The sequence below is a fragment of the Pinus tabuliformis genome, chromosome 5_1 (genome assembly GCF_031772625.1).
Source record: "Pinus tabuliformis cultivar Carrire ecotype Pingquan chromosome 5_1, CPIR1, whole genome shotgun sequence".
NCBI classification, from domain to species: domain Eukaryota; kingdom Viridiplantae; phylum Streptophyta; class Pinopsida; order Pinales; family Pinaceae; genus Pinus; species Pinus tabuliformis.
In genome coordinates, this window is record NC_142305.1 from 979,849,123 (window position 1) to 979,921,211 (window position 72,089).

At 38.3% G+C, this 72,089-nt stretch overlaps 2 protein-coding genes across 2 annotated transcripts; both read left to right on the top strand.

Moving 5' to 3' along the window:
- The first annotated feature begins 10,255 nt into the window (after positions 1-10,255).
- LOC149168011 (uncharacterized) lies at positions 10,256-10,900 on the top strand. The gene has a single exon (XM_089430666.1). It carries the CDS (start codon positions 10,256-10,258, stop codon positions 10,898-10,900), a length of 645 nt encoding a protein of 214 aa, XP_089286792.1.
- A 21-nt stretch (positions 10,901-10,921) lies between these two features.
- LOC149168012 (uncharacterized) lies at positions 10,922-39,028 on the top strand. Its single transcript, XM_089430667.1, has 6 exons — positions 10,922-11,301; positions 11,636-12,613; positions 12,731-13,087; positions 13,718-14,450; positions 14,626-15,301; positions 38,949-39,028. Exons 1-6 carry the CDS (start codon positions 10,922-10,924, stop codon positions 39,026-39,028), a joined length of 3,204 nt encoding a protein of 1,067 aa, XP_089286793.1.
- Positions 39,029-72,089: the final 33,061 nt, after the last annotated feature.

Sequence of the window (72,089 nt, forward strand, 5' to 3'; positions counted from 1 at the left end):
TCAATTAGATGCTCCTCTAGAATATCAGTTACCTTGATATTAAATCTTTGGAAGTCCTCGTTGTTCTCCCCAAATGAACCCTTTTGTTTGAGATTTATTAATTGAGTAAAGAAGGTATTGCTCTTTGTATTCTCATTATGTGCCATCAATTCCTTCATAAAAATTGTCCAAATGACAAGTGATTTATGAGAATAAAGCCATCGATACCACACAAACTAATTAGGTTCTAAATATAAAGATGCAATGTGTACCTTTTGTGTGTGTTACACATCGTGTATATCAAAGAACTGCTCCATATGTAGTATCCATGTTACCAGATCCTTGCCATCAAACTTCCTCATATCGATCTTTGGAATATGATTGGTCTTTAACCCAAAGTTAGAGTCTCTAAACTTATAATTCACATTCCTTTTGTTCTCATCATGAGTTTCATGGAATACCTTATGACCATTAGGAAGCATTTATTGTAGCAACTTTGTCAAACCTTCCTTCAAAACTTCGATTTCCGGTTTTAAACCATCCATCAAACTTTGATTTCTTCTTTTAAACCATCATTAAAACCTTCCATTTTTTATTCTAAACCATCCATGTTAGCTTCTAATTCATTTATTGTTTCTCTTTATGATAGTGAAAATTGTTGCACTTGTTGCCGTAATTTTGATATATCATGTTGCATTTCTTCCTCTTCATGTGTCATTGTAGAGCTTTCTAAGGGCTTAACAAGCGTAGCATTTTTTTGTTTAGGAGGTAGTTTGGAACTAATTAATGATATCTATGCTTCACTATTCCCTTTGAATCACTTCAAACTGATTTTTCAAACATAAATTATGCAAATTTACAAATACACACGTTTTAAGAGCTTGATTTTGAGCTTGTTGATATGGCTAACATTGAAAATGCCATATCTCTGTGATTTTGGCATCCCAAGGTTTGAAATTGTGTCCTAAAGTATCACTCCGTGTCTTCTTTCCAGCCTCACCAGTTATACCAAGATTGGATTATTCAAAATAAAGTTATGTCAAATCCCCACATTGACCTAATTATCAACTGGTTCCAAGGAAAATTTTAAGGATGGAAGTTTATCTTAAAGTTTAGAAACCTTGGCGAATCTTACTAGTCTCTAATAGACAAATTATAAAATGTTTGATGATATTTTTGTAAAAATATCAAGATTTTTTATTACATTATATTAATCTATATAAGATCTTGGCGATTTTTAAGGTAAAATAATTTTATACTATAAAACTTGGGCAAATTATTTTTAGAAAAAATGGAAATTGGCGAATCTTTTTTTAGAAGAAGTATAGAAAATTAGCCCACCTATGAATATTAGCCCCTAAAATTTTCCCTAACTAGTTTAGTACAGAATACTTGTACAGGATGCCACATGTCACTATTTTATCCTTCAGCCCTAAAGCTCATACCTGAAAAACTACATTATGTTTGATTTAAGTGTCTTCTTATGAAATTCAAATCCAATGCTTGAAGAGAAACTTATGATGATTTTCCTAGGGACATATGTTTGACTAAATTTTGGAGCATATAAAAACCCTAACTTATTTGGAAAATATCCCCAAAAATATAGCGAAAAATGGTATGAAATTGTAGCCATATGTTCATCAAGATTTCGCCTCCACATGGTAACAATTTCAGGGTTTGAATATTCACAATTTTTTATTATATTGAAGTAGAAAAACCCTAGGATTAAGAGCTATGATACTAAATGTTATGTACCCAGATAAAAAAAAATGCAGAAACATAAGAAAATATAGATCAACAACTAGATAAGAAGCCTCTTCGAGGGGTCAACCTCCCTTTACATCACATAAATGAACAATTCTTGGATGATTCTAATGACAAGACCTCCTCGGTATATATAGGATTCTAAAGGGTTAAAATATAGTTAGGGCATACATAACAATAATAATGTAAGGAAACAATAATAACAATAGTGGGATTCTATGGGGCACATAATAACAATATAGGGGATACACTAGTATTATAGGGACCTAACAATAACACCATCACTTCATCTCTTCAATAACTTCCTAACGATATAAACCTTGCCTAAATATGACTCCTGATTGAAAGTTATACCCTCCTAAATATTGACCAATTAGGTAGTGCCACATGGCACCCTACTTAGCTAATGGACCAACCACCTCATGGTTTAAACCTTTAGTCCAAGTTAATAGCAGAACCCCTTACCTCTCTGACGATTAACAAGATCTACTCCTAATGCTTTCCACATTTGTTAACGGTCATTACCTTCATCGTGGCTTGTGTTAATCACGCCCCCAACCAAGGATGAGTCAACTTTACTCGATGATAGACGTGAGGCGTGGACAGAAAATTTCCTATCATAAAATGCCAATATTTGACCCTGCGCTCTATATTACCCATGCCAAGAGACAAGAAGAAACCTCATGAATCTTCTAGTAGGCATAATCAAGGGTGACAAGGCATATCACGTGGCACCACCTGGTATCCATGTGTTCATGTAAATTCCTCATCATCTGACTCGAAGACACCCTGCCTCCTAAAAATCCTATTGGTGTCACACTATCGTTAGGGTTATGTCACCCTGTCATGTGGCATCGTATACCAGTGACACATATCATCCAAAAACTAGTCACATAGACCTCCAAAGGGGATGATTCTTCCTATCATGTGTCATGCTAGAAACATGTCATATCATAAACCTTACCAAATCATCCTACCTACGTGGTGTCCATGTAGTTATTCCTAACCTTCATGGTGTTTTCCAACTCATCTTGTCTAGGGTCCCAGAGAGTCGAGCCCTTTTGTGAAATTCCATGATTTCTCATTTATAAACAAATGGGACTTCTATCATGCTCTCTATCAACCATACTTGGGTCAAAAATGGTTCAGTTGATCCCAATGCAAATGAATGGTACAACATGAAGTTTCTAGTTGTCTGATGCTAACCCTTGGTGTTGTGATTTCTGTCCACCATGCCCATTCCAAAGGGTTATGACCTAGCAACTAGGCACGACGCATATTGAGGATTAATCCATCATATTACTGATAAACCCATCATTATGATAATCACATGATTAATGCTTAATACAAAGTCTCTAACCCGCATACAAGCTTACTTTCTGCAATGCTCAAGATTAGAACCTTAAGGGTTCAAATACTTTTCTTAAACCTTCCTCTAAGACCTAGCAGTAAAATTGAACACCAGATCTCAGTAAGGATAAAATCCCTTATCTCCATACGGATTTTTTAAGGCATTATACACATCTTGAATATATGTAATAAAAACATCAACATGCATACTAACCGACATCCAAGAAAGCCTAACCATGAATATTAATGATCTATAATTTTATGCACAATGGCATCATATTAACCACAAAGTGGAACTCGGACATACTACATTAGATCTATTGGTAAAACATATATTGTAGAATAAATATATTCAACATTCTTAATTAGAAAATAATCATGGTCATGCTAACTAATGGAATTCCACACATTGTAACAATTAACCATGCATAACAAGAATTCATTCAATTCATGTAAACAACTTTGTAACTCAGTAAGGTATCAATAAGCATAGAGGCCTCCCAACCCATTATAACCATGAGGACATATAAATAACATCTCATTATAGCCAATCATAAACATCACATTCCTTCATAAAAATTGTTTTTACATGCATTTCCATCATACATAACAATATCATTTACTATTCACAATGAAACATATGCACAGGTGAATATACTTATCCAGATAACTTAGATGATTGCAAATTAAGGGAGGGACTTCAACTCTCCACCCAACCATATGCCAGCTACACTACAACCTTTATTACAACTAAAAACCCCTGAGCTAGATTTAGAGACTAAGGTGTCAAGTGCTCTAGGGAATTCACACCAATCCAAGTCAACCAGATCACATGGGAATCCAGAGCACACATTGCCTCCTCCTGATACTCAGGAGTCCAAAGCACACAGTGTCTTCACCTAATCAAACGCTTCAAGGGAGAGTTGTGGCATAGTGAAATGGACCATGGGGTACTCAAGGAGACAGGTGTTCTAGATGTGAGCATGAACCATGATGGTGTCAAATGTAGAACACCTTCTACTCTAAGAGAAAGTGTTGGTTGATGTAGCTCAAACAGGTGTTATAGCCTCAGGTGGTGTCAATGAGGCTATGAACACAAGAGAAAAAAAATATCGCCAAGCCCAAGATATAATTTTGAATGGAAATGTCTTAATTAAATTAATTAATTAAGTAGTTTTTAATTATTTTCCTAAGTTTTAAATTTGGGAAATAGATGAATTAATTGGTAATAATTGAGACATGGTTGGTTTTCCTCTAGAGTATTCTAAAAAACATTTTAAGTGATCTTAGCCATTAATTAGATCATTTCAGATATAGATATTGTTGTTGATTTCTCAACACGAGCTTATAAAGGAAATTGATGGGCAATATTGGAGATCATTCATTGCAAAGAAGAGAGTGCATTCATAGCTAGGAGTTTGACACGAATGAGCGTTTCAGCAGCAGTTGAAGCAGTGCATATTTCTAGAGGAATATTATAAAATAATAGTGGAAATAATAAAATAGTATTAGATTACATCATCAAATTTTAAAGGGAAAAAAGAAAAACCTACTTTTCTACTCGTATTTTCAACTTATCTCACTATGGTTTTACTCAAATTTTGAGCGTAAGCACTCGTTGGATGTAGAATTTAATTCCTCATCCAATATGTACCCATGTTGCATACTTTTAATAGACCTTGCTACACGTAAAATGAGAAATGCATGAAAAAATGTTAATGCAATCATGTTTTTTATGTATTTCTCATTTTTCATGTAGTAGGGCCCATCAAAAGTATGGAACATGTTTACTCCTTGGATGAGGAATTAAATTTTTCATCAGACAAGTGCTTCCGCTCGAAATGTGAGTAAAATCGTAGGGAGATAATTTGAAAATACGAATTGAAAAAGTAGTTTTTTTATTGTTTTATTTTTTAATCTTTTTACTTTTTTACACCAAAAATGGTGAATCATCCCCCATGGTTGGCATCATCATCTTGAATCCTATTGGTTCTTATAAAGTTGATTTTGGTTGTACATTTATATTTTGAGGCCCATTTTTTGCCTCTAATTTTCTCTAATGAAACTCTTCTAGGATAAAAATATGAATTGGAAAATGATCGTAAGAGAGAAACTCAGAAGCACCAGACAAAATAAGGGAGAAAATGTTGTTATTTATCTCACCCGCATCAAGACAATCAGATATGAGCTAGCAATCCTTGGAGAGAATTTCAAGGATGAAGAGCTTGTGAGAACAACCCTGAATGGGTTTCAGAAGCAGTGGGATGTTTTCATGCAAGTGGTTAGTGGAAGATCTAATTTTCCTAGTTGGGAATGCTTGTGGAATGACTTCACATAGGAGGAGCTTCAATTAAACCTTATGAAAGGAAACAAAGATACTATCAATAGTTCAAAGCATAAGGGAGATGACAGTGAGAATGTTTCTATTATGAGCAAGGGAAAAGTGAAGAAGGGATCCATCAAAAGGTCCAACTCCAAGGAGGAAAATAAGGAGGACATGTCAAAGATCAAGTGTTATGGTTGTCACGAGTTTGGCCATTACTACAGTAGTTTCCCACACAAGAAGAAAGGTGACAAGAAGGGTGAGAAGAAGACATCAGTGGTCGTAGATGATATATCTAGACAGATGGAGGATGAGTTTGCACTCATTGCTTGCAGCAATTGTCTGTGAGAGTTGTGGCATAGTAAAATAGGCCATGGGGTATTCAAGGTGAAAGGTGTTCCATATGTGAGAAAAGACCATGATGGTGTTGAACGTAGAACACCTTCCACGCTAAGAGGGAGTGTTAGTTGATGTAGCTCGGACAAGTGTTCTGGCCTTAGGTGGTTTCAATGAGGCTAAGAACACAAGAGCATAAAATCTATCCATGCCCAAGTTATTATTTTAAATGGAAATGAATTTAATTAAATTAGTTAATCATTTTTTATTTATTTTCCTAAGTTTTAATTTATCAATATTTCCAGTTATAGAGCGAATTGCAGGAAATCAGTGCAAATTTCCAGAAAGTGCATGTCAGGTTGTAAAGAGACAGTGTAAGCCTTTTACTAGTCAAATCAACATGTGGAGATGAAAAAATATTTTTCCAGAGCTTTGTTGTGGTTGGGAAAGCAGTTGTAATATTTATCAATTGCATAATTTGCTAAAGATTAATAATAAAACCCTTAGATCTGAAGAATCGGTTTTCCCTCTGGGGTTTTTCCAAGGACGTTTTGTCTAAAAATATTGTGTCCATTTTGTTATTTGTTTTCTATCAGAGTTTTCGTAGTTTATTTTTTTGAATATTACAATCATGTTTTATTCAAAATTTGAAGTAAAATAATTTTGATTAGAATTAAATAAGTTGGATAATTATTGATTGATTGCAACAAGTGATAGTTTTATCAATTTTTCACAGCAATGTCATCCTACGTTCAATGTGGCAATGGTAGCCGAGGGGAGTAGGAGGGTTTACTCGCTCGTTTATATGTAGAAGATTTTGTTTGAGCTTATGCTAAATAGACTCTAGAGATGGTTCATAAGGAGTTACAACAAATGAAGGTGACTATGGCAATGGATTGCGCTTGCACTTCTTAATCAGAGGTCATGGTTGATATTTTGGATTGGGTTCCAGACCCGGCGCACACCCAAGAAAGACGAAACCAACGCCTCCCTACTATTAATCTTATTGGAAGTCAAAAATGTTGTTGGGGAAGGTTAACATTGATAAAATTGAAACTAAAGAGGAGATATTGTTCATGTTGAAAAAAGCAGTACTGAACTAGAAGGAGATGAGGCTTCACCTCACACATATTGAAGAACAATTTCCTCATGGCCTTTATCCAAGTGGTTGTAGTAAGGAGCACCCCAACCCAATTGAGGTGGATGCCACAGATTCTCCTTAGTTTTCATGCCTTTGTTTGCTAAGTTGTGTTGGTTCCATAATCTACTTAGGCATAAATGTTATGCTCAGAAAAGTCTGCTTATCAGGCTTTCTATAGAGTTTCCTATGCTCTTCTTTTCTATTGTATACTGCATGCAACTCTGTTAGTTATTGACTCTTGGTTTCAAATTCAAAATTTATTTTGAAATAGATTTATTGGTATTTTGTCAATGGTCTAATTTCCCTAGCAAACTATTGACAAGCAAGGCTTGGACATTATATTTTCATGATATAATAGAAAGTTCGCTTACATAAATATTGTAAATTGTTAAAAAATAATCAATTAAGAAAATAAAATATCATGTACTTCCACTTTTAAATTTAGAGTCAATTTTATGTTTTTTATTTTCAATGGTACTAGTTGTTAAGACTATAATGTTATATTTGGAAAAAAAAAAGAGATAAACAAACTTAAAAAACACTTTAAAAACAAACATTTGGAAAAAATTGTAATCTTAAAAAAATGCTTAAAAATTCAATCTTTAGAAAAAATAAAATATTCATACTTTATACATTAAAAAATTAAATAACAAAAATTGTACCAACCACTCTCAAACAAAAATTTGTGACCGATAATACTATTTTTGAAAATTAGCATAAAAAAATTTATCCCCAATAACATTATTTTTGAAAAGTAGCATAAAAATTAATATTAAACGTATCTCTACAGAAACGAAATCTCAACAATGTTCTCATTAAATTGATAATTTTATTGAAAATAAGTAATAAGTAATTTTAAAGAAAGATATACCCTTTTTTTTTTTTTAAGAAAGCATGATTGAGTCACATTTTTTGGAAAGCTCCAAAGAGTTCGAAAGGTCCATTAAAAAATGGCAACAGGTAAGAATGCCCATAAGACTTACGGGTTTTTGCAAGGCACACAAATGAGATAAAAGCAAGTTTATTTTTAAACTTCTAAGAAATCCTTTTCACGTTTTCCTTAAGAGTGTCCACGAAAATTCTGGTTTAATGTTTTGGAGAAATGTTGAAAAGGGTTGTATCATGTTTTCTTCAAAGTTCTAATACTCATATTTTTCAAAAGCTTTAATATTTATATTTTTACACTGGTTTATGGTATGGTAGGTTATATGGTTGTTATTTTACCATTAAAAATGTTTTGATTTTCAATTAGTTCTAAAAATAAAAAAAATTGCAAAAAAATAATTATCAAATTTAATATTTCAAAAATAAAAGATAATATTTGAAATTAAATTTTTATTTTTTTTATTAGTTTATATACATTAAATGACTAATTTTATAGGTTACAAATAGAATTTATATATATATATATAGATGTGTCAGCAAGTGTCATAATAATACACACATCAAATCTCAATATTTATGAAAAACAATACATATATCCAATCTTAATATCTATGAAAATTTCATTATTTATAAAAATTAAAATAAAAATAAAAAATTTATGTCACCAAGTGTCATAATAGTACACACATCAAAATAGGTCTAGAGTATGCCCTAAAACTATTTCAGCTTGGCTAAGAGCCATTTTTCCTCAGATGTAAGGAAACAGGTTAACGACCCAAGACCCAGAGGCATCCTGCCCCCATACAGACCACCAACGGGTTATTTCAGGTGGCGTGGTTTTCTTTGATTAACGATGATGAGACAGCGTGCATTCGCAGTTAGCAGTTAGAGATGGTTGTTCTCACTGTTGGTTTGAGAATTGAGTTATGATAGGTTTTCCCACCTATGAAAAAAAATAAACATCAAATTTCAATGTTTATGAAAAGTAGTACACACATCAAATCTCAATATTTATGAAAATTTCATTTCTAATTAAGTGTGTTAAACTCGTGTTTGGCTTTTAGTTACTGTGTAACTTTTAAAAATAATTTAGAAAAGTTTGTTTAAGATTTTGAAAATTTTTAACAATCACATTTTATTTTATGATATTCTTTTTTAGTAGTTTAATATATATATATATGTGTTGTGCGCGCGCGTGTGTGTATTTAGTTACTTTATATATAGATTCACTTTTTATATATAATATTAACATATATAATCTATTTAATATAAGAAAAACATCTAAAATTATTATGTCACTATTTAAATAAAATATTCCTAAGTTATAATGGGAAATCTTTAACAAAATCTTTTTTAAGTCTTTCTACTAGGACTTCCATACTATTGCAACAACTACAAAAATCCCAACAAACACATTTGTGATTTTTTATCACTTCCTATATCAATATAAAGATATTTTTGAAAATGCAATATAAGTTATTTCTCTAAACTCTTGTTGCATTTGAATCTCTTCCTACATTAATACAAATTCTTTAAATAAATGATCAACATTTGAGTTGATATATATATATATACACACACACATAGTTTTTTTATCTTCATAAATTGATTTCTAATTGGCACTGATATTATAGTCTTACCGGGTGTGTACAAGCCAAAGATGGGGAAATACAAATTGAAGCACTTTGAAGGAGCTCGCAGGCGAAAAACATGGCGGACCCTAACTAGGGTTTGACACAGGGCCCCCCTCCCATGGCGACCTGCACCTGGTGCTCCTGGGTAACGACAGCACTGACGGCCTGTTCATTGACTGCGATTTTGGGATTCACGGAGGCTTTTGTCTTATTCTGCGGTCCCCTCCCGGTTCCGGTGGCGCACTAACCCTCCTTTCTTTCCGCTGACGGTTTCCGGATCGATTCCTGTACCGGCTCTCCCTGCACCGACACACAGAATGGGCGATGAAGACCTGGTCGATTATGAAGCGGACCCCACGCCTCACCAGGAAATATGGGCACACTCTAATAGACCCCTTATGATACCGCGGAGCGTCGCTCTGGGTTATGAGACAGGTGTGACTTCACAGCAGAGGCATTTGCCGGTATCAGGGCAGAACAAGGCCACTGACTTCAATCCTGCGGACGCCTCACCTCTTGTGTGCCCACCCCTTTCCCCTACGACGTTACAGCTTCTGGGTACTAGCTTCCTGAACTCGCCTACTCTGGACGCTCCGTTACAGTTTAATAACCGCTCTGCATTACCTCCGCCTCCTCCGCCCCCGCCTCCATCTAGCTCACATTCTCCCTCAGTTTCCTTTATGCCGCAGGCCCAACGACACCCCCACCACTCCTCCCCTCTTTTCCCTCCGGGCACTAGCTCCTCGCTCCCCGATACGCTCGGGATGTTTCGCTACTACACCAATTCCGGTCCGCTCCACGGGCTCTGCTCAACACAGTTCATCTGATCCCTGTCACAAACTTATGAAGGAGACCCCCATCGGCAAGCGTTCTGAAAAGGTGACGAAAGGCAGATGTATGCGGGACATTGACTCGAACTTCAGCGTTTTTTTTGGGCCAGAAGCTCCACTGCCGGATGTGATGGCTGCTTCGCACAAGGTATTGGTTGGCAGGGTTCGAGGACGCACCTACAACGCGAAGCGACTAAAGGCTTGGGTGGAGGAAATATGGGGTACGCTACTTAAAGAATTACCAGAGGTAATGGTTCTCACCAGAGGCTGGTTTGCCTTACATTTCCACCGACCTGAATACACCCAGTGGATCCTTTCCCAGTTTTGGCATATTGAGCTAGCACCAGTCCTGCTCAAGCGATGGGATGCTCTCTTTGATCCAGAACGTGAACAATTGGGGGCTGGACCCATATGGGTTCGTCTGCCAGGTCTACCATGGCAATTCTGGAGCCCATATGCTTTCAAGCGGATCGGGGACACACTTGGTACATACCTGGAGCACGACAGATCATACGAGAAAACGGGAACTAGGACCTTGGCGCGCATTCTAGTTTACATGGACACCAGACCTGGTCTTGAGGGGACTATTACACTACACCATAATCATGTCTCCCGCAAACAGCTCCTGGACTACGAAGGAGTCCCCTTTCGCTGCTGAAGGTGCCATAAAATTGGCCACATGTATAAGGATTGTCCGTTGATCACGGGGGTGACTTTCGCGGAGACTAAAGGACCTCGACAGAAGACTACTATGGAACAAAATGCAGGAGCAAACATCTCGACAGCTGGTGACCAGGCTCAACAGGAGACTCTTAACAAAAAGGCGGATGATGGTGCTAAGATGAACGCTCGGAGGAAAGCAACGCCCTCATCAGGACCGCCGCGTACACGCTCAAAGACAGCAGAGGATGCTACCAAATCGGCGGAGGCTGCACCTGCTCATTCGGGTAATGCATCCACTCCTATCTGTACTCCTTTTATTTCTGATGAATTACAATCGATATTACACTCCACATATCGGAATTCATTCTCAGAAAATGTTACTCTCCCCTCCATTCTGTGCACCATCGCCCCCCCCCACCCACTTTTTCCACCACCCCCCCCTCCCACAATCCGACATTGGGTTGTCCTGACTCTCCGCCCTCCCCGGCCGGTTCCGGCTCCCATCATTATCATCTGCGATCTCGGGCTCGTCCTAAACTTCTGGGACTGGGATCATCCCCTGGTCGGCTACGCAAGCAAAAATGCGGTAGACCATCCAGTATCTCCTCTGCAAAGCTTAATGCAGTTGCGGATGTTGCTATGGGGAGACAGTTTACTATTGAACGGGCACTTAGAGCAAATGAGCCCCTGATCTGTGGTTCTCCATGATCTGGCTCTCCTTCAACTGCAGGGGACTAGCCAACCCCAATAAACGACTGGCTCTTAAAAGACTCTTGCAAGAGTCTAGATGTGACATCATTTTCCTTCAGGAAACCCTCTGTAATGCCGAAGTGGCGGTGAAATGCCTTCAATCTCTGCTCCCGGGATGGGTTTTACATGGATTGGATGCCTGTGGCCGATCTGGTGGTCTTCTCATTGGTATAAACCCTAGAAAATGCAAGCCTCTCTCTGCTTGGGGGGGCAGTGGCTTTCTGGGGATGGACATTATCATGGGTGAGTTAGGCATACCAATCAGAATCATAAATATTTATGGGCCTAATCAGAATAGACTTGCATTCTGGCAAAATTTCTTATCTAGCAGCCATATTACGCTGAATACAGTTATTGGGGGAGATTTAAATTTCTCTCTGGGGGTGGGGGAGTCCTGGGGTCATCATGCGCAGTGTGACCCTCTGGCGGAGCAATTGAACATGCTTCTGGATACTCACCATCTTGTAGATATCCCCATGAACAAGAAACTCCCCACTTGGCATAACCAACGTATTGGAGAGGCTGCTCTAGGAAGGCGTCTAGACAGATTCATGATGCATGAGGCATTGATACAATTATTTCCCTTATACAAACAGTGGGTCAGCACTGGGGGACTATCAGATCATCAACCGATCCTTCTACAGGTCAGTGACAATAATTTCAAGCCGCGCTCCCCCTTCAAGTTTTTTGCGGGCTTCCTCCAAGAACCAGACTACATCAAGCTGGTTACGGATTTTTGGGTTTCCCAACCCCCGCTAAGAGAACAAAGGAAAGCATTGGATTTCTGTGAAAGACTAAAGATTCTCAAAGTGAAGACTGAGATCTGGGCAAAACTTAAGTGGAAAAGAGATGACCAGATTCTAAAGGACACAAAAGAACAGATTGCACTTTTAACTGATGAAAAAGGGGCTGGATATCAAACCGACACCACAAATACACTACTGTGTCAGTTGCTTGGGCAAAAAACGAAGATATTACAAGAAAAGGAGGAACTTTGGAGACTCAGAAGCAGAGCCATTTGGCTCAAAGCTGGGGACAGCAACACTAAGTATTTTCATAACCTCGCAAATGGCAGAAAGGCTTCAAATACCATTTGGAAGCTACCAAGGGAACCGGATGGCTGGGCCACCACACACCAGCAAATTGCGAGATTGGGAGTCTCACACTTCAAGAATCTATTCACGGCTCCAAATACTGTAAATCTGCCAGACATTATCAGACTAGCTGGGAAGTTCCCTCGGTTTGTTGGGCAGGATGACATTGAAGACCTCAGCCAACCGGTTACTACACAAGAGCTGGAAAGTACCCTCAAATGGTTCAAAAAGGATAAGAGCCCGGGACCAGATGGTTGGCCGGTGGAGTTCTATTTGACCTTTTATGAATTGCTGGCAGAGGACCTTCTGGCTGTCGTTGAGGAAAGCAGGATTACAGGGCACATTCATCCTCCTATGAACCAGACCTTCATTGCCTTGATACCAAAATCTGATGACCCCTCATCCTTCAATGATTTCCGCCCTATCTCCCTCTGCAACTGCCTCTATAAAATTATTGCCAAAATCATTGCTAACCGCATTACGCCTATCCTGTCCACACATATCTTTGCGGAACAATTTGCTTTCCTCCAAAACCGCCACATACAAGAAGCCATTGGCACTGCCCAGGAAGCCTTACACTCCATCAAGCTGAAGAATCTGAAAGGTATCTCATTAAAGATTGACCTTGCAAAGGCTTTTGATAAAGTGAATTGGCTCTACCTTAAGATGATCCTCACTCATTTGGGATTTCCCCTCTTGTTCATAAACTGGATTATGGGATGTGTTTCCTCTGTTTCCTTTGCTATCCTTATCAATGGTGCAGCCTCGGACCGCTTTAATATAACAAGGGGGATTAGGCAAGGCTGCCCCCTTTCCCCACTACTCTTTCTCATTGTTATGGAAGGCTTGAGTAGGCTTATTGCCGAAGCAAAAAGGAATGGAGATATCAGCGGCCTCAAAATTACCGAACAGTTCTCTCTTACCCATTTACTGTTTGTTGATGATATTTTAATCTTCCTTAATGGTAGCATGCGAGACATAATTGCACTAAATGATATATTGCTACTCTTTTGTAAAGCTACGGGCATGGAAATCAACAGGGACAAATCCACCAGATCTATGATGAAATGTTCTCAACAGGAATCTCAGCTGGCGACCCAATATTTCCCCTATTTGGAAAGCCAAATGATGGAAGGTATCAAATACATTGGATTCAGATTGCGTCCGGATGGATACAAAGTGGCACACTGGTCCTGGCTCATAAATAAAATTGAAAAAAGAATTATATGCTGGCAGCATCGACTACTATCAAAAGCCGGTAGGCTTCTACTGATCAAATCTGTTCTTGAGGCCACCCCTGTCTACTGGATGTCACTCACGTGGATTCCTATGGGTATTCTACAAAAAATCCAACAAATATGTAACAAGTTCCTGTGGAATGGCAACAAAAATGGAAAGATTTTTTCCTGGACCAGATGGTCCCTTGTATCTCTGCCAAAGAGATGGGGTGGATGGGGACTTAAATCTCTCTCTGAATTTGCACTAGCCTTAGCAGCGAAACAGGGTTGGTCACTCATCAAGATGGACAGCTTATGGGCGGAAGTTATTCACCAAAAATATATCTGGCCTTCCAACATTATTGAATGGCTTCGCAGACCCACTTGGAATCACCTTGGCATATCCGTGATCTGGAGGGCCACACTAAAAGCTATGCCTTTGATACGGGATAATCTGCTTTGGAAAATTGGGAATGGTGCACAGGTCCGCATTGGACTAGACCCTTGGCCTGGTTCAGGAAATGCTCATCTTCTGCCAGAAGGCTTGATCCGACATCTCAACATCGCGGGCATCAAATATCTTGCTCAGATCCTGGGTCACGGATCCGCAATGGCATTTACCTGATGATTGGTCTGCACATTGGCAAGGATATGTACAGGCACTCACGGAATCACACATTAAGCTTCATGAGGAGGATGATGAACTCATTTGGGCGCCAGCTAAATCGGGTTCTTACGCACCAAAGCTCGACTACATAAAGCTCATTGAAGCTAAGAAACCTGATAATCTAAAAAACTGGTGGCGAGACATCTGGCAGCTGCAAGCACAACCTCGAGCCAGACTACTAATGTGGAACATTATCGCTGACAAGCTTCCTACTGGAGCCAATCTTAGGAAGCGTGCTTTCAATGGACCAACTTGGTGCGTTCTTTGCAAAAAAGAGGAGGAAACAACGCCTCACTTATTCCTTACCTGTGAAATCACAAAGGAAATATGGCAACAAGTCACTCGGGCCCTCAACATTAGCACAGTCTGGCACGGTGCTGATATACCCTCTGCCTGGGATCATTGGTGGTCTGCGGTGCCTTCAGAAAAGGCCAGGAATCTACCTCCTGTGGTGTCCTGGTATATATGGAACAAGCGCAATGCTATTATCTTTGAGGATTACAGAGTCAACTGGCTACTTCTTCCGCCATCCATCTGCGCGGCCTATACGGAAATCCCCTTTGAGCATAAAAACATCACTCCCAGACACATTCTGCCCGAAAACATCAACAAGGATATACCTTGGGCCTATTTCGACGGTGCAGCCCCTGTGCATGGATGTGGGGGGGGTATTGTTTTTCATCTCTCAGAAACTCATTTTTATCACCTGAGATTGGGACTTGGAACGGGCTCAAACAACCATGCTGAGCTTATCACTCTGAGACATCTCCTCTTCTTTGCTCTTTCCAAACAATGCCGACAAATACAAATATTTGGGGATTCAAAGATTGTGGTTGATTGGGCAAATAATAAATCTATATGTCATGCATATTCTTTGAAACACATCTTGGAAGAAATTGTTTTTTTAAAAACACAATTTGACCAGATCACTGTTTCTCATATCTACAGGGAAAGAAATGCGCTTGCTGACCGGCTCTCGAAAGAAGCGGCGGATCGGCCTATAGGAGACTGGCTGATTGAAGAATACACTCCTGAAGGGATGCACAGGTTCTACCACCGACCATATATTGAAGACCAGCAACGGGGGGAAATCCCCCCCAACTAAAACATTTTTTATCTACATGTTATTTATATTTTTGTTTATACACAACATTGTAATGATCAGCACTATACTTCTTCTTACTGCATGAGGCCACATAGACCTCAACTCTGGTTAGTTACGGATATATATGAGACACTGTTATTTTACATATATGGATGGATACAGATCCACCGTATCCATAGCTGCACTTACAGGATACTTCATTGATAACATTTTTGTACAGTGGATAAACCACACTATTGCATATGCTACGGCATCAACAACATGTAATCTCTATTATCATCTTTTTAATAGAAATTACGAACTCTATTTTCCTGGGAAAAAAAAAAAAGATATTATAGTCTTACCTATTTAATCTATTAATAACTTAAAGTCTCCCAATACTTACAAATATTTTTCTATTGGTTTTTTCATAAGATATAGAATGTCTAAAACTTAACTATTCCTTTACTAACAACATATTTCAAAACAATATAATGTATTGATAAGAAAAAGCAATATCCCCTCCATTATAAATCTTTATAGCTTTTTGGTATGCTCCTAAGTCAATATGCAATTTCATAATCAATTATGTGTTCATTTAATATTATATAATATTTTTTTTTTCAAACATTTTTACCTACCTTTAATAGCTAGTTTGATTTTATGAGCAACTTGTGTAGGAGTCATACAACATCTTAAAATATCAAGTTGTCAAATAATGCAAGATAAAGACTTACAAGCAGTTGTAGATGCATTACTTATTTAAGAATATCGACAACAAACAAAAGCCAATTGATGTCAATTGTTGTATAACTTTTTGTTCTAAATGATTTTAATGCAAAATAGATATTTCATTGTTTCAACTAAACACTTATGAAATCTTAATTTTGTAAATTAAACTATAAAAAAACTCCCGACATAAAAACTTTAACAATTTTATTTATTTTAATATTTAGAAAATTTGATTTAATATTCTAGAGTAAAAACCTTTAATGCTTTAATTAATTATATGTTTTTTAATTTTTTAATATATATATTTAATGCTTTAATAGCTATATGTTTATTTATTTATTTTTTCATGTTTTTTTTTTCCTTTATTTTTGTTTGTTTTTTTAGTTTAATTTTTTTAATTATTTAAAATTGTTATTTTTTTAGTTTTTTTTGGTTAATTTTCTTTTTAATTATGTTTGTTTCTAATTTTTCTATAATTTTTTTTTATTATTTATAATATATATATATATATATATATATATTTGTTTTTTTGATATTTTTAATGTTATTATTATTATTATTATTACAAAAAAAAAAATTAGAAATTCCATTATAAAAAACATTGTAAAGAAAAACAAAAAAACAGATGTTTGGAAAACTCTTAAAATACTAACATCCTAGGACAAAAAACAAGAAGAGAAATAAGACAACTTAAAAATTTGTTAAATTTTAAACTTTTTTGCAATGTGTCAAGTTATCTTAGGTTAAGTTTTAAAGTCGTTATATTTTTAGCATTTAAAAATAAATTACTCTTTGTATAATGACTCTTTCATTCAGGTGTTCATTTTTAAAGTTTTTTTAGTCACCAAATTTTGTCATAATGTCATGGTTGAAAATTTGTCAAAATGTTAAGATTTTCCAGCATTTCAGTATTTCAGAATCAACATTTTTTGTTTTTAGGTTGTTTTTTAATGTTTTTTGGGGTTTTTTTGCTAGAGTTCTTGTTTTGAGTTTATAGTTCTCGTTTCAAAATTTATATTATTTCTACCAAAAATTCGTGTTTTCCTTGAAAAGATAAAAAATTTTGCGACAATTGTGATCTACAACAAACATTCAATCCATACTTTTCAGTTAAACCAATATGACTAAGAGTAATCTCATATATCATATTTCCTCCATTGAATTTGAATAGGGAATATGTCACAAATATGCCATTGAGGAAGACCCATGTTCAACAGAATATTAAATCACTAAATAGGAAATATGTCACGAATATGTCATTGAGAAAGACCCATGTTCAACAGAATACTAAATCACTAAAAGAGAAGAATAAAAAAAAGAAGCTTCATAAAAATTATCAACCATTAAAGGAGATTGTGTGAGTGATCCAAATACCCACATTGAAGAAACCTGTGATGCACTCCATATATAAAGACATTAAACCAACCACTATGGTCCAATTCCAATTATTATGATGGAATGAATTATAATATCAAGAAGATGAAAAGTATCCAAAAACTTATACCCATATCAACCTTACCATGAGAGAAATTAATGGAAGAGTTTTCATAAACATGAAGATATCTTGATTGCATTCAACTATAGCTAGAGCACCAATGTTTTATTTTACAAAAGCAATTGGGCGGATAATAAAGTCACATTGATCCTAAGAAGCGTGTGGTTAATAATAATAATTATGTATGGTGTGTGGGAGTGTTTCTCGCACAGGAGCGGGATGTTAATAAGTATTTTAAGTTTCCATCATCTTAACAATATTTTTGTGACGTGTGTATGAGTAGCATGCATGATTTATGGAAACTTTTGGTATATAAGAAATTGTTCAATGGAAAGGATTGTTATTGGTTCCTTTGGCGTCAGCTGACACAAGAAAAATGTTCAACGGGTAAGCAATCATTTCACGCCATCTTAGTTCCATGATTTAGTAAGTTCATGAGGTTGCAAAATAGCTAGGCATGATTCCTTCTTTTGATATGGCTTCAATTTGTTAGATTTGATTTAGGTTAGGTAATGTACTTTTATATTAAATCCCAATTGGATGTTGTAGAAGTTCCAATGCATGTATATTTCAAAATGTTTTGGGAGGATATGTATAATAAATCTTATTCAATCATTTCACACTTATATTTTATTATTTTTTATAAAAAAATTCCAAGGCTAACCAAACATGTCAAGAAACTCATTTTAGATATGTAGAATTGGGACCAAAGAAAAAATTACATATATTAGGATTTTTGGTGCCACCGTTTCGCGTCATGTATTTCTCAAATAAGTCATGGATATATTGGTCATAAGGGTAATTTTTGATCAAACTATTCTTCAAAGATTTAATGCGTCTTTGGTAAAGAAAGATAAGAAAAGTATTTTTACTCCATATGCTTTTAATTTGGGTTATCAATATATAAAAGGCAAGAAGTTCTTAATCATTTGGAATATAGGTTTGAAACGAGACAATTTTAAAAACATAATCTAAAAGGCCTAGTATTGAAACATGATGAGAAAGTAACCTATCATTGGCCATATGTTCGTGAAAAATGGGATCATGAAATCTATTTTGAAAATGCTCAAAATTGGGATTTGTAAAACAAAGCAAAAAATCTACACATGTAATGTTGTTAAATTGTTGAAAATGATTTCATCCAAAATCAAACTTGAAAGTTGAAAAAAAATATTAGGAAGATATTGCAATCGTTTTTTATTTCTTTATTATGAATGATTTGATACTAACAAGATAATAAGAAGCTATTATGCAATAGCCAACCTTTTATTCCTAACTCTATTGTCAATGTTAAAAACTATGAATGTCTTAAATCGACAATCCAAGTCATTGGAGAGATTTAATTTTCAAAGAATAGAGAATTCAATATTTACTTTATACCAAATGAATGATAATCATGGCTCTAAAAATAGTATTACAAGCTTCTTTAAAAGGTAATATATATGGTCTAAGTTACTTCACTAGTTGTCTAGACTCTATATACAAGAAATAACCAATACTAATCCAGGTGGATATTGATGGTTGCCCACCTATTCCACTTAGACCCCATAGTTATTTCTTTCAGTTTCCTTAATTGTAGCACAACTTACTATTTTTTGCAGTTTTTCAGGTCCTAAACTTCTGGAGCCATTTTGAGGGACTAAAAGACTTTTTTGGGAAAACAGAGAGACCAGTATGCCAAAGTTATTATAGAAACAAGGTATTATGATAGCAAAATGGAGATCGTATGCCAAACTTACGACCCCGGGAAGTTGACGTTCCAAATAACCCAAACAGGCCCCACAAGCTTTTGGCGCTTCAACTCCTAGGGTTAGATTTTTGGATGTTTAGGATTTCCCATTATCTCTTAATGATAAAAAGGCCTTCGAGCTTCATTGTAACATATATCAGAAGGCATGTAGTTGTCACAACATTTTCATAGATAAGCTACCACCGTCTAAGCTAATCTATTTCCATTCTACATGCAAACAATTTTCAATACTTTGTTATTAATGAATTGAAGTTTTGTTTTCATTATATCTCCGTGTTTTTGTTTATATTTTTATTTCATTTCGTTCCTTCATAAATTTGGATCAGTGGTATTAGAGCGGTCTTCTCTTTCTCACTTTTTTTATGCCTGTCCCCAATGAGGTTGGGGTATAAGGAGTTGGGACTTGAACTAGTTGAGCTCTTGCAAGATGGTCCCCACTGACATTGACGAACTCCCATGGAGGAAGAAAATAAAGACGAGGGAGTAGGTTATCCTATCAAGCTACTACTCGAAAGAAGCCCTCGAGCAGAAAAGGAACAAGATGATGGACAACTTTTCCCAGGTCCTTCAACGGATTCCCACCAACAATGCATCTTCATCCAACAGTCACTTCGGAGGTGCCGCCCCCTTCAAGGTACGAGTGAGATTCAATATCCCTATATTCAAAGGTCAAATAGATGCAGATGTTGTAGATAAATGGTTGAACTTTTTCAAAGGTTTTTTTTCGGTTCATAGTTTCTCTAATAGTGGGAAGATTACTTTTGCACTACTTATGTTTTCCTTCCATGTCAAGGAATGGTGGGAAAGTTATTGTGAGAAAAGGACCCGGGAACCCTCTTTGTTTACAACCACTCCCTTGTGGAACTCTTTCTGAAATGTTGTCAAGGAACAATATTACCTCGTTGGGAGTTATGAGCACAAGTACATATAGTGAACTGCACTACGGTAGTAAAGGGACCCTAGACCAAGATGTGCATGAGCCCCAAATATTTTTTGTACTCTGCGCACAAAGTTGGGTATCAAAAACTCTGAGTGACATCTAATGCTCAAGTACCATGGTTTTCGGCACAAATACATTCAAGAAGAATTCGATTTCCTGGACATCGCCTCGCTTTTTGTAGCATACCAATATCCTACCAAGATTGAACAAAAATTTTTAAAAACATTTGCTCTAATTTTGATCTGCGAATCAGAAGTAGGGCAAGAGCACCCCCAAACCATAGAACAAAGGACATAGCCAAGGTGGAGTGACCTAGGACAACCCATCGAAGCCGCAAGCAAAGAATGGCACCACAAAAACGATCAAGGACACAAGAAAATGGTGTGAGTTCCACAAGAGCCCCACTCACAACAAAAATGAGTGTCACGCCAAACAGTCATTGGTGGCCGAGTTGAAATCTTGAGAGTCTGATGCATGTTCTGATTCTCATCCAGAACCCAAAAAGGGGAAGACAAGGGGATGCATATTATTGACGCAGAATCCAATGTCACCATTGCTAACACCAAGGTCCAGAAGATTGAGTGTGAAGATCCAGAGGAGGGGGAGTGTCTCTCCCACTCACAGATGTGGGTGAAGGGTTCTTCATTGCAGTTCATTATTTACATTGGGAGCCAAAAGAACCTCATTTCAGCAGAGTTTGTGAAGTAGTTGGTCCTATCGACCACACCAGACTTACATCCGTACACCATTGGGTGGCTTCACCAAAGAATAGATCTTTGCATCAGCTAGTAGTGTCGCCTTCCCTACAACATCAAGCCCTTCATGAATGAGGTATTGTGTGATGTTTCTACTCTTAAAGTTTGTGATGTGTTATTAGGTCAATCATACTTGTGGAAGTGTCATGATGTGTGTGAGTCTAGGCCTCAGACTGTTATTAATACTTTGGGCAATAAGTTACACAGTATACTGGAGGTAGCCCTACCTACCACCATCTCTTTGATCTCTGCTAAGCAATGTAGCAAGATCATCTCCCAAACTGGGATTTTATTTTTCTTTTTTATTCAATCTCAAAGTAAGGGTAAGATCATGGCTACATCCATGGCCCCCGGGAAGGGTTCCTCCATTCATCGGAAGTAGGTGCATAAGGTCGTGGAAGAATACAAGGACATCTTCTCCTCATCCACAGTGGTACCCATGCACTATTAGGTCAAGCATTCAATAAATTTGACTCCTGGAGCACCTCTACCCAATGGGCCAATATATCACTTCTCCATTCTAGAAAATGAAGAAATCAAGTGGCATATCCAGGAATTGTTGCAAAAATGGCACATCCGACTAAGTTCCTCACCATGTAGGAGCCTGATTGTACTTGTATAGAAGAAGGATGGGACCTAGAGGATTTGCATTGATTATCGGGCACTAAACAAAATCACTGTCAAGAACAGGTATCCAATCCCACAAATTGATAACCTTTTGGACCAGCTCAAGGGGGTCAAGTATTTCAGAAAGATCAATATGAAGTTTGGTTATCACTAGGTTCCAATAGATCCCGCATATGTATGGAAGACCACCTTCAAATCTAAGGAATGCCTTTTTCAATGGTTGGTCATGCCCGTTGGGTTGACAAATTCCCCTGCTACTTTTATGAGGCTAATGGATGACATATTGTGGCCCTTCACCAACTTTTTTGTGGTTTTTTACGACAACATCATCTTCAACAAGAGTTGGGAAGAGCACTTGTAACACATTCAACAGATCCTTCAAACCTTGTGGCATTACAAATTGTGTGCCAACTTGGAGAAATTCACCTTTGGCATGAGTCAGGTCCGATATCTAGGTTACATCATAGATCAACAAGGCATGCATGTGGATCCGGTTAATATCCAAGTCATTTGGGTTTGGTCAGCCCCGACCACTCTAACGTAGCTTCACAGCTTTTTGGACCTAGCAATTTTTTATCAGAGGTTCATGTTGGGATTCTCCCATATCACTTATCCTTTGAGTCAGATTACCAAGGGAAAAGTGAAATAAAATTTGTCATGCTCTGATTCCTAACAAAATCTGTTCGTTGTGTTGAAACACTGCCTCTACTTTTCCCCTCTACTCACATTTCCAGATCTATAGCAACCATTTGAAATTGAGACAGACGCCTCCAATTATGTTGTTGGTGTAGTCCTCACCAAGCATGGGCATCTAGTGGCCTATCATAGTGAGACACTTTCTGATACAAATCAAAAGTACCCCACCTATGAAAAAGAGAAGTATTCTGTCATTTAGGCTTGTCAGAAATGGAAACAATACATTCTGGGGAAGGAGACGACTATCCACACTGATCACCCACCTATTCAGTTTATACATACACAAGGGAAGTTGCAGAACGATCGTCATCAGAAGTGGTCTACATATCCGCAACAATTCCACTAGAAAATTAGATACAACAAGGGAAACATTAATCATGTTACAGATTGCCTGAGTCAGCCCCTAGTTGCAACACTGACTATTGTTCTCAACTCCTGTGGCCATGAGACCTCTGGATGGTCGCAACTATACAAAAATTATCCAAAGTTTTCCACCACATACCAGATGCTAGTGCATGGCAAGAAAGTTCCATATTTACAAGTCCAGGATGCATTATTAAGCTACCTAGGCCACCTTTGTGTTCCTTCAAGTGAGAAAGCCAAACTGATTTGGGAGGCACACTACAATTAGTTCACAAGACACTTTGGTGTGGAGAAAAGTGTGGTCATACTACAAAATTATTTTTATTTGCCCAAAATCCAATAGGATGTTGGAAAATATATCATATCCTGCAATGCATGGGTCATCTCCAATCCAACCTTCAAGAAGCAAGGGATGTACACTCCTTTACCTACTCCCAGCTAGCCTTGGGAATCCATCTCCATGGACTATCTATCTGACCTCCCTTCTACCAAGCATGGTAATGGCTATTTATTTGTGGTTGTGCATAGATTTTCTAAGATGGATATATAGGCGGCCCGCAAGAAGAGTATCATGGCAGAGGTCACTGCCAAATGCTTCTTTGAACGAGTGTGGGTAAATTTTGGGATCCCGCGGACCATTATATCAGATCAAGATACTAGGTTCCTAAGAAAATTCTGGTCGAGCCTCTAGACACTATTGGATACCAAGCTCACAAATTCGAATGCATTTCATCCTCAGACTGATGGCCAGACGTAGGTCATCAACAGGATGATAGTGCACATACTCTGCATGTACAACTCCAAGCATCCATGAACCTAGGATGAGATCCTTTCCAATGTGCAACACAACTATAATAGAGCTCTCCATAACTCAACTGGTCACAGTCCCTATAAAGTGGGTCTCGGATTTCAACCATTGTACCCAATTATGTTGTCATGCCTTACATGACTACACAAAAAGAATCCAAACATGTACATTTTGGGGCTAATAAAGAAACCAAGTTTATTGAATGCATCCAGCACATTCGCTAGTAGGTTCATGGCATCTTCGAGAAGTCCAATTCCAAGTACAAGTAGTGGCATGATCGGCATTGGATGCCACATAAGTTTTAGATGGGCAACAAAGTTTGGTTTCATTTTCACAAAGAACACCTTGCCAGCCCATTAGAAGATATAAACACTCTGATACGGGCCTTACACCATCACCAATATTGTGGGTGAAAAGGATTTCGAGCTCACCATTCCCCCATTCCTTGGTCTGCACCCAATGTTCAATGTGGACTACCTTCGTCCATACTTTCTACCATTGATGGAAACATTAGACATTATAGAACAACTGACACCAATAGAGCTCAACCCAGACTGCATGGAATAGGTGGCAAATAATCAGATTATGGACACATAGATCAAGGTCACACGCCCACAAAGGATCCAACTGTATCGAGTTGTCAAAGCTGGTCAAATCATGGACTAAGGGAAGTGGCTCATGAGGTACAAAGTTCAAAAGAAGTTTCTCGATCTCATGGAGGCACACAACACAATGGGGACCATTTCCTCCAAATGAGAGAGGATTGATCTAGGTGGATATTGGTGGCCACATGCCTATTCCACTTTGACCCCCACCATTGTTTTTTTCAGTTTCCTTAATTGTAGCATAACTTACTATTTTTGGCAGGTTTTTGGGTCCTAAACTTCTGGAGTCGTTGTGAGGGCCTAAAACACATATTTTTGGGAAAAAGGAAAGACGGGAAAAGTGAAAAACTAGTCTACAACTATTATTTCCATCTCCTCTTAGAGATCTTTGAAATGAGGTATTATGATAGCCAAACGAAGATCATATGCCAAAGGTACAACCTCGAGAAGTTGACATTCCAACTAACCACAACGGGCCCCACAAGTTTTTTGTGCCTCATCTCCTAGGGTTAGGTTTTTGGATGTTTAGGATTTTCCATTTTTTCTTAATGATAAAAAGGCCTTTAGGCCTCATTGTAACACAGTTCAGAAGGCATGTAGTTGTCACATCTCTTCTCAGAGATAAGCTACCATCACCTGAGGTAGTTTATTTCCATTCTACATGTAAACAATTTTCAGCAATTTCTTATTAATGAATTGAATTTCTGTTTCGTTGTATCTCAGTTTTTCTATTTACATCTTTATTTCATTTCATTCCTTCATAAATTTGGATCAGTGGTATCAGAGTAGTCTTCTCTTCCTCTATTTTTTTGTGCATTTCCCCAACAAGGTTAGGGTATAAGGAGTTGGGACTTGAACTGGTTGAGCCTTTGCAAAACGGTCCCTACCGACACCGACGACCTCTAATGGAAAAAGAAAAGAAAGATGAGGTACCAGGAGATCCTATCAAGTTGTTTCTCGAAGAAACCCTCGAGCGGAAAAGGAACGAGATGATGGATAAATTTTCCGATATCCTTCGACGGATGCCCGCCGGTGATGCATCTTCACCTACCATCCACTCAAGGATAATTTTAGGGGCGAATGTTCGCCCTTTTGGCGAAATTAACGGGTTTTAAATTTTTAGTGGGCGAATATTTTGTATCATAGTACATTTTTACAAATCACCTCAAATAGCCCACCTTATTTTAAGGGAGAGGGTAAAAAAGGTAAATTTAGCCCTTGAAATTAGGACTTACAATCTTCCATTCGCCCATTTTCAAGAATAGGTTTTATTTAAGTGAATCCTATGGGCCAAATACCATATTTATAAAAGAGGTATGGTAAATTAATAAAAAATATAAATAAATGGGAGGTATGGTAAATAAATAAAACATTTTTTATATTTACTCTATAAGTCACCTTATATACATGTAAAGGTGTAAACAAATAAAAATATAAGTAAAGTGGAGGTATGGTGAATAAATAAAACGTCTTTTTATACTTACTCAAAAGGTATGGTAAATAAATAAAAATATAAATAAACTAGACGTATCGTAAATAAATAAAACCTCTTTTTATATTTAGTCCATAACCCTCGTTCTATTTATGAAGGCCCAAGAAAGAGGTTTTATTTAAGTGAATCCTATGGGCCAAATACCATATTTGTAAAAGAGGTATGGTAAATTAATAAAAATATAAATAAACTAGAGGTATGGTAAACAAATAAAACATTTTTTTATATTTACTCCATAAGTCACCTTATATTGACGAAGTTACGAACACTCAAAAAATGGGTTATATTTAGGTGAAACCTATGGCCAAAATACTATGGGACAAATACCATGGACTAGATTGTTATTAATACCATGCAAAAAACCATTATTAACCCTAATATTAGAATTAATAAAAATAAAAATGGCACATGGTATTGACCCATGGTATTCACCAAAATGGCACATGGTATTGACCCATGGTATTCACCTGGAATGTAGCCTATTTAAATGGGGAAATTAAACCAGCATGTAGCCTATGCTAAGATTCACTAGGACTTTACAAAGTTTTATTATTTAGTGAAAGACTCGCCAAGATCTTACAAGATTTTATAATTGAGTAAAATATTTGCCATGCCTAGTGAGAGATTCGCCAAAAAATTATATATACATATTATATTATTGATAAAATCGCCTTCCATTTTTCCTATATACCATGGAGATTCGCCCATTTATTATATTTATAAATTTAGGGGGGGTTCTTAAAATTTTCCCTACATCCACTTCAGAGGTGTAGCCCACTTCAAGGTACAAGTGAACTTCGATATCCCTATATTTTAAGGTAAAATAGATGCAGATGTTGTAGATGAATGGTTGAATTTATTAGAAGGTTATTTTTCGGTCGATAGTTTCTTCGATTGGGAGAAGATTAATTTTGAATTGCTTAAAGTTGCCCCCCATGTCAAGGACTAGTGGGAAACTTACTGTGAGAAAATGGATGAGAAACCCTTTATGTTTGCAATCACCCCCTCTTGGAACTCTTTCCGAGAAACTGTCAAGGAATAGTATTACCCCGCGGGGAGATACGAGGACAAGTACATATAGTGGACCACACTACAGTAGCAAAGGGACCAAGATGTGCATGAGCTCATAAATATTATTCATACTTTGTGCAAGAAGTTGGGTATCAAAGACTCTAAGCGAAATATAGTTCTCAAGTACTGTGATTGTCTACACAAATTCATTTAGGAAGAAATGGAGTTCTTGGAGATATCCTTGCTTGGTGCAGCATACTGATATGCTGCCAAGATTGAACAAAAATTTAAACAAAAGAAGCGAGTCTTTGGATCTATGAATCATAAGTAGGGAAAGAGTGCCCACAAATTGTAGAACAAAAAATAGAGCCAACATGGAGCAACATAGGACAACCCATCAAAGCTGCAAGCAAAAAATGGCACCATGAAGATGAAGAAGGAAATAAGAAAGTCTTCTGAGCTCCACAAGAGCCCCACTCACAACGCAAATTAATGTTGCACCAAGCAGTCATTGGTGGTCAAGCTAAAAACTTTAGAGTATGATGCATGTCCTGATCCTAAGCCAAAACCTGACAAGGGGAAGAATATTATTGACGCAGAACCCAGTGCAACCATTTCTACCACCAAGGTCCAGAAGATTGATCTTGAAGATCCAGAGGAGGGGGAGTGTCTCTTCCACTCACAGGTGTGGGCGAAGGGTTCTGCGCTACAGTTCATTTTAGATAGTGAGAGCCAAAAAATATCATTTTAGCAGAGTTTGTGAAGCAGTTTGGCCTACCAACCACACCACACCCACATTCGTACATAATCGAGTGGCTTCACGAAGGACGAGACCTTCACGAAGGACGAGACCTTCACGTCAACCAACAATGTCACCTTCCCTACAACATTTAGCCCTTCATGGATGAGGTATTGTGTGATTTTTCTCCTCTTGAATTTTTTGATGTGTTATTAGGCCGACCATACCCTTGGAAGTGTCCTCATGTGTATGATTCTAGGCCTCACACTGTTATTATTACTTTGGGAAATAATTTATACAACATACTGGAGGTAGCCCTGCCTACCACCATCTCTTTGATCTCTACTGAGAAATGCAGTAAGATCATCTCCCAAGCTGGGAAATTTGTTTTCTTTCTAATTCAATCTCAAAGTAAGCGGAAAATTGTAACCGCATCCATGGCACCTGGGAAGGGTTCCTCCACATAGTAGAAGCAGGTGGATAAGGTGATGTAAGAATACAGGGACATCTTCTCCTCACCCACAAGGGTATCCCTGCACTGTCAGGTCAAGCATTCTATTGATCTAACTCTCGGATGACCTCCACCCAATGGGTTGATATACCATCGCTCGATTATGGAAAATGAAGAAATCAAGTGGAAAATGCATGAGTTGTTGCAAAAAGGGCATATCTAACCCCATTCCTCACCCCGTGGGAGCCTAATTTTACTTGTACAAAAGAAATATGGGACCTGGAGGCTTTTCATTGATTATAGGGAAATAAAAAAAATCATTTTCAGGAACAAGTATCCAATCCCACAGATTGATGGCCTTCTGGACCAGCTCAAGGGGGCCAAGTATTTCATCAATATCGATCTGAATTCTGGTAATCACTAGGTTCCAATAGAGCCGACAATAGTATGTAGGACCACCTTCAAATACAACCAAGGTCTTTTTGAATGGTTGGTCATGCCCTTCGAGTTGGAAAATTCCCCTAATAATTTTATGAGGATGATGGATGACATATTGCGACCCTTCACCAACTCGTTCATGGTTGTTTATCTGGATGACATGCTCATCTTCAACAAGATTTGGGAAGAGCACTTATAACACATTTGATAGGTCCTTCAAACCCTACGGCAGCACAAACTGTGCGCCAACTTGGAGAAATGCACCTTTTGCATGAGCCAGGTCCAATATCTAGGTTACATCATAGATGAGCAAGGAGTGCATGTGGATCTGGCTAAGATCCAAGTCATTCAGGATTGGCCAACCACGACCACTCTAACAGAGCTTCACAACTTTTTGGGCCTCTGACTATGTTATTGGTGCAGTCGTCACCTAGCATGAGCATCTAGTGGCCTATCACAGTTGGACACTTTTCGATACAATTTAGAAGTACCCCACCTATGAAAAAGAGATGTATTCTATCGTGCAATCTTTCTGGAAATGGAAACCTTACATTTTAGGGAAGGAGATGATCATCTACACTGATCACCAACCTCTTCATTTATATAGACTCAAGGGAAGTTGTAGAACGATCGCCATAAGAAGTGGTCTACATATTCACAACAATTTCACTTAAACATTAAATACAAAAATAAAAACACCAATCATGTTGCATAATTCCTTAGTCAGCCCCTAACTGTAGCACTAACTACTGTTCTCAACTCTTGTGGCCATGAGACCTTTGGATGGCCGCAAATGTACAAAAATGATCTAGAGTTTTCCACCACATACCATATGCTAGTGGATGGCAAACAAATTCCTGATTCACACTGCCGGGACTCATTATTATGCTACCTGGGCCACCTTTGTGTTCCTTCAAGAGAGCATGGAAAGTTGATTTGGGAGGCGCACTACAGTCGAATCGCAGGACACTTTGGTGTGGAGAAAAAATTCTCGGTACTACAAAAGTATTTATATTGGCCCAAACTTTTACAGGATGTTGGAAAAATATATCAGATCCTACACTGCATGTGCCATCACTAAGACAACCATAAAGAAGTAAGACCTATACACTCCTTTGCCTACTCCCAACTAGCCCTGGGAATCCATCTCCATGGACTATCTGTCTGGCCTCCCTTCAACCAATCATGGTATTGATTGTGTATTTTTGGTCGTGCATGAATTTTCTAAGATAACTATATTGGTGGCTTAAAAGCAGAGTATCATAGCAGAGGAAACTGCCAAACCATTCATTCAACGAGTGTGGGTAAATTTTGGGATCCCACAGACCACTATATCAGATCAAGATAGTAGGTTCTTGAGCAGATTTTGGTCGAGCCTCTGGACACTATTGGACACTAAGCTCACAAAGTCGACTGCATTCCATCCCCACACTGATCGCCAGACAGAGGTCGTCAACAGGATGATAGTGCACATACTATGCATGTACAAATCCAAGCATCCACGAACATAGGATGAGAACCTTCCCTATGTGTATCATATCTATAATATATCTCTCCATTGCTCGACTAGTCACAGTACCTTTCAAGTAGGTCTAGTATTTCAACCATTATGTCTGATTGATATTTTCATGCCTCATGCAACTAAAAATACAGAATCCACACATGTACAGTCTGAGGGTGAAAAAGAAACCAGATTTATTGAATGCAACCAACACATCTATCAACAGGTTCATGACATCTTGGAGAAGTCCAATTCAAAGTACAAGTAGCGGCATGATCAACATCAAGTGCCACATAAGTTTCAGGTGGTTGACAATCTTTGTTGCATTTGTAGAAAGAACACCTTGTCAGAGCCCATCAAAAGATCCGACCACTCTGATACATGCCTTACACCATCACCAAGTATGTGGGTGACAACGCTTTCAATCTAAGAATTCCCCCATTCCTTTGCATGCACCTAGTGTTCAATGTGGATCACCTTCGGCCATACTTTCCACCATTCCTAGACACATCAAACATTGCAGAATAATTAACACCAATAGAGCTCAACCGAGACTGCATGGAATAGGGGAAAATTGATTAGATTATGGATGCATACATCAATACCACTCACCAACAGAATATCCAACTATATTGGGTTGCCAAATTTTGCCAACTCTTGCACCAAGGCAAGTGGCTCACCAGGGACCAAGTTCAACAAAAGTTTCCCCATCTCATGGAGGCACTCAACACAATGGGGAAAATTTCTTCCTAAGGATGGAGGACTAATCTAGGTGGATATTTGTGGCCACATTCCTATTCCACTTGGACCACCACCATTGTTTCTTTTACTTTTCTTAATTGTAGTCCAGCTTACTATTTTTGGCAGTTTTTTGGGTCCTAAACTTTTGGAGCCATTTTGAGGATCTAAAAGACGTCTTTTAGAAAAAGGGAGAGACAAGGAAAGTGCGAGACCCATTACTATATTTTTTTCATTCTCCTCTTGGAAATATTCAAAACAAGGTATTATGATATCCAAATGGAGATCATATGCCAAAGTTACAACCTTTGCAGGGCCACTAAGCCTAAGGCCTATGATTTCCTAATTGCTCCATTTTTATCCATTTCCTACAATTAAACCATATTAGGCCACATGACATGACAAACTTGTTTTATCCTTCTCAATAAGAATAATATAACAAAAAAGTAAATAAATGTGAGAAAGAGAGTTCTAAATCTGGAGGATGGCATCATGACACTTACAATGTACCTATTGATGGGCCTCATCAATATGTACTTGTCTTCGTAGCTCCCCATGGGGTAATACTATTCCTTGACAACATATCAGAAAGAGTTCCAAGAGGGGGCTAAACAGAGAGGGTTCCTCAACCCTTTTCTCACAGTAAGTTTCCGAATAGTTCTTAACATGGGGGGTAGCCTTAAGAAGTGCAAAAGTAATATTCTCCCTATTAGAGAAACTATGGACCAAAAAATAACCTTCCAATAGATTCAACCATTTATCTACAACATATGTATTTATTTGACATTTTAATAAAGGGTATTGAAGTTCACTTGTACCTTGAAGGGGGTGGCTCCTACGAAGTGTTTGTTGGATGAAGATGCGTCATCGATGGGCATCTACTGAAGGATCTGGGAAATGTTATCCATCATCTCATTCCTTTTTGGCTCAAGGGATTTTTCGAGCAAAAACTTGATAGGATATCAAACTCCCTCGTCTTTCTTTTCTTCTTCCATGGGAGGTCATCAGTGTCAGCAAGGATGGTCTTGTAAAGGATGAATCAATTCAATTCCCAACTCCTTATACCCCGACCTTGTTGGGGACATGCACAAAAAACAGAGAAAGAGATGATCGTTCTAGTACCATTGATCCATATTTATGAAGGAACGAAATGAAATACATATATAAATAGAAACATATAGATGCAATGAAAACATCATTTCAATTCATTAATAACAAAGTATTGAAAACTATTTACATGTAGAATGTAAATAGACTAGCTCTGGTTTTGGTAGCTTATCTCAGAGAAGAGATGTTGCAGATACATGCATTTTGAACTATGTTACAATGAGGCTCGAAGGCCTTTTTATCATTAAGAAATAATGGGAAATCCTAAACATTCAAAAACCTAAGCCTAGGAGATGAAGCAACAAAAACTTGTGGGGTCCATTAGGGTTAATTGGAACATCAACTTCTCGCGGTTATAACTTTGGCATATTATCTCCATTTGGCTATCATAATACCTCATTTTGAATATCTCCAAGAGTAGGCAAAAAAAAAAAACCAATAATTGAGACTTGCACTTTTATGGTCTTTCAGTTTTCCCATAAAACATCTTTTAGGGTCTCAAAACGACTCTAGAAGTTTAAGACCCAAAAAACTACCAAAAATAGTAAGTTGTGCTACAATTAAGGAAAATGAAAGAAACAACAATGGGGGTCCAAGTGGAATAGGTGGGTGGCCACCAATATCCACCTAGACCAATCCTCCCTCCTTAGGAAGAAATGGTCAGGGCTTACCAATCCTGAATGACTTGGATCTTAGACAAATCCACATGCATGCCTTGCTCATCTATGATGTAACCCAGATATTCGACTTGGATCATGTCAAAGGTGAATTTCTCCAATTTAGCACAAATTTTGTGCTTCCCTAGGTTTTGAAGGACAAGATGAATGTGTTGCAAGTTCTCTTCCCAACTCTTGCTAAAGATGAGGATGTCGTCTAGATAAACAACCACAAACAAGTTGGTAAAGGGCCGGATTATGTCATTCATCAACCTCATAAAAGTTGTAGGGGAATTTGTCAACCCGAAGGGCATGAACACCATTAAAAAAGGCCTTCCCAGGATTTGAAGGCGATCTTCCATACATCTGTGGGATATATGAACCTAGTGATATCCAAACTTTAGATTGAGCTTGCAGAAATATTTAGCCCCCTTAAGCTATTCGACAACGTCATCAATTCATGGGATTGGATACATGTTCCTAACAATGATTTTTTTAGTTGCCCAATAATTAATGCAGAGCCTCTAGGTTCCATTCTTATCCTATACAAGCACAATCAGGATCCCACATGGTGAGGAACTTGGTCGGATGTTCCCTTTTTGTAGCAACTCCTGGGTATGTCACTTGGTTTCTTCATTTTAGAGAATGGAGTGGTGTTATATCATCCCATTGGGTAGAGCTTCTTCGGGAGTCATATCAATCAAATTCTTGACCTAACAATGAAGGGGTACCCATGTGGGCCAAGAGAATATGCCCATGTATTCTTCCATGACCTTATCCACCTTCTTCTTCTACGTGGAGTAATTATTCTCGAGGGCCATTGATGTGGCCCCGATCTTCCCCTTACTTTGAGATTGAATATGAAAGATAACAAATTTTCCAGTTCGGGAGATGATCTTACTGCATTTCTTAGTAGAGATCAAAGAGATGGCATAGGTGACGCTACTTCTATTATCATGTATAACTTATTGCCCAAAATAATAATAACAATGTGAGGCCTAGAGTCATACATATCATGACACTTCCACAAGTATGGTTTGCCTAATAACACAACACAAAATTTAAGAGGAGAAACATCACACAATACCTCATCTGTGAAGGGCTTGATGTTGTAGGGAAGGTGAAACTTCTGGCTAATGCAGAGATTTGATTCTTGGTGAAGCCACCCGATGGTGTACAGATGTGGGTGTGGTGTGGGGAGTAGGCCCAACCTCTTCAAAACCTCTGCTAAAATCAGAGGTTCTTTTGGCTCCCATTGCTCACAATGAACTACAGCAAAGAACCCTTCACCCACATCTATGAGTGGAAGAGATGCTCCCCCTCCTCTAGATCTTCAAGCTCAATGTTGTAGACCTAGCTAGTGGCAATGATGGCACTGGGTTCTACATCAATAATATGCTTTCCCTTTTCATTCCCCTGGTCATCTTCTAGCTAATAATTAGAACATGCATGGGACTCTAAAACTTTCAACTTAGCCACCAATGACTGTTTGGCACGACACTCATTTGTGTTATGATTGGGGCTCTTGTGGAATTCCCACCACTTTCCTATGTCCTTCTTTGTCTTCGTGGTGCCATTCTTTGCTTGTGGCTTTGATGGGTTGTCCTAGGTCACTCCACCTTGGCTCTATCCTTTATTCTGTGGTTTGTGGGTGCTCTTGCCCTGCTTCTGATTCATAGATCCAAAGTCATGATTATTTTGTTTAAAATTTTGTTTAATCTTGTAGCATATCGATATGTTGCACCAAGAAAGGAGATGTACATGAAATACATTTCTTCTTCAATGTATTTGTGCAGAAAATTGTGGTACTTGAGCACCAAATATTGCTCATAGCCTTTGATACCCAACTTTATGCACAAAGTATGAAAAATATTTGTGATCTCATGCACATCTTGGTCCCTTTTCTCCCTTAGAGTGGTCCATTTTATATACTTGTCCTCATAGCTCCCCACGAGGGCAATATTGTTCCTTGACAACATCTCGGAAAGAGTTCCAAGAGGGGGGGACTGTAAATAGAGAGGGTTCCTCAACTCTTTCCTCACAGTAAGTTTCCCATCAGCCCTTAACATGGGACGAAACCTTGAGAAATGAAAAAGTAATATTCTCCCTATTAGAGAAACTATGGAGCAAAAAATAACATACCAATAGATTCAATGGTTTATTCACAACATCTCCATCTATTTGACCTTCGAATATAGGGATATTGAAGTTCACTTGTACCTTGAAGGGGGTGGAACCTCTGAAGTGACTGTTGGATGAAGATGCATTGCTAGTGGGCATTCATTGAAGGATCTGGGAAAAGTTGTCCATCATCTCATTCCTTTGCCACTCAATGGCTTCTTCGAGCAATAGCTTGATAGGATCTCCTACTCCCTCATATTTATTTTCTTTCACCATGGGAGGCCATTAATTTCGACAGGGATGGAATTTCAAATGCTCAACTAGTTCATGTCCCAACTCCTTATACCTCGACCTCGTTGGGGGCATGCACAGAAAAATAAAGAAAAAGAAGACTGCTCTAATACCACTAATCCAGATTTATGAAGGAATGAAATGAAATATAGATATAAAAAAAACACAAAGATATAATGGAAACATAATTTCAATTCATTAATAACAAAGTACTGAAAACTGTTTACATGTAGAATGGAAATAGACAAGCTTATGCAAAGGTACCTTATCTTTGAGAAGAGGTGTGGCAGCTGCATGCCTTCTTAACTACGTTACAATGAGGCTCAAAGGCCTTTTTATCAATACGAAATGGAGCAATCATAGGCCTTAGGAAATGGAACAATTTTTTAGATGATTTCTATGCAGGGACTCGGACTAGACAACAAGGAGAGAATATAGGGGGTTTTCCACCTCCTTAAATCCCTCAATTATCCCAACATCACAACACTCTCTCTCTCATCAGCTCGAGGTCATTGGCAACCAAGAAAGTGAAAGTAAGCAGGAACAAGATCCACCATTCTCAAGTTGTAGGAAACAAATATTCCGATTTTCTAGGGAGATTCTAGTAGCTACCCTCTTGTATAAATAAGCATGTATAAGCGCTCATTAGGGTTCAATTTTTGTTTTCAACTAGGTATATATTAAGCTCAAGGACTTGGCACTGTTATTTTTATTGTTATTTGATGTATTAGACTTTGATTCAATGATAATGAGAAGTAGTTTGTTGATCCATCACTGAGTTAGTTCCAGAGGGCTAAGGCTCTTGGGTTTGGGCCCAACCTAGTGGCTTAGGTCTCTCTAGTGTATTTGTATCTCTTTTAGTTTCAAAATATTTCTTAGTTTCTAGCATTTCAGTAGAGAATAATCCATAAAAATCTGTGATTGCAACCTCTACCTCATTTCTCTCATGTGAGCACGAATAGAAAGATTTACATAAACAGTCAAAAAGCATCATTTTATGATTTCTTGGAAGAATGTTTATGTTATTCATATTAATTTTCATGGTCTTATTGTAGCTTAGGAGTTGTTTTATTGATTAGATTGGAGTTTTGGCATAGATTAGATAGCATTTAATTCAACTCATATTTTCCACTACTAGTTGTTTCATTTTTGTCAATGATAAATGGGTATATGCATGTGATGATTGCAGGGTTGTTTGGATATGCAGGAAAAGGAACTTTCACCACCTCCATCTTGGACTCCCTCACATTCTCTTGTGAAACCCAACTTCTGTCCTAAAAAGTTTGTTTCATGAGATCATTTTCCTAGGTTCGCTGAGAGCATCCCTACTAGTGCAAAATAGGCCTTCAAAACGCTCTGAGCTTGGCCAGGGGCTTAGGCCAAAATTCACTCATTTACCTCAACCTCCATCCACCTTTTACATACCCTTAAACCATCATTTTCACCTCTTAAACATTCTTAGAATCCCTCCTGTAGCATTACAAGCCCTCTTGTAGCAATATAGGGCACCTGTAGCAACCTTTTATAGCACACATGTAGCATCCTTTTTCTTCACTAGTTTTGATCCTTACTACAACTTGGACTTATTTTAGAAGGATATTGACCCCCAGTTGTGATTTCATGATCAAGCATAACTCCTAGGCCACTCCAAACCTTCATTTTCCTTCACTGCAAAAACAAAATAATGTTAATTTTCTTATCACAGATTTGGCACAAATAGAATATTAATTTACACGCAAGTGTGATCTAGTTAGATGTTATATAGAATCTTGAATTACAGTTTGATAGGTTATGAAAGAGATATTAGTTATTTTTTGCAAGTAGATTTGATAACTAGATGGATGATTGCAAGATAATGTAGTTTCCTTTCTGCAAGTAGTTTAGCTCTTTCCTTTTCATGAATTGTTTTAATAGCATTTGCAAGTTGAAGTTAATATAATTTTCCTTTTCATAGTTAGATGCATCTTCTAAATTGCATATTCATATGTTAGCTTTCATTCTAATTTGGTAGGAGGAATGGTCTTGGATCACTATTGATTAGATGTCCTAGTTGAGGGTGACTTGACTAGAATCCCATCTACTATGCATATAGCACTGTCACCTCGAAGTTTGTATGAACCTCAGGTTGATAAATAGAGTTGAGGAGCCCTTGGGAGTTGCAACACTCTTGGTGCAATACGAGGGCTCACCACTCTTTGTCGTTGTTGTTGGGGAAGTGTCTATGTACATGTTATTTCTTCTTAAGAATTTTTTTTTGTTTTTCATACAATTTTGAACAAGTAACAATAAAAGAAAAATAGAAAATTTGTCTTTCATGCATTGTAGAAGTAGAGATAATCAAGGAAAATTCTTACCAAAAACCCCTACTAAGGCTTAATTGAACTACATTGTTACTAAAAAAGAACTCTTAGTTTTTGTAGACACCTTAAACAAATTTAGACACTATATCACTAGATACCAAACTTTTGTGCATATTGATCATGTAGCTATTAAATATTTGATGAATAAGCCTAATGTGAGTGCTAAGATAATTAGATGGTCGTTATTGTTACAACAATTTGATTTGACTATCATTGAAAAGTTGGGAAAAGAAAATGTAGTTGATACTATAGGCCCACTCTCCATCAAGATGAAAAAAGGTAGGCCAGGAGATGTGATTAGTGCCAAAGGATGGGTAAACCCACACCCAAGGATGAGATGCATCTACAACCTCAATTGGCCTTAGAGCCATTTGACAAGTGGGCCATGGATTTCATTGGGCCGACTGATCCACCATCAGGGAAGAAAACGTACATCATTATGTGCACTAATTATTTGACAAAGTGGGCTGAGAAAAAGGTTGTCAATGCAACAACAAAGGAGAAAGTGGTTAAGTTCTTAAGGGAAAATATTTTCTACAAGTTTGGGTATCCAAGGGAGATAGTCATTGATAAGGGGGCTCAATTCACATCACATTTATTGATAATCTCCCGAGGTAGCATAATATCAAACACATAAAATCTACTGCCTATCACCCTCAAGAAAATGGTCAAGTAGAGGTTACAAATAGGGCATTGGAGTGAATCCTAACCAAGGTTGTGAGTAGCAATAAGGGAGATTGGGCAGACAGATTAGTGAAGGCCACTTGGGCCTATAACACCACTTCGAATATAACAATTTGAGATTGGCAACCCAATTAGACTGAATGTCACCAGTGCAGAACAAGAAAGGTTGTTGCAATTGAATGGCTTGGATGAGTTCAGAATGTAAGCCCTCTACACACTAAAGTTATACAATTGCAAAGGAAGTTCTGGCATGATAATCATATCAAGGAAAATGTTTTTCAAGAAGGGGATTGGAACTTGTTATATGATTCTAGGTTCAAGGATTTTAAAGGAAAAATAATGAAAAGATGATTAGGCCCATACCTGGCAGAAAAATTTCATGACAATGGAGTTGTCGAAATCAGAACCATTGATGAGGAAGGGATCCCCTTGTCAATGGTTATAGGTTGAAGTTATATAGGAAACATATGTCTAAGGCAGAATTTTTCAGTACAATCAACAGAGAAGTCAATGTGATTGGGAGTGTCATAGCTTCTAGTCCACAACACTTTTAGATATTTTTGTTGAAAAAAGAAAAAAATAAAGGAAAAAATAAAAGGCCTGGATGAAAACCTTTATGAGGCATTTGAGGCCAACTCATGGGTTGAAAACCTCTCTGAGGCATCTCAGGAGCAAACAAAGAGAATAAAAAAATAATATAGATACTTAGGTGAAAAACTCTCTTGAGGCACCTAGGGAAGGCATGTAGGTTGAAAACATCCTTTGAGGTAGCCTATCTGTCTCAAGAAAAAAGAAAAGAAAAAAAAAAAAGAGAAAACACAAGGAAAGAGTTTTATCATGCCTGTTGACTTTTTTTTTTTCCATTTTGCAGGATTATACACAATGGAAGATTTCACGGCTACAGGGCCAAAATTTTCAATATTTCCTTCATTCTTCAATCCATCCACTTAATATACATCATATCCACTCATTTGATCACCTATATCCACCATATCTTAGCCTGAACTTCGATTTTTACCTCCTCTCTATGATGCTACAGGAAGGACCTGTAATTGATATAGGAAGGTCCTATGGTACTACAGGAGGGTTCTAAAAAGATATACGAGGGAGATCTAAGGAAGAGGTCAACCCAATAGGAACCTTAATATTTTAAAATGATGAATAAGGTTCCCCCATTATTTCCCACCATCCATCCATCACTCATCCATCTCACTTCACAAACAAATTCACTCAAATTCTCCACTTTGTCCTACCTTTTAAAAATATATATAAAAACATAGAAGTCATCATCTTCATTTATACAAGTCTACACTGCTCCCTCATGATCCTAGTATTGTCCTTAGGACTTGTTACAATTTCTCTCATCACCCCCATGCAGATTGAAAATCCCAGAGGAAAAGGAAAGGACTGCTACAGGAAGAAAACCTCTTCTTGTAGCACCCTGTGCACACATCACAAAATGCACTGATATTATTTTTTCTCATCAGAGGGGATGATGGAACCTTATGAGACAACTCTGGAGAATTCATATCACTCCTAGGAAGAATTTCCACCAGCAGTGGTAGCTTGGACATCGACGAGGTACTTGCACACAAAGCAAACACAACATTCAAGTATCATGAGGAGAAATGAAGAAATTCATAGGAAATAAGCCAACAAGTCAAATCCCTTGATGCCAATGAAAAGGTCCATCTATAACATAGAAATCCCTGCAACAGTTCGATCATGTGGTAGGTACAGGTATGGAAAAATCTTGCCTCCTCCCTATATGTGAATAACGAAAATGTATAAATGTTAAGAGGGGGTGTTTTAATAAGTTGGAGGTGGAAAGTTAACTTGGCCACCCTCGACTAGTGAAATAAAAGTGATGGTAAGCACTCATGCAACGTGGAGATGTCACATCTACTGGGTTGGAATCACAAATAGTGGGTGGTGATTACAAGGGAAGGAGAAATGATTACTCAGAGTGGGGATAATGATCCAAAATAGGAAAGAATGTTCCATTTCCAGGTCACCACATCACTGCAAGCCTTAACCTAAAAATGGCATATTATGTACATGGGCTCGGTTTCTTTTGCTTACTCGTTCATTTCAAAAATAGTTAGGTAGAGGACAAGCTTAGTGTGCCACCAGGGAGATTTGAACCTCGTTCTACAATTGCAATGGGAAGGAGCTACATGCATACATGCAATTGCTACAAGAGGGTCGATAAACTGCTACAGGAAGATTGAAAGAGTGAAAAAGAGCCACAAAGGTTCGAATTGATTTCCAAATTATCATATTCATCCCAGACTACTTGACAAGAAGTAAATGTCACTATCTCCCTCATCCATCCATCAAATTGCATGCAAATTCCACTTAAATTCTACATGCAGTGTCAATATAATTTTGCAATTAAAAGGTCTTGTTGAGTGGTATAGTGATTGAAACATAGGCAATTGTTATTGAAAATGATTTTTTGACTCACTGCTACCACTAAATTAAACACTACAGCTATAGAATAACCATCCCGCTCTGAATTAATTAAGGACATAAAAAAAAGATGGGGGGAGGATTTAATTAGAGGGAGCCCTCAGATACTAAGAGAATCACCTAAACACTCTTGTGGTAAACATTTTAAGAAGACACCAATGGCTACGATTCTTCGAGTTATTGAAAGGGTTTGATGATGACCTTGCCCTTGAATTTTCCTTGGCTATGAATTCCAAAACATAGGACAACTCCATCATTGTTGTGAGGGGGTTGGCTCTATTCTCTCTGAACCTTGAAATAATTAGCAGAGTAACAACCCTAACTCTAGGGATCAAGTGGAGTAGAGAAGAAAAATCACTAGTGCCACTGCTAAAATAATATCTTCATTGTCAAAGAAATGCCTATTGAGGACAAGAATGGAGTTAGGAGGGAAAGCCTACCTTATCCTTGGGATGAGGTGCCCTACCATATTCGGAAGTGCATATCCTGTGAGGGAAGAATGAGTGTGATATATTCTCACCACTTTAGATTACTTCATGAACTCGGATTCAAGGCAGAATTGCCTCTTTCTCAAAGACTTAGTGTGTCATACTTCCTCCTGCAGTCCATAAGGGAAATGTGTCAAAACATAAGGGATGGAAAAAAACAACAACTAGCTCACCGTGGCCTCATCAAACTAATAGTGGTGGATGCCTCAAATAATTTGAGAATCCCTATCCTGTGGCCCAAATTAATAGACATGGATATAGATACTTTCATAGAAACACAATCCCTCACACCAGGAGAGACCCTAACCTCTAGAGTTGGAGGAAGAGGGGAGGAAAAAGAGGAAGAAGAGGGGGGAAAGACAGATGAGGAGTAGGCAACAAGGTAAGAAGAAGAATAATAAAGAGAGATAGAAGAGGAGGAGGAAGCAAGAAAGAAGGAGAAGAAGAAGAGATGAAAATAGAAGAAGAAGAGGAGACAAAGGTAGAGGTAGGAGGAGAAAAGGATGAAAAAGAAGAGGGATAAAAACAAGAAAAGGAACCATTAAGTCCTAAGAGGACTACTGAGCCCAGAGAAATAGATATATCCCCACAACAAACAATCTTGTCTCCAGGAAACACAAAACATGGGGTAGCTGCAAATTTAACTACCTTAGGCACCAGGATCAAGAAAGGGAGGCTACTCCAATAAAGGTCTACATCACAATTGATAAGTCCCCAAGCAAGAAAGAGTAGGTAGGTCCAACTGAAGGAAAATTTGAAGAGGTCACCTCTCCAAAACCCAAAACGAGAACTCCTATAACATATGTGAGGATGCCTACCACCAGATCAACCTCCTTCAAACAAACCAAGACACCAACAACCCTCCAACAAGAAGAAAAATGAAAGCTACAGGATGGACAAAGTAATAGGAGGGATAGAGTATGCTACAGGAGGACCATGTATGGTATAAGAGGGGAAGAATGTGTTGCTAGAGGAGAATAATGTGCTATTAGAAGGGCAGAATGTTCCACAACACCAATAGGAGGAAGAAGCCTCCTAAAGAACATTTGAGAAGGAATTCCTAGAGCTCCAAGAGCCTAGTCCATAACCTAGCCTGAGCTCCAACTACAAATTCATTGAAGGAGGTAGGATTATCCCACAAAAATTTGCATTCCCACTTCTTTATGAGTTGGAGATAGAAAGAGGAAGAACCCATAGGTGGATGCAAATTTATAAATCTAAGAAGGTAGAGGATGTAGGCCTCATGGAAGAAAAGGTCCTTGAAATGAGAAAATAATTAAGTGAGCTAAGAATGAGAGCCTATAATGAAGGAACAACTATAGGCAGAAAATATGAGGTTGAGAGAGAAGTTGTAGGAGAAAGAAACACAAATTTCCACCATGGAAAGCCTCTCCATGGAGGAATTTCAGTGCAAAATTCTATCAAAGTCTTATGCCATCTTTCTCAAAGAACACTAGCTGCAATTCCAAATCAAAACCTTGGCACAACATGGATCCATGCCCTTTCACAATTACAAACAGTTCATTGAATTTTGCAACCAAGCTAACATGGAAGACACAACAAAATTGGCTTAATTTTACATACACAACCTCATTTTGACATATATGAATATTTGGGATCCAAATGTAATATTGGGGGATACACAACTGATGGCCTTAGCATCTTGTATGACTCATGAGGAGGAAAGAGATGAGGAAGTGAAAAGGGTAATGACAAAGGAAGAAAAGGAATCATTGTATATCAAGGCAGAGCTAGTGAGCCCAATGGTTGTCATTAACAATCATGGTATCATCTCCAATGACGTTGTTTTGGCACCTAAATACCTTGCCAACCAGGAACAAGCCATCCTACACTTTGAAAACACATTCAGGTTGTTGGGAACAGAAAGCCTGCAAGACTGCTAAAGGAGGGCATTCCTTACCCCACAACCTCCCTATCATAGAATATCACTCTCCTAAAAGGCTAAGGAATCCCTTGGAGAGAACACCCTTATACAAGAGGATCATGCACAGGTTAAAAGTCAAGTGGATAAGACTCAATATCAGTCCACCCTTGCTGCTAGGACTACAAGAAGGAAGAGATGAAGCATGAGAGAAGAAAGAGTGGAAAAAAATAGAGAAGAATGTAGGTTTCTATCCATAAGAGGCAAAACTATCGAGGAGCCTTGGGATGTTAGGAAGGCCACCAGGGGAATGAGAGAGATGCACATGGATGAGTGAGTTGCTTAGAGGATGAGAACCAATTTCAGTAGGAGGGTGATGATGAGGCTCATCAATGGGTACATTATAAGGGTCATGATGCCATCCTCCAGCTTTAGGACTATCTCTTTCTCACATTTATTTACATTAGTTTGTTATATTATACTTAGTGAGAAGGGTAAAATATGTTTGTCATGTCATGTGGCCTAATATGGTTTAATTGCAGGAAATCGAGCAATTTTTGAGATGATTTCTATGTAGGGGCTCAGAGTAGACAACAAGGAGAGAATCTATGGGGTTTTCCACCTCCTTAACTCCCTCAATTAGCCCAAGATCACAACACTCTCTCTCTCATCAGCTCGAGGTCATTGGCAGCCAATCAAGTGAAATTAAGGAGGAACAAGATCCACCATTCTCGAGTTGTAGGAGGAAAATATTCTTATTTTCTAGGGAGCTCCTAGTAGCTCCCCTCTTGTAAAAATAAGCATGTAGAAGAGCTCATTAGGGTTTGAGTTTTGTTTTTAGCTAGGTATCTATTGAGCTTAGAACTTGGCACTATTATTTTGATTGTTATTTGATTGATTAGACTTTGATTCAATGATAATGAGAAGTTTCTTGTTGATTCATCATTGAGTTAGTTCCAGAGGGCTGAGGTTCTTGAGTTTGGGCCCAACCCAGTGGCTTAGGTCTCTCTTGTTTATTTGTATCTTTTTTGGTTTCAATGTATTGCTTAGTTTCTTTCATATCAATAGAGAATAATCCATCAAAATTTGTGATTACAGCCTCTACCTCATCTCTCTCATGGGAGCATGAATAGAAGCATTTACAACGACAATATAAAAGCATCACGTTTATGATTTCTTGGAAGAATATTTATGTTAGTCATCTTATTTTTCATGTGCTTGTTGTATCTTAGGATTTGGTTTATTGATTATATTAGAGTTTTGGCATAGATTAGACAACATTTAAATTCAACTCATCTTATCCACTACTAATTGTTTCATTTTTGTCAATGATAAATGGGTATATGCATGTTATGATTGCACCACTGTTTGGATATTTAGGAAAGGGCACCTTCACCACCTCCATCTTGGAATCCCTCACCTTCTCTTGTGAACCCCAAATCCTTTCCAAAAAAAAATTGTTTCATGAGATCATTTTCCTAGGGTCACCAAGAGCATCCCTCCTTGTGAAAAAGAGGCCTTCAAAAGGCTTTGGGCTTAGCTAGGGGCTTTTTCCACCCTTCACTCATTTACCTCAACCTCCATCGACCTTTTCCATACCCTTAAATCATCATTTTCACCTCTTAAAACTTCTCGACAGCCCTCCTGTAGCATTACAGGCCCTCTTGTAGCAATATAGGGCACCTGTAACAACCCCTTGTAGCACACCTATAACAGCCTTTTTCTTCACCAGTTTTAATCCTTACTGCAACTTGAACTTAGTTTATAAAAATTTTGACCCCCATCCGTGATTTCATTACTAAGGTAAACTCCTAGGACAATCCAAACCTTCCTTTTCCTTCATTGCAAAAACAGAATAGTGTTAGTTTTCTTATCACATATTTGGCAAAAATAGAATATTGATTTAAATGAAAGTGTGAGCTAGTTAGATGGTACATAGAATATTGAATTATAGTTTGGTAGGTTATGCAAAAGAGATTGGTTATTTTCTGCAAGTAGATCTAATAACTAGATGGATGATTGCAAGATATTGTAGTTTCTTTTATGTAAGTAGTTTAGCTATTGCCTTTTCATGAATTGTTTCAATAGCATTTGCAAGTTGAAGTTAATATAATTTTCCTTTTCATAGTTAGAGGTAGCTTCTAAATTGCATCTTCATTAGTTATATTTTATTCTAATTCAGTTGGAGGAATAGTCTCAGAGCACTATTGATCAGATGTCCTAGTTGAGGGTGGCATGAGTAGAATCCCATCTACTGTGCATATGGCACTGTCACCTCAAAGTTTGCACGAACCCCGAGTTGATAAATAGAGTTGATGAGCCCTTTGGAGTTGTAGCACTCTTGGTGCAATACCAAGGCTCACCACATTTTGGCATCGTTGCCGGGGAGGTGTCTAGGTAGATGTTATTTCTACTTAAGAATTGTTTTATGTTTTGCATATAGTTTTGAAGAAGTACCATAAAATAAAAAGAGAAAATTTTTCTTTCATGTCTCATAGGAGTAGAGATACTCAAGGAAAATTCTTACCAAAAACACCCACACCCTCAAGCAGTCAACCTTCACTCTTCTTCGGTGATTGTCAGCTTCCCTCTCTGACTACAAAGGAGTTAGAAGACCCTCTAGGTGAGCAACCTGGAATTTTTGAAGAACTTGTTGGGGAAGAATAAGAACCCATTTCACGTACCCAAAAAATGGCTAAAAATAGGAAAAATGAGGTTTTCCCTATTAGAGAGAATAATGGAGAGGCTAGAATGAAGAATATAAGCTGTACTACTCTTCCACACTTCCATGGCTTATCCTCTGAGGATCCTGATACCTTCATGTTTGAATTTTTTGTTGTATGTAGGACCTATGACTATGCCTTTGATTACCAAAAGTTAAATTTATTCCCCTATACCCTTAAGGATGTAGCCTTGAGTTGGTTTATGGGTCTGCCCAGGGGTAGCATCACTACCTAGGCTCAAATACAACAAGCCTTTAAAAACAAGTACAAGGACTATTGTAGGTCCAAATAAACCAAGGAAGAAATCTTTAGAATGACTCTTGGACTTGATGAATCCATAGAAGAATATGAGGAGAGACTTCAACTCAGTTATAGGAGGGCTAGATGTACATTAAAATTATGTTCAATAATCACTCTAAGGTTGCTAGAAAGAAGGGCAAGGCTAGTCAAGGCTTGGTTAGTTCCTCTCCTTCCACAACTTCCATTAAGAATGAGATAGGCAACATCTTGGAGGATTTCAAGAGTGAAATGTTTATTACCTTTTCTTTGAAAATGGATACCATGCAGATCAAGAGGAAACAAGAGGAAGCAGAGAGATCCATAGTTATTTTCTTCCATAAATGCACTAGAAGGCACCCTAGGAATGAATGTTCATTAAATATCATAGAGGTCTGCTCAGTTTGTGAGGAAAACCATGCCACAGATAAATGACCTTATTTTACTGGTTTAAAAATTGTATACAAAGGGGTAGAAGGTGGGGCGAGAAACTCTACTTTATAAATCAAAGGAGGCCTCAAGGACCTCGACCATACCAACAAGGCATGAAAGGTTTATCTTATTACAATCCAAACCAGAATGCACACTTTCCACCCTGGTACTCTTCCACTCATCCATCATGGTACAAACCTCCCTCTTGTCCCTATGCTCCTCCATATCATCCTCAACCTTTCAATCAACCATTTCAGTCATATGCTCCCAAACCTCCTCAATGAAACAACACATCATAAAGGTTGAGGCCTCAACTCAATCAACCTCTTGCTTTACTACCTCCACCCCAACCTCAACCACAACTCACTCATTCTGCTCCACCCAAGCAACCTTAGATGCCTGCTCAACCCAATCTGAACCTGAACAACAAGCAGGCACAGAAGGTCTACATTGGAGAGACATCTTATCTTTCCCATGTTGTGGAGATCCAACATATCAGCTTTAGGTTTGGAAGAGTGCTTCCAGATAACCTTCCACCATCCCCACCTTAAGAGCTTGAAGAGGAAAAGGAAGAGAGTACCCATCAGGTAAATCTACCTGCTTTTGTCGAGATATTGATCCACCGTAGCCATCTGTTGAGGCCCCGAAAATTGGGTCGACAACAAGGGGGATACCCACCCGGTCCGGACCTTGGTTGGCAGCTCCTTATCTGTTTGGTATAGCAGGTCCGACTGGGGATAATGGGACCAGTTTCCCAATCTAAGGGTGTGTGTGTGTAGAGTTGGATTATGCTGATCTAAGAGTTCTGATCTAAGCTACTTTAATCTAATTCTATGCTATTGTAATCTAATGAAAACAACACATCTAATCTATGCTAACCCGGGGTGTATTTCTTCTATTATGCGATCTAAAGAGATTTCAAACAATTAATGGTAATAAAGATCATTCAGCTATCATAAGAATGGAAATCAATTAAGATGAACCACTTTGCATAAAAAGTTAGGCAAAACAGTTGTGAACAGCATATCGCATAATAAGTTATTCATATATTAAACATAAATAAATGACTCCACCGTACAAAAGTGCCAAATGGTAAGTCACACATTCATGCAATAACATATAAACAACTAAAAAACTGTATATCACTTTTAGAATATAAGCAGAAATGGCCAAGAGATAAAACTACCATTTATGACTAGTCCTACTCATAAGCTTCAAGCAAAAATGATTTATCTCTACTTGTTCTAACATCTACTAAGAGTACAAAAGTGCAACATTAGTAGCAGATATCAAATGCAAACATTAATAAACCTCGATCCATCCATTCATCAAAACCTCCTCTAAGGGTGCAGAAGTGCATGTTCTGAGGACAAGTTTTTGACAAATTTCCGGACCCTTCTCCAAATGCATGAGAAGGGTTTAAATACTGCTAACTAAACAACTTAATTACATAAATTTCAGATACGGTTCAAAATGACCGCCCTTTATCTAAGCAAACTTATTTCTAAAAATTGAATCTAATTTCTAACTATTTCTACATTTGCTCCTTAATGCTGTGAGTATGCAACATTTGCTTGGGAAGAGTCGGCTGGTCGTCTTCTGCTTTTGTTTGAGCTACGAAAATAGAAATGACAAGAGCTGGCACCTCTGTTTAGTAAACTGGAAGATATTTTTGAGAATTATCTTCTAGTTGAGCGAATTTACTGCGTGTATGCTTGGTAACAGCCCGGATTCCTCTTCAACTGCCTCTGCTTTTGCTATCTCGGCTTCCGGACTCGTGGATGACTAAGCAAGTTAGGGGTTTTGCTTTCTGAACAATTTTCTTAGCGATGCGCGATTAGCGCTAGGCACTAATCGCGCATCAAAAACTGCCTCCGTTCTTTGATCCGGACCTTTCTGGTGCGTTTTCTGCCTTTAGCGCTTTTTCCTTTACCAGGCATGAGCTTCAGAATTTTGTAAACATGCTGCTTTTGTGAGTTTCTTGACCTTGAGTGTCGAATCGCCTATTGATATCAGTATCTGTTCAGTAACACTCTGAAATCTGCCTTTCTGTTGTATGCGGCATCCGTGTATGAGAGCATCCCTTCTCTGTTCTTCGAGCATTGGCGCTTTCCACTTTTTCCTTAGATGTTTCCTGCAGTTCACGCAAAGGAAAAAGTAATGATAATAAATTTTGACATGAAAGCTTCAAGTTCTATGAATGTGTAAAATCATGACACCCACAGTGAACTGACTCTTCGAAAAACACAAAACTGTCCTTCATGAATACCTTGATGTACATTCATTAATTTTCTTTAAGCCGTGCGCTCAATTTTTGGTTTAGGGACAACTTTTCTTGGGTGCTGAGCCGAGGAAATTTGCGATGGGTGATTTCTGTGACTCGCAGATCGCATTGATCGTAGATCTCTTTGATCGCAGATCACAGTTATCGCAGTATCGCGGCATCACAGATCGCTTTGATCGCATTGATCGCAGATCGCAGATTGCTGCAATTTGTCAAGTTATTCGTGTGCTGCTTATGCGACGTTGCGATATGCGATATCGCATATCGGCCATCGAAGATTTTCTTGAGATTAGTCATTTATGGGCGCTTCTCAATGTATGCGATGTGATGAATTTCACGTCGCTTCTTCGCATTTGTTTTAATGTGCTCATAAAGGAATGCTTGACTCTTCTCTGTGCGATGTATCTTTGAGGAGTATAAAACAAAAAAAAAAAATTATAAAATATTTTTGGATTTTTTATTACTAAGGGTCCCCACTTCTTTAGCTTTATTGCTAATACTAAAGGAGGAGGGGGGTTGTTGGTGGTCACAACAATGGCGATTCACTTGGAAGAACCAATTATCTCTGCTTTTCTATTGAATTCTTTAAACTTCCAAAATAGAAAAATTTTCATAAATCTAAACTTTGTTATGGACAGACAGAGTACATTATGCCTTATTCTATCAATGATATTTTGTTTCAACTTCTTTCTTTTCTAATTGTTTGCTTCCTCAGTCTCATCCTTGTATCTACATTAGCCATTACTTGGTCATGTAAAGAAAAAAAACTAGTTTTCTCTGTGTGCTAGCCTTAAAATATGCTCGTTTGCCGTAGGTAAAGCCTCTGCTGCCAGCAGGCGTCCATAGCCTCGACAGGGTTACCTATTACCCAACAATGATCCTTTATCCCGTTTAAGGTTATCTACAACCCTCAAAGAAAAATCCATTTTGACACTTTTTCCTTTTTTATTCTTAAAGAACAATGTCTTGGTTTGGTAGCCAAATTATGACACAGTCATTCACTTGATTTACACTTTTGTTGAACAAGCTGGCTCGTGATGAGACCCCTTGTCTTTTGATTTCAATAATCTTGAGTCATTGCCCTGTTTTAATGGACAGTGTTTGGCAAAGTCAGCAAAGTTATAATATCTGTGATCATGATAAGCCGGCTCGTGATGAGACCTCTTATTCTTTGAGATATAGTGTTTTTTCGATTGTCTCTCTGAATGCTGGAATTTTCTTTAACAGGGAGGATATCATTGTTTTCCTTAAGAAAGTTCTGGATGACAACAATAGAGTTTGCAAAATAGCAGTTTTACAGAGAATCTTTATTTTGTTATTGATACCTTTCATTGTGCTGATATAAAACAATTCCTTCGCTAAAGGTTGCTTTCATCAAATTTTTTGAAGTTGAAACTAATATCATATCTAGGCTAAAGTTTTTAACTATGTCTGTCAATAATAAAGATCAGATTTTCAAAAAAAATTCTGTTTATACAAGCGAAAAGCTCAAAATCTGAAAGAGAATTGGTGCCTTCTTCGCGAATACCGATAGTAACCATTAACAACCGGTTTTATTATAAAAGAAAGAAAAAGAAAAAAAAAAGAAACTATTCTACAAAACAGAAGAATAATCTTCTATGGAAAATATATTTTAAGGATTTGACCATTCATAGGCAAAGAATCCCTTCTACCTGCTAGATCCTGTAAGACAAACATTGATGGACCTATGACTTCAACAATCTGAAAAGGACCAAGCCACATCTTTTGAAATTTTGTATGTTTGCCTTTTTATTCATGAGCTTTATCCCATTTTAAAACTAAATCTCCCATCTGAAAATTTTTTCTGGTCATTTTGTTTGAATCAAAAGAGGATTTTATTAGCGCTTGATGATGAGCATGGGTTCTTTTAGCTTGTTCTCGCTGTTCTTCTAATTTGATTATTTCCATTTGTCTTAGCTGTATGGAGGAAGTAGGTACTTCATCAATGTACTGTATTAAAGACAAAGAGGGAATTACTAAGTGAGTTGGAAGAACCACTTCTTTCCCATAAACTAAATTAAAGGGGGAAGTGCCGATCAAAGTTTTTTTTGTTATTCTATCTGCCCATAAAGCATTTATCAAAGCTTTATGGCAATTCTTTTGGTTCTGGTCAACTGTTCTTTTAATAATCCTAATTAGGTTTTTATTTGTTGACTCAGCTAACCCATTACCTTGCGGATAGTAATTGGCCGAATATTTTAGTTTGAATCCCCTTTTAAGTGCGAACTCAGTCATTGCATTTCCAGAAAAAGTAAGATGCAATATTCAAATATTAAAGCCTATTGCAATTCCAAATCCTAATGATTATAAATTGATCTATGAATTCGATAATATTTTCAGAATTAGCAATCTTGAGAGGAACTGCCTCTACCCATTTAGTAAAATAATCTGTTGCCGTGAGGATGTATCTATGCTGCTTAGAAGAGTGAGGAATGATCTCACCTATTATGTCCAAGCCCCACTGGCTGAATGGTTGCTCGATGTTTACCGGTTGTAGTGGCAGGGACAGCTTCTTTTGTTTTCCAGCAGTAGTTTGGCAGACTTGACATTTCCTCACGTAACTGTGTGAATCTTTGAACAGCGTAGGCTAGTAATATCCTGCAAGTAAAATTTTATGTGCAGTAGCATCTCCAGCGTAGTGTCCGCCTGCTGGTCCATCGTGGAGTTCCTGAAAAACTTTTTCGGCTTCAGTTTTTTCAAGACATCTAAGAAGAACAGAATCATAATTCTTCTAAAGAGAATATCATTATGAGCTGATATTGTTTAGCTTTCAATCTCAGAGCTCTTTTCTTAGTGTGATCCAGGTGTGATGGAGCATACCCGTTCTTAAGATAATAAATGATATCAGCATACAATGATTCTGCATCATTCAGGCTTACCTCATACATTTGTACCTCTTCGGATGACTTTTCGGGGATTTGCGATGCTCCAGCCAACATCTTGCAGAAGCCTTGACCTCTTACAATGTTTGCTGGTTTGATGTCAAGATCATATTCCTGTAAAGTAGTGATCCAATTCGCTCTTTTCTCGCCCATATCCTTCTGTACTAGAAGATTTCTTGCCGCTGGAAACGGTACTATGATCTTAATATGGGTTTTGAGTAAGAAAGGTCTGAAATATTTAACCGCTTTGAAAATAGCATAGGCCTGTTTCTCTACGTCTGAATAATTGAGTTCAGCACCTTGTAGATTCGAGCTAAAAAACGCAATTGGAGCTTCGGTTTTTTCTTGATTCGCTTGGTTTAGAATCGCAACATATGATTTTCCTGAGGCAAATGTGAATAAAACAAACGATTCTGAAAAATTCGGGGTTGCTAAAGATGGAGCATTAATAATAGCTTTTTTGATCAGGTTGAATGTTTCATGTTCATCTTGACCCCATTTGAAAGTTGAATTCTTTTTAATCATGGTTTGCAAAGGAGACACAATTCGTGAAAAATCTGGTACAAATCTCTTTACAAAATTGATTTGACCAAGGAAAGATTGCATGGCTTTTTATTATGAGGCAGGGATATTTCTGAGATTTCTTTGATTCTGTCAAGATCAATGTGAATATTGGACTTTGACACTATGAATCCTAGAAGTTTTCCTTCACTTAATGCGAAAAAATATTTCTTTGGGTTAAGTGAAATCCCATACCTTAAACATCGTTGAAAATTTTTCTTTAAATCTCTAAGATGGTCACTTTGCTTCTTGGAATACACTGTTATATCATCCAAATAAATCACTACAGATTTGTTGACTAAATTGTCCATGGCTCTTTGAAATGTAGCGCCGGCATTAATCAAACCAAATGGCATCTTCCGATATGCGTATGTGCCCCATTTAGTTCTGAATGTGGTTTTCAACTGATCATTGGGATGCACCAGCACTTGATTATATCCTGAAAATCCGTCCAAGAAAGACATTAGTTCTGAGCCTGCTACTGCCTGTAATATATGTTCCATAGGTGGAAGAGGAAAATTGTCTTTTTGACAGGCTTTGTTAAGATTCCGAAAATCAATACAGATTCTAATATCTTCGTTTTTTCTTTCTAACGGGTACCATATTGGAGACCCATTTGGAATGTCTGACGGGGAAAATTATTCTAGATTTTAATAACTTATTTAGCTCAGTCTTTATCTGATTTTCTAAATTGGGGTGGATCTTTCTCAGTTTCTGTTGGACAGGTTTTTCGTTGTCAATCATAGGAATAGTGTGTTGAATGATAGAAGTGTCGTATGTCTTCAGCTCATCGTAATTCTAGGCAAAAACATTTTTATATTGTCTCAAAAGATGAATATACGCTAGTTTTTCTTCAGGGGCCAGGCCTATGCCTAGATTAATGTTTTGTGGTTTATCATCGGTTCCTAGGTTTACTAATTCATAGTTCAGAGTTGAACTGTAGAGCTTTGAATTGGTAGACCTTTTAAACCATTTTTCAAATCGTACAAGTCTTCTAACTTAACCACCGATTTAGGTATAGCATTATCAGTGCTATTTTGTTGTGTTTGTCGATCATGATGGTCTTCGTCAATTATCTGATTGGAGTAGGATCCTTCAGAAGTGAGGAAATTTACAATATCAGGATCATCATTGAATACTCTCCAATTTGTAGTGTTGTCAGGGATGGATGGTCTAAAGATTAATTCTATTGAGAATCTATCTGGACTAAAATCTTCGGAGGGAATAAGCCTAGAGGCTACGTTAGCCAAAAGGTCTGCACTCGCGTTTTGGAGTCTCGGGATTGAAGAGATATTAAATTATATGAAATGCTCAGTCAGATCTTGTACTAAAGATTGATAGTGTTTTAAATGAACTGATAGGCAATGTATAGTGTTACGTACCTGTTTGACGATAATCTCAGAGTCTCCAAAGACCTGAAGATACTTGACGTTTAACCCGATTGCTTTGTATAGGCCTTGCACCAAGGCCTCATATTCTGCTGTGTTGTTTGTGCAATTGAATTCGAGTCTGCATGTAAGCATGGTCTTGTTTCCTTCTTGACTAATCAGAATGCATCCTGATCCTGCTCCTTCGTTAGATTTAGAGCCATCGAAATATAATTTCCAAAACAAAGATGTATTTACAGGTTTATCTACAAAATTAACACACTTTGAACTATCAGTTTGGGAAAAATTTTCGACTTGGGACAAAACTGAATTTTCTAAGTAAGGTGATGGGTGAGCATTGAAATTACCGAGAAAAGAATCTACCGAGTAATTACCTATGATACTGTTGTTATATGATACTGCTTCATTTTCTCCCTCTAATTCCGTTACTATGTACTTCTGGTGTAATTCTCGTTCAACCTTTATCTGATTCGGTTTACCGTTATAGGGTAACCACATGTGCGACCAGTCGGTTGCAAAGTATCCATGGAGTTTCTCGGACCAATCCATGCTAAGAATTAATCCATAGAATTCTGGGATATCGGCCACTAGAATGTCAATAACCTGACATACCTTCGGGTTAGATGACAATCTTATGGTTACTTGATTAATTTCACCAATCACTTCGACTTGAGATCGATCAAGCTGAACTATACGCACTGCGGATTTTTGTGGTTGAACATTTAGCTTAGCACATATTGATCCGGGTAAAATATTCGAAGAAGCACTGGAATCTACCAAACAATTGTGCACATTTTTGTTGAAAATCGCGTAAGTGAGAAGAAACGGGGGAGTGTGAGATCTTGATCTTCCTCCAATTAAGGCAATATCATTTGGATCAATCTTATTGATCGCGTTAGTTGGAGGTCTTCCCATGTTATGGGAAGCTTGAGAGAGTACAACGACAGGCAAAGGTACAATAGGCACAGCATGTAATTCTTTCATCATTATCTTCTATTGATGCTTCAATTTGCTCAATTCATAGAGGGTAATATTAGCCCTAGTCTTTTTCATGTCATCAACAATATTGTACTCCATTTCATTTGACACTATCAATGTTTTTGATGGAGTTGCTGTTTTTTCTTGATTTGCTTGGACTGGGTTAGACTGAGTCGCTTTAGTTGTTGCTTTCTTTGTTGCGACTTTATCTTTTGTTGTAGGGCTTGCGCCCTTCTGCTTAGGGGTAGTTTGGAGAGGATCAAGCTGATTTTTGCTTCGTGTGCTAACCGGAAATACTTCTTGATCCTCTTCTTGTGGGAGGATGAAATCCCACATTCCTTGTAATTCCACAACTTCTTTGTCATCGGTTTGCCCTTCAGTGGCACTTTCTTCTTCTTCCTCTTTCTCAGTTTCAGCATTGGAGATGGCATTGGGTGGTTTTGCATCCGTTGAAGGACCTCTTTTAAAAGTTCTGTAGGGCTTTTTAAAAGAAGTTTCCGCTACTTGTTTTTTTATGTCAATCATCTCATTAGACATGGTCTTTAATACTTTCTGCAATCCTTCCAAATCGAAAGGGTCTTTTGTTTGTTTCTTCTTGGGGTCTTCCTTGAAGGTGATTTTTTTAGACTTTCGTTCCTCTATCGCGGATCTCTTTTCTAGGGCTATTACACGTTTCTCTACTGCTATCGCCTCTGTCATGTTTTCAACTAAAGTTGTTTTATTTGCTCTATCCATGAAGATTGCTATGTTTGATGGTAAAGCAGTAATATACCATTCACATCGTACTTCTTCGCTAGGTTGGGAAGCAGTAGGAATTTTGTTGAGAATTTTATTAAACCGTAAATCGAAATCTTTGATAGATTCTTTAGCTTGGGCCTTGAGATTGGATAGGTCATTGATTAATGTTGTTGTTGATCTGTCATCACCAAACTTGATAAGGAATTGATTGTGGAAGATATCCCAACTTGTGATAGACCCGGAAGGTAATGAAAAATACCATGACCCGGCTGTTCCTTGCAGTGTGTATGGGAAAATCCGAACAACAACATCTTCATTAGTAACTCCGTTGAGATTGATAAAAAACATGAAAGTGTTTATGTGTTCTTCTGCTAGCATGCCTACTTCTGGATTGAATTTAGGCAGCCATTTCTCAGGATGGGCCGGTATTGGGCTCAAGGGTGCAGGCATCAAGACTGCCCCACGGTTGTTCCATGGAGATTGGGCCATCGTTGAGCTGCTAATAGAGAAAAGTGCAGGAGATGATCTCTGCGGTTGGGAAGATGAGGATACTATGATCGTGGATGATTGAAGAGGGATTGTGGTAGACAGATGAATGATGGTTTGGAATGGAGGTGTGGGTGGTTGACTTCATAGTGAGGTAGTTGAAATGGGTGATGTAGACGAAAGAATCTCACTGTCAGACTCTTGTGGTGATTTCCTCGCTCTTTTCCTGGTGGGAAGAGGCAACTCAGTCGGCTGGATGCCAAATTTTTTACTTTTCAATCTGGTTAGGGGATGAGCAGGATTGTACTGCGAAGTCACACTGCTTTGAGATTTATCAGACCTCTGAGGAGAAATGGAAAATCCCTGAAGTTTGTGAAGCAGAGATTCGACTTCAGGAGGTTTAATGGTAAATTGGTTTGAAATATCAAGGTGTGCAGCAACGATTGATACTCGAGCGACTTCCGATTCTAGATTTAAATATACTGGAGAAGTCGGGGGAGATGATAAGGGCGATTTACTCTCAGAATGGTATTTAGATTTTGATTTAAGTGCCATTCATAGTTCGGGCCCTCCTTCTAGCGCCAAATATGTTGAGGCCCTGAAAATCGGGTCGACAACAAGGGGGATACCCACCTGGTCCGGACCTTGGTTGGCAGCTCCTTATCCGTTTGGTATAGTGGGTCCGACTGGGGATAATGGGACCAGTTTCCCAATCTAAGGGTGTGTGTGTGTAGAGTTGGATTATGCTGATCTAAGAGTTCTGATCTAAGCTACTTTAATCTAATTCTATGCTATTGTAATCTAATGAAAACAACGCAGCTAATCTATGCTAACCCAGGGTGTATTTCTTCTATTATGCGTTCTAAAGAGATTTCAAAAAATAACTGGTAATAAAGATCATTCAGCTATCATAAGAATGGAAATCAATTAAGATGAACCACTTTGCATAAAAAGTTAGGCAAAACAGTTGTGAACAACATATCGCATAATAAGTTATTCATATATCAAACATAAATAAATGACTCCACCGTAGAAAAGTGCCAAATGGTAACTCACACATTCATGCAATAACATATAAACAACTAAAAAACTGTATATCACTTTCAGAATATAAGCAGAAATGGCCAAGAGATAAAAGTACCATTTATGACTAGTCCTACTCATAAGCTTCAAGCAAAAATGATTTATCTCTACTTGTTCTAACATCTACTAAGAGTACAAAAGTGCAACATCAGTAGCAGATATCAAATGTAAACATTAATAAACCTCGATCCATCCATTCATCAAAACCTCCTCTGAGGGTGCAGAAGTGCATGTTCTGAGGACAAGATTTTGACAAATTTCCGGACCCTTCTCCAAATGCATGAGAAGGGTTTAAATACTGCTAACTAAACAACTTAATTACATAAATTTCGGATACGGTTCAAAATGACCGCCCTTTATCTAAGCAAACTTATTTCTAAAAATTGAATCTAATTTCTAACTATTTCTGCATTTTCTCCTTAGTGCTGTGAGTATGCAACATTTGCCTAGGAAGAGTCGGCTGGTCGTATTCTGCTTTTGTTTGAGCTACGAAAATAGAAATGACAAGCGCTGGCACCTCTGTTTAGTAAACTGGAAGATATTTTTGAGAATTATCTTCTGGTTGAGCGAATTTACTGCGTGTATGCTTGGTAACAGCCCAGATTCCTCTTCAACTGCCTCTGCTTTTGCTATCTCGGCTTCCGGACTCGTGGATGACTAAGCAAGTTAGGGGTTTTTATTTCTGAACAATTTTCTTAGCGATGCACGATTAGCGCTAGGCGCTAATCGCGCATCAAAAACTGCCTCCGTTCTTTGATCCGGGCCTTTCTGGTGCGTTTTCCGCCTTTAGCGCTTTTTCCTTTACCGGGCATGAGCTTCAGAATTTTGTAAACATGTTGTTTTGTGAGTTTCTTGACCTTGAGTGTCGAATCGCCTATTGATATCAGTATCTGTTCAGTAACACTCTGAAATCTGCGTTTTTGTTGTATGCGGCATCCGTGTATGAGAGCATCCCTTCTCTGTTCTCCGAGCATTGGCGCTTTCCCCTTTTTCCTTAGATGTTTCCTGCAGTTCACACAAAGGAAAAAGTAATGATAATAAATTTTGACATGAAAGCTTCAAGTTCTACGAATGTGTAAAATCATGACACCCACAGTGAACTGACTCTTCGAAAAACACAAAACTGTCCTTCATGAATACCTTGACGTACATTCATTAATTTTCTTTAAGCCGTGCACTCAATTTTTGGTTTAGGGACAGCCTTTCTTGGGTGTTGAGCCGAGGAAATTTGCGATGGGTGATTTCTGTGACTCGCAGATCGCAGATCGTTTTGATTGCATTGATCGCAGATCGCAGTTATCGCAGTATCGCGGCATCGCAGATCGCTTTAATCACATTGATCGCAGATCGCAGTTATCGCAGTATCGCGGCATCGCAGATCGCTTTGATCGCATTGATTGCAGATCACAGATTGCTGCAATTTGTCAAGTTATTCATGTGTTGCTTATGCAACGTTGCAATATGCGATATCGCATATCGGCCATCGGAGATTTTCTTGAGATTAGTCATTTATGGGCGCTTCTCAATGTATGCGATGTGATGAATTTCGCGCCGCTTCTTCGCATTTGTTTTAATGTGATCATAAAGGAATGCTTGACTCTTCTTTGTGCGATGTATCTTTGAGTATAATACAAAAAAAAAATTATAAAATCTTTTTGGATTTTTTATTACTAAGGGTCCCCACTTCTTTAGCGTTATTGCTAATAGTAAAGGAGGAGGGGGGTTGTTGGTGGTCACAACACCATCACACCTCAGAAGAGGTTGAACTTTTGGGATAATTGAAGAATTTATGTGTTAAAATACCCCTTCTCTAGGCTAGTAAGTATGTTCCCATATATAATAAGCTTGTCAAGGAGAAATGATTTAAAAATCCTGGGAGATGAAAAAGAGAGACCCCCACCATCAATGTTGTTGGTCATTTATCTGATTTGATGCTGGGGAGAGTAATTTTTCCAAAATACTTAGACCCTAGAAATCCAGTAGTGGATGTTCACATTGATGGCATAATTATCCCTCATACCCTGATTGATCTTGGGGCTACCATTAACGTGATGACTAAAGAAACCATGATAAAGCTAAACCTCCAAGGAGCTTTGAGAAAGACCACTGTAATGTTGCAACTTGCAGATAGATCCACAGTAGCTCCTAAGATATTTTTTGAGGATGTCATGGTCTCTGTCTACTCTTGGGAGTATCCTATTGGCTTCCTAGTGCTCCAAACTAAAACCAAGTTTAATGGTTATCCTCTTATCTTAAGAGGACCTTGGTTGGCCAATGTTGATGCCTATATCAATTGTAGGGTTGGAAACATGACCATCAAGAATGGGTCCTTATCAAAAAAACTGAAATTTTACCCTTCTGCTCAGCCTTCTCTTGAACACGATCTACCTTTGTGGCTTGAGGATGAGGAAGAAGATGAAGTGTATCATACAACACCCTACCCAATCTATACCATAGATGTTGTTATACAGGGAGGAAACCTGATGAATATGACCTCATTGATCATATCCTTTAGAACCAACCCCCCAATACCATTCCTCTTGATGATATTGTGAAAGAATCTGAGAGTAGTCCTTGGAATGAGTTATGCTCAATTGACCCAAGTCCTGAACATGTCAAAGTTGTAGAGTTTGGCCCATCAAGAACCTCAAATATTCACCCCTCTATCTCGACCAAACAAGAAGATAAATTGTGCAAGATGCTAAGGGAGAACTTAGATGCTTTTGCTTGGGACTATAAAGAAATGAAGGGGGTGGATGCCTCGGTTTGTACTCCTCAAATTTACATCAAAGAGGGATGCAAACCTGTGTGCCAACATCAGAGGAGAATGAACCCAGCCCTTAAGGACATAGTGACGGAAGAATTACAAAATTTGTTGGATCTGTTAGCGCTTGAGATTTCACCTCACCCACATTCGGTATACCTGTAGCCTCTGAGATCACCTCGGGTGTCAATATGAAATTCACCCCTGCAAGAGTGACATGTCCATCATGGAGGTGTAAGACAAACAAGCGGGCCAACTCTCTATGATGCTGAATCTGAGAGAGCCTCTCACAAAACTGATAGCATGACATGTACTGGAAACAACTCAGTGCCAAAGGACAAGCCTGTAACTCTACCAATGAAGTAGGCTCCTCCCTCTTATGGTGACCTCCCTTACCCCCTCTACGAGGCCTCCTCTGTTCCTCAATCTCTGTAGATGATGAATGGTCATCACCTTGCTCATAAGTCTCGGTATCTGACATGGTTTTGGAGCAAGGTGGGCAAACTGAAGGACAAATTGAACTGCTGCCTCTGCCTGCAAAAGTACTGAACTCTATGCTGTTTCAAGGGGAAAAACATGAGGGGAATGTTAGGGGAGGGAACTTCTTAACAAGGAATGGGAATATATGATAATAACAGGGAATTTTTCAAGGGAAATTTTACAAATTGTCATGCATATAGGAACAATTTTAACATTGGGAAATCATTTGCAAAGAACATCTTATATGGGACAAAACATGTATGATAATGAATATGAAGAGGCATACATGAATCAATAGGGACATATGGACACCATACACAAATTTGCTTGCAGGAGTTTCATGTGTGGCATAAGGCAAATTTTGCTCTTTTTGTTCTTTAAGGAGTACATGCACATTATTTTCACATAAAGGGAAAGTATTCATGTACAAGGGGATGTCAAGGGTATATAGGGATTGCCTTTAGATATACAGCACATTAAATTCACATGACTCTCTTCTTTCTTTACAAATGTATCTTTTCCTTTTTGTTTTATTTTTTGCATGTGTATGGTAGAGGGAATTAGGGTTTTGAGTTCTTGTGAGAGGGGTAGGGTTTATAGCTTAGGTATGGGGGAAAAAATCAACATTTTATGTACAAATCAAATGAGACAGAGATGCAAGCATGACTATGAATGAAAGAGGGGAAGAAGGAAGGGATCAAATGGGACAAAAAACACTTGAAACAGTCACAAAACCCTAGCATTTTACAAACATTAGCAACAGCCACATTAATCCATTCATTTGCAAATTTAAAAGATAAAACCATAGCATACATCATTATTTTCATCACCCATACCATCAACCATGGATTAGGAGCCTACCTCGACCGATCAAGCAAGTTTGAAGAGGAATGAAGGAATTGTTTTGAAGTTTTGATAGCAGGTAGATGAACGGGTCGCGCACAGCCCTGGATGGGTTGCGCACAGCCCAACGGGTCGCGCCCGTTGTGTTTTTGCACTGCCGGAGACTGCTGGACGGGTCGCGCACCGCCCAACAGGTCGCGCACGAGCCTGGACGGGTCGCGCTTTTGCAGGAGGCTTTTGGAGGCCTTCCCGGTGTCGTAATTGGGTGCAAGATGGCTCGTTGGAAAGATATTTGAGTCTAATTTCCAACCCAAGTGGAATTTTTCAATTTGGAGTTGATTTGACCTGTCAAAAATCAAATCTCCCAAGACTGGTCAAAAAGTGCCAAATGAGGCTGCCTGAAAGAAGAGTACTATTACAGTCAAATTTTGAATGCCTTCCTCAACCCCAAATTGAGATCATGATAGCTCATGGGAAATATATTTGTGTCTAGTTATCATTTTACCCATCAATAAAATCATTTGGCCAACCCAGCTAGGATAAAACTTGATTTTGCCAAGGTCACTTCAGAAGTGCCTTTGATTCTCCTGAGGCAACGGTATTCTTTGACATTTCTCTCAAAACATGACACCTGTGCAAAATGTGAAGGAGGTTTTTCTTCCTTGGCATGTTGTGGACAAAAACCTCGCTCATTTTTCCAAAATTCATCTTTTATTGCTCTGAAACATCATTTGAGTGCGACTTGTCCCGATGTGTGAAGCAAGGAATTTTGTCGAAATGGAGCGAGATGAAGGGGATAGGGGGCTTCTAAATTCTTGGGGAAATTTTTTGGAGTGAGGAGGGATGTTAGGAAGCAGGGGAAAGTGGAGTCTCAGTGATTGAGTGAGGGGAAGGGGTCCAAAAGGGCAAAACACAAGCCCAACCTAGAAAATTGCCAGGTTGTAGCTAGAAACTAGGGTTTGTGGAAAAATGAGGAATTTGGCGGATATAAGGGATGGGAAGTGTTTTATAAGGTACTTTAAGGATAGGGGAAGGTGTATGAACATCAGGATATGAGTTTTGCTGATTATTTAGCCGCCCAAGAGAAATTGCCTTCAAAACCCTAGGAGAGGGAAATGACCTTGCCAAGGCACAATTGAAGCATGAACAAGTTGTAAAAAGACTCATTAGACACTGACATGATAATGAAAACCCTCTGAATGATGATAGGATCAGCTGAATGATGACATGGACTGACATTTGGGCAAAACCTAGACCTAACGCCTAGTGACCAAATTTTGCTTGAAGACTCACTGAAATGACAAAATTTGACCTTGACACTCCAAAATCACTTTGTAAGAGCACATTTGATCACTGGAGGAAGGCTGGAAAGACTGACACTAACAGGATCCAAGTTTTATATACCCCATATCAGATAGTGAGTGGGTGTCCCCTCTAGTCTTAGTCCCAAAGAAGAATGGGAAGTGGAGGATCTGTGTGGATTATAGAGAACTAAACAAGGCCACAAATAAAGACCATTTCCCTTTGCCTTTCATTGACCACGTTTTAGATGGTCATGCAGGGAAGAATTTATTCTCTTTCTTGGATGGATTTATTGGTTACAATCATTTCCAGATCAGCCCTGAAGACCAAGACAAGACTACATTTACATTTCCTTGGGGTATCTTTTTTGTAGAGTCCTCCCATTCGGTCTATGCAATTACCTTGCCACTTTTCAAAGCGCTGTTTTTAGCATATTTGATGAGCTTGTTCATGACTCTATGGAGATCTACATGGATGATTTCACTCCCTATGGATGTGACTTCCTAGAGGCTCTCTCTAATCTAGGTAAAGTCCTAAGAAAATGCATTGAAATGAACCTCTCGCTGAGTCCTGAGAAATGTGAATTCTTAATGAATGCAGGGACTTTCCTTGGCCATTCCATATCTCAGGAAGGGATACAGGTGGACCCAAATAATATTTCCATCATCAAAAGGGTCCCTACCCCTCAAAAGCAGAGGGATGTTAGGAGTTTCTTGGGATTAGCTAGTTATTATAGAAGGTTTATCAAGGAATTTAGTAAAGTGGCTTCACCATTGTTTGGATTGCTAGCCAAGGACTCAAAATTATGTTGGACAAGTAGTTGTCAAGAGGCCCTTGAAATATTAAAAAAAATTGACCACTGCACCCATACTTAGGGATTCCAATTGGTCTCTACCTTTCCATATCCATACTAATGCATCAAACAAATTTGTGGGGGCGGTCTTGCAGCAATAGATGATAAGTTACCCTATGCCATTTATTTCATTAGTAAAAATTTGTCTAAGGTTGAATTGAACTACATTGTCACTGAAAAAGAACTCTTAGTTGTTGTACACTCCTTAAACAAATTTAGGCACTATATCACTGGATACCAAACTTTTGTGCATACTGATCATGCAACTATTAAATATTTGATGAATAATCCTGATGTGAATGCTAGGATCATTAGATGGTTGTTATTTTTACAATAGTTTGATTTGACTATCATTGACAAGCCAGGAAAAGAAAATGTAGTTGCAGATTTTTTGTCTTGACTTACTCTGTCTGCAGGTGATGAAGGGATGACCGATAGTAAACTTCCATATGAGAAACTATTTTATATCTTAGTGCTCTCTTCCCGGTTTGCTGACATAGCCAACTACCCAGTTTCTGGGATATTTCCTCCAAATATTTCATCCAGGGAGAAGAGCATAATTGTAAGAAAAAGCGCTTATTTCACTTGGATTGGGGGAAACCTTTTCAAACTGGGACCAGATCAGATATTAAGGAGATGTTTGAGGGAAGAGGAGGTCTTTGAAATCCTCTTAGCCTACCATGATGGGCCATGTGGGGGTCATTTTTCTACCAAAAGAACAACTTTCAAAGCTTTACAAGTTGGCTACTATTGGATCACTCTCTATCAAGGTGAAAAAATGTATACCAGTATATGTGATCAGTGCGAAAGGATGGAGAAATCCACACCCAGGGATGAGATCCCTCTACAACCTCAAGTGGCCTTAGAGCCATTTGACAAGTGGAGCATGGATTTCATTAGGACAATTGATCCATCATTAGGGCAGAAAAAGTACATCATTGTGTGCATTGATTACTTGACAAAGTGGGTTGAGACAAAGGTTGTCAAAGTAGCAACAAGGAGAAAGTGGATGACTTAAGGGAAAATATTTTCTACAAGTTTGGGTATCCAAGGTATATAGTCACTAATTAGGGGGCTCAATTGACGTTACATTTGATTGAGAATCTCTTGAGGTAGGATAATATCAAACACATAAAATCTATCGTCTATCACCCTCAATCAAATGGGCAAGTAGGGATTACAAATAGGGAATTGGAGAGCATCCTCACCAAGGTTGTGAGCAGAAACATGAGATATTGGGCTGACATATTAGTGGAGGCCACTTGGGCTTATAACACCACGTAGAAGACAATGACTGGGTTCACTCCATATGATTTAGTTTATTGGAAGAAAGCTCTGCTTTCTATTGAGTTTGAATATAACACTTTGAGAATGGAAACCCAATTAGACTTAGATATCACCAGAGAAAAACAAGAAAGGTTGCTCTAATTGAATGGCTTGTATGAGTTCAGAATGTAGACCCTGATACACACTAAAGTTATACAGTTGCAAAGGAAGGTTTGGCATGATAAGCATATCAAGAAAAAGGTTTTTCAAGAAGGCGATTGGTCCTTGTTATATGATTCTGGGTTCAAGGATTTTAAAGGAAAACTAATGAAAAGATGGTTAGGCCCATACCTGGTAGAAAAATTTCATGACAATGGAGTTGTCCAAATCAGAACCATTGATGAGGAAGGGATCCCCTTGCTTGTCAATGATTATAAGCTGAAGTTATATAGGAAACTTATGTCTAAGGTATAATTCATCAGTAATAGTATAATCAGCCGAGAATTCAATGTGATTGGGAGTGTCATAGCTTCCAGGCAATAACACTTTTAGATATTTTTGTTGAAAAAAAAGAAAAAGAAAAAAAAAAAGGCAAAAAAAAAATACTTGGATGAAAACCTCTATGAGGCATCTGAGGCCAACTCCTGGGTTGAAAACCTCTCTAAGGAAGCCTAGGAGAAAAAAAAGAGAAGGAGAAAAAATTAAGATCCCTAGGTGAAAACATCTCTTGAGGCACCTAGGGCAGACATGTAGGTTGAAAACCTCCTCTGAGTAAACTTGTGTGTCTCAAGAATAAATAAAAACAAAAAAAAGAGAAAAAACAATGAAAGAGTTTTACCATGTATGTTGACTTTTTTATCCATTTTGAAGGATTATACACAGTGGCAGATTTCATGGTTATAGGACCAAAATTTTCAATATTTCCTTCATTCTTCCATCCATCCACTTCGTATACATCATCTCCACTCATGTGATCACCTCTCTCCACCATCTCATCATCTTGAACTTTGAGTTTAACCTCCTCTCTATGATGCTACAAGAAGGACCTGTAGTTGCTACAGGAAGGTCATATGGTGCTACAAGAGGTTCTGAAAAGCTACAGGAGGGATATTGGAGGAATAGGGAAGCCCAAAAGGAACCTTATGACTTTGAAAATGATGAATAAGGTTCCTCCATTATTTCCCACCATCCATCCATCACTCATCCATCTCACGTCACAAACGGATTCACTCAAATTCTCCAATCTGTCCTACATTTAAAAAAAATATATAAAAACACAAAAATCATCATCTTCATTTCTACAAGTCTACACTACTTCCTCATGATCCTAGTATTGTCCTAAAAAATTGTTACTATTTCTCTCATCACCCCCATGTAGATTGAAGACCTGAGAGGAAAAGGAAATGACTGCTACAGAAAGAAAACCTCCTCCTATAGCAACATATGCACACATCACAGAAAGCATTGATCCTATTTTTTTTCTCATCAGAGGGGATGATGGAATCTTATGAGATAACTCTGAAGAATTCATATCACTCCCAGGCAGAATTTCCACCACCATCAACAGTTTCAACATCAACGAGGTACTTACACACACACAAAACCCAACATTCAAGTATCATGAGGAGAAATGAAGAAATGCACATGAAATAAGCCAACAAGTCAACTCCCTTGATCCCAATGATATTTTCCAACTCCAACATGCAAATCCCCGCAACAGTTCGATTATGAGGTAGGCACGAGTATGGAAAAATCTTACCTCATCCCTATGTGTGAATAAGAAAAATGTATAAATGTCTAGAGGGGATGTTTTAATAAGTTGGAGGTTTCCAGTTAACCTGGCCACCCTCTGCTAGTGAACTAAAAGTGATGGTAAGAACTCGTGAAACATGGATATGTCATCGACCGAGTTGGGATCACAAATAGTGGGTGGTGATTACGAGGGGAGGAGAAATGATTACTTAGAGTGGGGAAGATGGTCCAAAAGAGGAAAACATGTGTGATTTCCATGTCACCACAATTCTCCAAGCCTCAACCCAAAAATGCAAGATTATGTACTTGGGCTAGAGTTCTTTTGCATACTCACTCATTTCAAAAATAGTTAGGGAGAGGACAGTCTTAGTGTGCCTCCAAGGAGCTTCCAACCCCGTTTTGCAATTGCAATAGTAAGGAGCTACATGCAGAGCTGAATTTTCTACAGGAGGGCCAAGAAACGACTACAGGAAGATTGAAAGGGTGAAAAAGAGCAAAAAAGGTTCGAATTGATTTCCAAATTATCATCTTCATCCCATACTACTGGATAAGAAGTGTGACCACCTCCCTCATCCATCCATCAAATTGCATGAAAATTCTACTTAAATTCTACATACAGTGGAAATATAATTGTGCAATTAAAAGGTATTTTTTAGCAGTATAGTGATTGAAACATAGGCAATTGTTATTGACAAGGAGTTGTTGACTCACTGTTGCAACTAAATTAAACATTGAAGCTATAGAATAAGCATATCTCCCTCACTTTATTAAGGACATAAAAAAGAGATGGGGGGAGGGGGGGATTTAACAGGAAGGAGCCCTTAGATACTACAAGAATCCACCTACACACTCCTGTGGTAGACATTTTTAGAAGACACCAATGGCTAGGATTTTTCGAGTTACATAAAGGGTATGATGATGACCTTTCCCTTGAATTTTTCATGGCTCTGAATTCCCAAACAGAGGACAGTTCCACCACTATTGTGAGGGGGTTGGCTATCTCTCTCAGCCCTGAAATAATTAGCAAAGTGACAACCCTACATCTAGGGATCAAGTGGAGCAGAGAAGACATAGCCACTAGTGTCACTGTGTTGATGCTTATAAAATCCTAGCACCAACATTAGGGATAACCACCTGGTCCGGACCTTAGTACAACTCCTTTTCCGTTTGGTATGGTGGCTCCGACTGGATATTATGGGACCAGTTTCCCATATAATGAATGGTTTGATGGATGATTGTTTTATAATGTATAATGAAGAGGATAAGTGTTTTAACCTACAACTCAAAATATACAAATATACTTATATAACCCGGGTATTATATAAACATTGTGATTTCTGATTATTCCTAACAGATAAATAATCATATAGATGGCTTACTTATCAATAGAAAGATGCACTTATATATAATGATTACTTTGTTTAAGAAATTAAATGAAGTAATAATAAAAACATATCGCATTCATAACAATGTATATCGCTGATATATATCTTTGAAATATAACAATTCTAAATCTTCAGAAATGACATGATAAAGAATTGTTTGAAGAGCATACATATATCAACAATAGAAACTTTTAAAAGGAATGCTTCATCACATAAGGAAACAAAACAAAAGAACAATGATAGAAATACCACATGCATTTGAGTCTTTCCAATGTAAATAACACTCCGATTCCACTTTCTTATTTGAGAAAACTTCCAGGAGATACAAAAGTGCAGGTCTTGAAAAAGTTTCTTCACAAAAATGTAGAACCTTGATCCACTATTGATAAAAAAATATATTCAGAAGTACAAAAGTGTAACTTCTCAAGTCAAGTTTTTATGAAAATTGAGGACCCTTTCTTCACAGATATGAAAGGGTTTAAATAATAAAAATAAAAAAATAACTATCAATAAAAATCGCTTTGAGCTGTTGAAACTGCAAACATGAAAATCTAGGATTTGATTTATGAAAATAACAGTGCGATAGCCTTTGAACTGATTCATTGTATCTACTTCTCCTCTTGCACTCGCAGCTGACAAATTGAGAGCATTTCTCGAATTTCCGGAGGATGACTTAGCCTTGAATGTAGTTGACCTGTGTATGTGGCATCAGAAAGCTCGGGAACCATGTGATTGACAACGTCGTCAAGGCATTTGGTGGCCATCTGCTGGCTGTGCGGCTTGACTAAGAAGAACCAAAATGCATCCCAAGTCAAGTCTCGTACTTTTCCAATTTGTTCTTCTCTGATGGTAAGATCCTTTCTCCATTGAATTTCTAGCGCTTTTTCCTTCGGGAGCTTTCCTGGGGAGCAATCAGAGATCAAGTTAGCTCCATATAATTTGTCATTTACCAACTCGATCACACTGTTCATTGTAGCCCTGACTCTAGAAGTAGCCCTTTCGGCCTTTATTAACTGTGATTCCCACTCCGAAAACAAGAATTCTTTGTGTGATTCTTGGATTTTCAGTAGATTAGTAGCCATGCCTTCTTCTGAACTTTGCCAAGAGAGAAATTTTGTGAACTTATCATCTGCGTTTTCAAATTATAGCCTGGTGTCAACTGCCTTTTCAATGAGTGATGCAGTGATGACGCACAATGGGACAACCAATGATATTTTATGGAAAAGGATATTCAGTTGCCGAGATAAGGCTTTAATCACTTCCAGGGCTTCTTTCTTGAATTCATCAATCTTTAGATAACCTTTGAATTTCTCTACCTGTAATTGCAGCTGTGTGATTTGTTCTTCTTTGGCCTTCTTTTCCTGCTGAAGTGCCACTTGAACCTTGTTGAGTTCTTGAGACAATTTTTGTTGTTTCTGGAGAGCCTATTCATCAGTCTTTTGTTTCTCCAGATTTAATTTTTCTCTCAGTTGCTCATTTTGTTGTTTTTGCTCTGCTAGTTTTTTCTCACGCTGACTGATCTTCTGCTGTTCCACTCCCATTTTCTCTTCAAATGCGGTGATCCTTAGATCCTTTTCCTTGATCAGTTAGCTAACTTCGGAGGCCTTGTCCATTGTAGCGGATATAGAGGCACCAACATATTGAGATAACTTAGTTAAATCCTTAGAAGGATTGGCTTCTGAGTCTTTCCATACCACATTGATAAGTTCTGCTTGAGGAGTTGAGAATGGTCCCTGCTCAATTTTTCTCATTTTCCTCTGCCTTTTGACCATAGCCCTATGCTTTGGACTGTAAAATACATCCAGGGGTGGCATTTGTAGAAATTTTGAATAATTAAACACTTATTCATAGAGATTATCCTGATTATACACTATTGCGGAATACATGCATAATACATAACCTCCTCTACGTTGATCATCACTTTAGCAGCATTAAAAACAATGAAACATCAATCGCATGCGTACATTAACATAGTATGTAACCCGGGGAAAGCATACAGCTGAAAACCCCACACTATCTATATATTATAATGATTGAGAACATGTAACAATACATAGTACAATACTCCTCACAAGTACTCAGTACTATCTCCACCTGTTACACACAAACTAGCTCAAATCTGATGCCTCAAATCTCCTCCGCTGCTTGCCTGCCTCCACTGAACAATCCTGCATGAGAATAGATGATAATGGCTGATCCAAACTCATTTTCTTTTGGCTGAACCATGCAATCCATATTGGAAATTACTCAATCCATGCATGTGCAAAATCTCATGCACAACTATAGTCACAACTGACAGTTGTCTTTCCCTTTCACTCACCTCTAACACCTGTCTCCACTGAACTATCCATGCACTGAGTTAACTGATGTATTATTTAGTTAATTTATGAGTTAATAATTAGTGAATTAATTAATAATTAATTCACACAACTCATCACTAGTGTATTCTTTAGTTAGACTAAAATACAACTAGTTTAACCAAGTCAAACTGAACACAACTCCATCAACTCCTCAATCAACTCCACCAAACTCAACCACATGAGTTCTAACTGAAGTCCACCATGCAATATCTCAACTAAACCACAAAAAAGCGTATTTCCTTCTGACAGTTGCATGTGCCACATCCGTAGCTCGAATTGAAGTGCTCCAAGAGGATAAGATAATGTTTATAGTCCAAATATTATTAAGAGCTAATAATATTCGACTGTTCTATTTTTAGCTTGGCAGTCTAAAAATAGACTCCGCCCATATGTCTAAAAATAAAAGTCCATATATTTTTACCAACATGACCAATCATCCACAAATAGCATCCTGCAACTCATAGACCATGATCCATATGTCTAAAAATAGACATAGTCTAAAAATAGACTTTGCGCCAAAAATAGCCTGCTGGCCCACTTAGTGAAGGTGACTCCTTTCCACTAAGATCCATCATCTTGTTGCATTTTCAACACTCCCTCTCAACAAGATATGGATTATCTGAAACCCCTATCCTGCCTCTGGAATTTTCTGCATGCAACACATTTTCCCGGTCCACTTGCTCCAACAACACTTGGAACAAAAACACTCCCAACTGACCACTCTGTTGGGCTAGGAACATACTCTGATGCTGAAGCTCTACCTGCTACTAACAAGTGCTCCCTCTATGACATCTGTGCTACTGCAACATCTCCATGCATCTCGCACCATTGTACACCTCTCCGTGCCACCTAGCACTGTGCAAAACACTTGTGCCTCTCGCATTGCTGTAGCCTGCTAGCTATGCGCTGTCCTGGGATTCCCTACACTGTCACTCTCTCTGCTGCTCCATCCGCATCTGTCTCTACCCAATCAGTCAGTTCCTACTACTCCACATCGAGGCTCCCGTAGTAAGGTCTCATCCAAGAGGTTGGGTACCTCAAGGATCCTGCCCCTCCTCCTTGGGACGATTAATCCACATCACCCAACCTCCTACCTGGAGGTATGGCTGCATGTGATCCCTCAGCCCACCTGGCTCGAAGTTTCCTCCTACTAGAGGTCTCTGCATGAGTAGATGTCTCTACTCAATCTCCTCTCAACTTCCCTTGTTGTGGCTGCTCCACAACCTTCTGAAGCTGCTGCACCAATCGTGGCTCCTCCACAATCGTCTGAGATTTCTTCTGGCTTTGCATGTTGAGAGGTAATATACACTCCCTCTCAACCCCCAAGTCTCCATCAGTTGCCTCGTTGCTCAAGGCTTTGCATGCATCTTGAACCTCAAGAGCATACAGGTTCTTGACCCGTGAACCAATCTGATATACCTGTCTAGCGATGATGTGTCTAAGGAAAACATTTCCCTTACTGAAGACTACATCATAGCCTCTGTCTTCCAGCATCGCGATCGACACCAAGTTTCTCTTCAGTCCTGGTAAATACTTGACATCGGTTAAGGTAAGGCGAGCTCCATGCTCCCTCTGAAAAATAACCATCCCTACACCTGAGACACTATACTTCTCATCATTACCCATCGCTATGAGTATCTGGAGATCTTTCTCCTCCAAAGTACTGAACAAACTCTTGTCACCGGTCATGTAGAAAGAAGCTCCATTGTCAAGAAACCAACCACTTCCCACCATGGCTGAAACCATGCATGCGAAGAGTGTGAAATCCAACTCAAATTGCAAAGCAAGTGCCTCACCTTCATATCCTTCCTCGGATCCCTTCTTGGATTTCTTCTTTGGGTAATTAGTAGCATAATGGCCCAACTCATGACAACGAAAGCATCTCACCTTCGACTTGTCAACCTTCTTCCCATCAGTGGAAGAACTGGATTCGGAAAGAGAACCATTCTCCTTTCCCTTCTTCACCTTACTCGCTAAGCCACAGTTCTCCTCATCATGCATGGATGAAGAACTGCCTCTGGTGCTCCGTCTGATCTCCTCTTGCACAAGATCCGACCAAAGTCTCTCCCATCCTGGCAGTTTCTCCCGACCATTGACAGAGTCTTGATAGGAATGCCAACTCTTTGGAAGACCAAGGAGAGCCAAGCTCATCAAGTCCTCATCATCGATAGTCACCCCCACACTTCCCAACTCATCCCGGCATTGGGTGAACTTCGTGAGATACTTGGGCATACTGTCTCCATTCTCACACTTAATGTTTCTGAGTTTATCCTTGAGCGCCAACTTCCTTTGGTCGCTCTTGCTTTGGAATAA

What these genes read in the sequence shown, in the direction of transcription:
- LOC149168011 (XM_089430666.1), top strand. Translation starts at nt 10,256, where the DNA reads ATGAAGGAGACCCCCATCGGCAAGCGTTCTGAAAAGGTGACGAAAGGC.
- LOC149168012 (XM_089430667.1), top strand. Translation starts at nt 10,922, where the DNA reads ATGTATAAGGATTGTCCGTTGATCACGGGGGTGACTTTCGCGGAGACT. An exon ending in GTTACTCTCCCCTCCATTCT is followed by an intron (nt 11,302 to 11,635) that starts GTGCACCATCGC and finishes CTTCAACTGCAG; the next exon opens with GGGACTAGCCAACCCCAATA. An exon ending in TGTGCATGGATGTGGGGGGG is followed by an intron (nt 15,302 to 38,948) that starts GTATTGTTTTTC and finishes TCCATTTTGCAG; the next exon opens with GATTATACACAATGGAAGAT.